The following is a 69,416-nucleotide window of genomic DNA, read 5'->3' on the forward strand; positions in this document are numbered from 1 at the left end:
AGTGGAGTATCTTAGATGGCTGCTCACAGGCTTTTAAGACACCAGATGCTACTCACCAAGGTAGAATGTAGAACATTGTCTTTATAAACTGTGTTATGCCAGTTGAGCTAGATGTTCCCTGAGACCATGGTTCTCACGGCCCTCCACCCAGAAATTCAGTCGCTCAGGGAGTTTGGATGTTTCTATGGAGCTTCCATGACCTTTCCTTGTACAAGTTGTGCTGGCTTCCCCAGTATTGTGTACTGTCTTACTCTTCACCAAAGTTACCACTTATCTATTATCTGTTTAATAGCAAAATCAAACTTTTGAAGGACTAATAATAGCTAACATATGTTGAGTGCTTACTATGTGCCAGGCACTGTTCCAAACACTTTTACATGTATTAAGCTACTTATAACAATCCTTTGAGATAGGTACTATTATTATCCCCATTTTAAAGATAAGGGAAATGAAGTACAGAGAATTTAAATAATGTGCTCAAAGTCACAGAGCTAGGAAGTAAATGATGGATACAAATCCAGGTAGCATGATTCCACAGCCCTTACTCTTAACCACTATGATATACTGCCTCGATGATAGATGTACAGGACAATTTAACTTATATCCCTCAACATCTCTGCTAGGCATTAAGATCAATTTCCTATTTCAAGAAAAGGAGTCGAAATAATAGAAAAACACAATAAAACTGAAGATTTGTAATGCACCATCTGCATGCAGATAGATTTTGACATGTAACTATACCAGCACAAATTTACTGTTCTAGGCACAATTCAAAAGTTTTTAGTGGATCATTTAATAATAGTACTAAAAAAATGTTTCCTGCGAGTTAATTTTATAAAAGAATGTTTAAAAAAAAAATCAGTGGAAGGCTAGAAAAGTTTGCTACTGTATTTATGCCTAAATCACTAACAACAGGTCTGATTCTACAGTCTTATTCAGACAATTCATTAAAGTCTAACACCTCCAAGATTTTTAGAGATCTTTAATTTCTACTCCAAACATAACCGTACAGATTTTTTTTTCTTTTTCTTTTTGTAGAGATTTACAACACTGATATCTGTATGGTAGAATTATAGGTAGTTGTGATTTTCTTATTTATGTTTTTAATGTATTGTTTCCTAAAATTTCCACAATAGACATATATAGTATTCCTGTTATACTCAGAAAACAATTATTTTATTTTGTATGAACTTTCAGAAAAACCAATGAACCAACCCATTAGAGTTCTCAAGTATTGAAATAAAGCAGAAGGTACAGGCATGCCTGAGGCAAAACTGAAATGAGTAAAGTTTGTTGGAGGATCGACCCCAACAAACATCCTTTTCAGTTCACTGAATAAAATATACAGCCTAGAAAACACATGGAGACCTGGTGGCGCAGTAGTTAAGAGGTCAGGCTGCTAACCAAAATGTGGGCAATTCAAATCCACCAGTTGCTCGTTGTAAACCCTAAGGGGGAGCTCTACTCTGTCCTATAGGGTCACTATGAGTTGGACTCAATGGCAGTGGGTTTGGGCTTTTTTGTTTAGACAACATACATGAAACAGATAAAAAGGTAGTGTGAAACAGTAGGTTCCCAAATAATAATGTACAGTCTATATGATACTGACATATACTTTCTCTAGAGATAGGGCTCAAGAGTCTGCATTTTTAACCAACTTCCCCAAGTGATTCTTAAACACACTAAAACTTGAGAACCACTGTAGTAGGTGCTCAATAAATGCTTGTTAGATTAAATATGAACATTTAGGAAAACAGAGTGAATGCTTGAGTTTACTGCTGCCCCAGATCTATGAGTCAGCAAAGTACATGTATCTGAAGGAGTTTACAAGGATTTTCAAAGAAGAATAAGAGACAATGAAATGACCCAGGGAAGGTCGGGAGATGTGACACTTTAAAATTCTTGATGTCTTAAATAAAACATAAAAGTAAAATACCTCTTTCTGATTATCTTCTTCCTCAGAATATGGAATCTGAAAATACAGAAATTGAAAATATGGAAACTGAAAATGTGGAATCTGAAAATATGGAAATCGATACTGTTTCTTCAGTTTCTGCTCTACAAGCCCTCTCTAAGCTACTTTATCCTGAAGAAGAGGCTGATTTTGAATTTGAACAGGTGGTCATATACTTAAAGATAAATTAGTTCTGTTCACATTAAGTTATGAGACTATATTTGAACAACTTGTTCCAACCTTGCAGTGAGAGCAGGGCTATGTCATTTGATATATACACAGGAGATTGCAAGGCTGATTATGCATGAGCGTATAACCTCTAGTACATTTCTAACTAACATAATTATATTTTTTCTAAACCACCTGAACGCAGAATAGGAAAATAGTTCTGTAACTATGGTAGCAATAGCCACATTTCAAAATGTTTGTCATTTATATTTATGACCAAAGATTTCTTGACAACCACAGCAAGAATAGTAGCTAGCACTATTTAAGCCTAGACAGTATTTCTATAAAACAAATATTTTCAATTTTATAATATTAATTGGACCCCAAGTATCAGTCCCCTTAATTTTTTTTTTTTTGGCTACCCATGAAAGCAAAAGAGAAAATACTTTGAGGCAAATAATGGGACAAACTAGCTTCAGCCCACTAAAATTGGCTTCTGCATACATACTCAGTTACAGCTGTGGAGTCTAATTAGTTAAATAGCATTTGGGATCAGAACAGTAACCCCAGGGGGACTTGAAGCAGCAAGATGGGCTTCATTTTTGCTAGGAGAGTTCCCTGAACTGGTTTTTGGGCACTCCAAGGTCACTGCCAGTATTCCCAGAATGACAAACACTTTCATGTAACGCCTGCTCTCCACTCCTTAAATATCAGTGAACTTTGGCTATCAGATTGCCTATGTGAAGGCAAACAAAATTTGAGGCAGAAATTTCATTATTATACTACAATAAATCCATTTGCATAGTATAATTTTAATGACGTTTTTCATTGTTATGAGCAGTTTACCATGAATAAACCATCTTCATGAATATACGTATCAATTTACTCCTCTCCCCAATTTTTTTTGCCGTAATGTGGAAAAACAGGTATAATCTGAATATGTAGCAAGTTCAGTGGCTCAGATGGACACTGGATTGGGCTTCCTCCTTCCAGAAAGAGCTTTGGTGGAAACAGCAGAGTCAAATAAGACATGAAATGGAAATAAAATTTGTAAAAAAGGGGAAATGAGCTTGGAACTAGGATCAGGAACCAAGAAATTTTAGTCAGGAAAAAGTCTTATTAGAAGCTGAGCAAATAAAGAAAAATCAGGTGGTTAATAACAGTATGTACAACGAATAGTACACAAGAGAAAAAATTAGAAGCAATGTATCAACAAAGTTAGGAACACAAGCTCATTTTTTGCTACCTTAGCTGAAATAACAAAACAATCATTTCTGGAGGCCACATCCCGGGAAAGATAGAGCTATGCGATATAGAAAAAGTAATTAAATTAAATATTTGAGAAGCAGTGATCTTGAAGAAAAGAAAGTGGCAACTTGTAACTGGAACAGATTCAGAGATAGGATTTACCGTATTGCAAAGCCTGTTCCCTTTGGCATTTGTGTATGGAGAGGTTTATTTGCATCTAGCAGTGTTTCTAGGGGAAAGATGAGTGCTTATGAGAACAGAAAGACTAGGATCATTTTAGTGAGTTGTACAATTTATAAAGGAAAATTACTATAATAATGTATGATTCTGTATATCTGGGTGATAAGCAATTTTGAGATAATTGGTCATTCAGATACCACAGTACAGATATCATTAGAGGGTCTAGAATTAGAGTATCAGAACAGTGGGAGAGTAATTAATGTTTCTAATGAACTATTAAAATTTCCAGGAGAGAAACTGGTTTTCATTTTTCAATATGTATTCATCTCGGGAGCTGTGGAATGATTACAAGAGTGATGTGTTTTTGAGAATACAGTCTCTGAAAACAGCAAGAGAACTGTTGCATACATATCAGTTCATTTACACTAGCCCCACCATGAATTGGGAAGAGAGCATGCCTGTTGTTTTTTAAACTCATGAGAGAATCTTAAGGCCTATGGGAAATAAGGTTCACCACCCTTCACAGACATTGTAACAAGGATGTTCTAACTCTCTTCCATATTGTAAAGTGGCATGAACTGCAATAATAAATTGCTCAGATAATTGGATATGGATTCATGGTAAAGGCTCAAATGATATTCCTACAGAAAATAATTGCCAGATGGTTTTTAATGTTTCTATTATCCTGTTCCATCTTTTCACTTGAAATTTTCATTTTTAATCATTTATTTTTGTTAAGTTAATAAATTGAAATTCCCCTCTGTTCTGATGTACAGATCCAATCATCATTGTTCATGGAGAACATATCAATTTTTTTCAGGAATGTTCACGGTCTTATTTCTACTGATTTTAATTTTCTGTGGAATGAGGCACTCAACAAAATAAGAGGTCCTCGTGTTCCAAGAAAATGCTTTACCCTAATTGACTATTAGTATTCTGGTGATTAATAATTTAAGAAAAGTGCTACAAGTTTATATGACTTTAGTGATTTAAAAAAAAAAAAAATGTCCAGAATACTGTCTTGGGATTTTCCCATAAAAATGCCTTAACCGCAGATATAGCACTTTTGAAGCACCTTTTTGGAAAAGAATAGTTACTGTCTCAGACATTGTTGAGATATTATAGATTAATTTCTGATTTATAGCTGTTGGAATAGCTCAGCATAATAAAGACCCAGGTAAGCTTTTCCACCAGCTTTCAAGGACAGACACTATTCCCTTTGTCTAAATAGGGCATTATAACTTTTATACATTTGAAGCCTTGTGACATGAGGGCAGGGGCCTGAGAAAGGGAGAGGTAGAGGTGCTAGTTTGCCAAGATCCAAGGAGAAAATAACTTTTCGACTGCCAGCAGTGGAGTGAATTGGAGCTGCAGAGTCTGACATCAGCAAGAAAAACTAGTAAGAAATTAGAATTCTCTAGAAACATCAAATGAGGTGGCTTCTGCTATTTTGATGGTATAATATGTGTTATACTTAGTTGAAAAAATGAAGACTGTTCTTACACTGTGAGTCAGAGGCAGTCATGTGAAGTGTTCATGCTTGTGCAGAAGATGGCAAAATAAATTTGGACTGTGTGAAGACTGAAGTGGTTCAGCATATATATGCCACTATTAAGTTGGGGTTGCTGTTTAAATCCACTAATTCAGTGTCAAGAGATGGTGGGATGGGGAACTATTTCATACCCACAGTGGACAGAAGTAAAAGCAGTTATCAGGGCATTTGAATGGGTCATTTGGAGTCTAATTACTTAGACTCTATTTAGTGGTTAAATTTTATTTCTATAAAACTTTCCCATATATCTAGCCTCCATCTAACTATGAATAGACACTACTAATACCCCATAGATATCAATGACCTTATGCTAACAGTTCTAACCTTCATAGAGATGAATGTGGCTCATATTCTTATCTCTGTCCCTCGTTACCCCATTGCCATCGAGTCAATTCCGACTCATAGAGACCCTATAGGACAGAGTAGAACTGCCCCACAGGGTTTCTAAGTCTGTAATCTTTATGGAAAAAGATTGCCGCATCTTTCTCCCATGGAGCAGCTGGTAGGTTTGAACTGCCAACCTTTCAGTTAGCAGCCGAGCACTTAACCACTACACCACCTGGCCTCTGACTCTTGGCCCCAAGGATATATAATTTACTGAGGTGGAACTGGTGGATCTGGCCTAATGGAAGATCAAGTCTGCCCTAGGGTCTATTAAACAGAATACTTTTTGAAAGGGCAAGGAAAACATATTCAAAATAATAAGTGGCATCTGTCTCTCTGTTGTATAGCAATGATGAGTAATTGAACTGGTAAACTCTATATGAATTATTTTCGATTGAAAGCTTATTAAATTTAAATTATTTTAAAAATGCAAATTATTACTGGTCATTTATGTTATACAAGCAGTAATTACAGAATGTTGGACTTTTTTTTCTTCTATTCCAGTCAAATTGTTCATCTACTACTGGAGCCATGGGTCCTGGGAATATTGGACCACCAAAAACAGAAGAAGTCAAAAGTAAGTTATTTAATAAAGTAGTATATATTAATATAATCTTCTTCTTGGTAGAAAAATTATAGGGAGAGTAATATTAACCAATGGTAAAAAGAAAAGTTGCTGTCAGGTTGACTAACTTATGGCAACTCATGACAACCCATGTGTGTTAGAGTATAACTGTGCTCCATAGGGTTTTCGGTGGCTGATTTTTTCAGAAGTAGATCACCAGGCCTTTCTTCCAAGGCAACTCAGGGTGGACTCGAACCTCCAACCTTTAGGTTAGCAGCCAAGCACATTAACCTTTGCACCACCCAGAGACTCCAATACACACTAGCACTTATTAAAGATCATCTAAAATAATTAACAGCCATTTACATATAAAGATGCTGTTGTTACCCTACTGTTGCAGGTAAGTTGTTTTTCTAGTAATGGAAATTAATTTAGTTTGAATCATAGATATTCTTCGACATGTATTCTTGAGGTAGAAAATCAAGAAAGTAGCATGTGGTTAGACAACTTTTTATTATTTAGGGTCTAGTTACCAAAATCCTTAAATTATTCACCTTCTACCCTCCTAGATTCTGGCAACTTCACAGAATTCATTCATTCAACAAATATTTGTTGAGCACTTATTATATACCAGGCAGTATGATTATCTCTGAGACTACAGTGAAGTTCAGATTAGAAAGGGTTTCTGCCCTCATGGAACTAATAGTGTTTTGAAAAGGACAATAAAATAAATAGCCACAATTTTATCTTACATTGAAATGCTTATGAATTAATGGACATGGGGTTACATATAAAATCACAGGTCCAATAAACTAGAATAAATAATTTGAATGTTTTTCTAACATTTTGGTCTATACTTTTTCACAGAGTTGAACATTTCACACATCTTTAAAAAAAACAGAAGGCTCTAGTTCTACTGGTTATTATCACAGTTACAGGAGGATCAGAAGAGGGAGGAAGTGAAATTAATTAATCTAGCTAATTGTAAAAGATTTTATCTGGAAAAAAATGTTTAATATAATCCAGTTGCTAAAATGAGGTCTGGGGATGGTTTTAAATTTCCTGTTGCTATTGCTGTATATAATCAAGAGTCTGTTTGCCTTATCTGAGAGATATTCACTCCATGGAGAACTAGTTCAAATTTGGATTATTTCTGTGCTGCCTGTATTCCTGATAATGTGAGTCTAATAATCTCTGAATTTGGAGGGCAATGAGTCATATGCAAGAAGTTATATATAAACATATAGTTAGACTTTACAAAGCCCATGCTAGGTAGAAGCAGACAATTTTAAAAAAATGGGCAGAATTGAAAAACTGACAATCATGCATTTCTGGGGATGCTTAGAAGGACCTAAAGTAATATTCTGCACCTGATATGGGTCTCAATTTACTGCCCCAATAGTTGGAACAGACATAAACTGGTCCTTTATATGACTACTAGAGCCTATCTACTTTTAAACATTTAAAGATGACATGTAGAAACCCAGGCACATGCTCAGTTCTGCATAAAGGACAAATAATAGAGATTTTCTTTAAAACTCATGTCTACATGAGGAAAACACTGGGTTAAAAAATGATGATTGTATCCACTGTTTTCAGTTTCTTTAGTAGATATTATATTTTTAAGAATTGTGTCATGTTTTCATGGAGAAGTTCTGTAAGGGTTTTTATGTAGTAAAACACAATGCAATACTGCTAAGTGAAAGAAGCCAGTCCGGAAAAGCTACATACTGTATGATTACAACAATATGACTTTCTGGAAAAGGCAAAATTATACAGACAGTACAAATATCAGTGGTTTCCAGGGTTTAGGAAGAGGGGAGAAGAATGAATAGGTGGAGCACAGGGCATTGTTAGGGCAGTGAAGCTATTCTGTATGACACCGTAATGGTGGACACATGACATTAAGCATTTGTCAAAATTCATAGGCTGTACACACAAAGAGTAAATCCTAATGTGAACTATGGACTTTAGTTAATATGTGTCAATATTGGTTGATAAATTATACCAAATATACTACAGGAATGCAAGATGTTAATAGGAAAAACAATGTGCGAGGGGAGGGAATAAATAGGAACTTTGTACTTTCTGCACAGTTTTTTTGGTAAACTTAAGACTGTTCTAAAAGAGAAAGTCTATTTTAAAAAAAAACCACACACAATCTAAAATAAGACATTTCTACCCAAATCAAATTATTGTATGTTTGATTTGTTCTTTTATGTAAATGGGAATATTTCTGTCTTAGTCTGGGTTCTCTGGAGGAGCAAAACCAGTGCAGCATATATAAATATATATATATAGAGAGAAATTTACTTCAAGGAAGTGGCTCACACGATTGTGAGGAAATGGCTCATGCAATTGTGCGAGCTGGCAAGTCCCAAATCCGTGCGTCAGGCGACAGGCTGAAGACCTTTGCTGGTTCACGTGGTTGCAGGGGCTAACGAACTAAAAAATATGCGGGTCAGGCAGCAGGCCAGAAGCCTCTGCTGGTTTGCGGGGTTGCTGGGGGTTGGCAAATCCAAAATTTGCAGATCAGGCGACAGGCTGTAGACTTCTGCAGGCTAACGTTCCAAGAACCAGAGGTCAGGTGACAAGAAGAGTGCAAGATACAGAAAGAGAGAGCTTTGCCAAAACATCCATTTATATACTGGAGGCAGGCCATACCCCAAAGGACACTCCCCTTTCAACTGATTGGCAGCTCACATCAGATCACAAAATGGAAAGTGATTACATAGTGTCTACCAAATCAATGAGAATCATAGTCTAGTCAAGTTGACACATAGCATTAACCATCACAATTTCTTTGCTTACATATGTATAGGGTAAAAGACTAGAAAGGTATATGCCAGAATGCTAACATTGATTATCTCTGGGCAGTTGGATTGTAGATTTTAAAATTTTGTTCTTTTTGCTTGTATGTCTTTTCTAAATATTCTACAATTAACATGTATTAGTTTTGTATTGACAAAAAAATTAAAGTCAGTTGTTACTAATTTAGCTTGTGTTCAGAAAAAAACAAGCTAGTGATTACAAATAGAAAATGTTTTATTTGAATTGTCCCAAACTGAGTATGAAGAAGAACAGGAGCAATTTAGAGGGGAGAAATGAGCAACAGTTTCAGTTTTATCTTCCATTTCTTTACAGTCATCCCTCAAACCAGTGTTGAAATTAGCGAGGACATTTGGAATGCAGAAGAGGTTCCAGAAGGAGCAGAGCATGATGACATGTGGGATGTTAGGGAAATACCTGAGTAAGTCAAATGAAGCCTGGAATGTGTTTAAGGGTTCAAGTTAGATATGTCCTCTGATACCATTTCTATTTTTTGACAAGATTCATAAAGTAACTTACACCACAGAAAAGATAAAACTATAGTGACACACAGAAGACATGGGTAATTGATGATTTTTTTCCTGTAGAGAGAAACAAATAATAAAACATAAAACCTTCCTTTCAGTTACTATCTAACAAAAGAATGAAAAATACAGTCTTTCCATTATAAATTTATATTTAATGTCAATTGTGTAATGTGGAACTAACAGTGGGAGAAACCCAGCCCCTTAAATTACAAGCATTCATACAAACTAAATTACAAACCATGTTTATGAATCAAAGACCTGCTTTTAATTACTCAATGTTCCACAATTTCTATAAAAGGCTGTGCTCTCCCTCTAATTATCAGTTATTACCTGGACTTATTTATTAGATATTTTTAGAAGTATAGTTAGTATTTAGTATATTTTGCCAGAGGGATTGTAGCCTTGCTTTGTAGCCCTTTCAATATTATCAAATTATAAACATGGAATTTAGAATAATGATCATAAAAAATTTTTACTCTGATTAAAAAAAGGAAGACTCATACTTTTGAGGAACTTAAAGTGTGTTTACATACATAGTGGAAATTAATGCTTAAAGAGACTAAGCTTTAAATACATATTTAAATAAAACCTTGATTGAATATTTAGAATAACTTGTAAACAAAGGTAATATTTACTAAATTATAATGTACTTTATAAATTCTTAAAGATTTCTATGACAAGTGACCTGAAAAGTTTTCTAATTCTGACTACAAAACTGTGCCCAATGCTTTAAGAAAACACCTGTGTTTCTATCTTCTGTATCAGTTCTGAAAACAGAAGCAGGGGGAGACTGCAGATAATTAACTAGAAAAAAATCCAGCTTTAGAATAAATAATGTCAAAAAACATAAACCTCATTTTAAAAAAGGAGATTTTTTAAAACAACATTTCTGTCTGCATCCTAAGAATGCAGAGAGTAAATCTCAGGTTATATTTATATAACACCCACACATCCATATGAAAGGTAAGAATTAAGTCACTCATTTGTCATATTGTCTAACGAATGTCAAACATCTATATGCGGCAAGCTCCAAATTTGAGTAAATTTTCACTTTTCAACCTGATGTTTGATGTTCTATAGATAGAACATCCGTGTGTTAAGTGAATAATAACGCCAGTCAAGATATGAAGAAAGTTGCTGTATAAGATTTTTTCATCTTTATTTTCTACCTCATGAAAATACATTTCAAAATATCCCAAAAGCCTGATAGGAAAACGGGTGAAGGACATGAACAGGAAGTTCACAAAAGAAGAATCACAAGTGGCCAAATGAAAAATAAGGATCTTTAAGTCACTGGCCTTAGAGGAAAGTATGAGGGTCTTTATTCGGGAGATTTTTTTTTTTTTTAATTTGAGAGATTTTTGAAGGAAGATTTGGTATTTGAGTAGATGTAATGGATGAGAGGAGAGCATCAAAGATAATGTTACAGTTACTTGTTGGGGTGATTGGATGAATATCAATGGCATTAACTGTGATAGGGAGTAAGTGGAGGAGAAGCAGTGAGTTTGGTTTTGGATATGTGAATCTGAGATGCCTTTGTGGCATTCAGGCAAACCACTATAGAAGGCACTTGGAAAATAGAGTCTGGAGCTCAGGATAAGAGCGGGATCCATTTGGGAGCCACAGGCATACGGATCAATACCTTTCTGTTCTGTTTTAACCTGGTTTCACCTTTGTAAATATTTGGTAGCCTCTTAAGAGAAAAGTGCTCCATTTCAAATAGCTCCTTTTGGTAGTCCTGTTCAAACTCAGAGAAATCCCTTTTATTGTTCTTGGGCATTCCTATTTGCCAATGGTCAGAAGTTCAATCTATTCTTTTAGTCTTCCTGTCCAGAGACTTACCATTTGTTCATTAGGGTACAATCAGTGGGAAAAAAACAGTTTGTCAATTTTTGCTTATTTCATTCCATGTGAAGAGATAAGGGTAAGTTATGGCTGGGTGCTTCTAAAAACTATTCTATCCCTAGGGACTCAAATTTGGGAGGAAGAAAAGATTTGTGAATTGACATGTATGTGCTAAAATATCAGAAAATTTTTTCATTGAACTAAGAATTCTGTAGGACTAGATTCTAAACTCTGTAATGTAGCTGTGTTGGCTGCATTACCTGTCTTTCTATTGTAGAATTTAAGAGGTGGAAAAGATCACAGAGATCATTTAGTTCAAACACCTCTTCCCCCATAAATTGTATAAATATGATGAAAGCTGAGACCCTATGAGTTTGTGATTTGTCCAAGGTCACACAGTTAGTGACAGAAACACTACTAAAACTCAATTTCCTGACTCTGGTCTGTGGCTTAAATGTAGCAGAGGAGGGTTTCTATCTATCCATCAAACTCTGGGCTATGGATCCAGTATTTTTCTGAGCCATTGTTTTCCAGGAAAAGACTTTCCTTTTTACTTCTATTTTTAATCTTTACTAGAATATTAGAAGTTCCCTCAATCCAGTTTATTTGTATAGTTCTAAAACAGCTAAGCTTTATTTTAGAAATCTAGTATATATGAAATAAACAAAACCCTACTTTTTAAGTGTTTGGCATTTTTGACTAAATTTCTAGACTTCTTTTATGTTTTGCTACGTACCTGAATACTGCAAACACTTTATGTAGTGCTTTTGTTTTTTGTAATAGCATGTCCTCATAAGGTTCTAGTCTTCTCCTCTGTGACAGAAAATTACTCTTCCATTTCAATCTCTATTATTATTGACTTTTCTTCAGGTATGAGATTGTATTCAAACAGCAGGTGGGAACTGAGGATATTTTCCTAGGATTGACCAGAAAGGACGCTTCTACAGCATGTTGTGAGGATCTTGTGGTAAGCCTGTCTGCCCCCCCCGCCACCCATTTTCTGTATGACCATTATAGCTAAATTGAATGAATGTTGTATACATAATACTGTAGGCAAGATTGTAGACTCTTTAAAAATAGTGACTGCTATATTTCAGGTACTAGGGGAGTAATGAGCTAGACAGTTTAAAATTGGTAAACGTCTACAGACATGTAATAAACTAAGTTTACACATGAGGATAAGATTTACAAATAAATACAATAGAATTGTATGACATAATACAGGACTTCTAGTCCCATTAAAACTGCCCCATCTGTTTGTACTGAATTTTTTTTCACCCTAGTCCCATACATGTGATATGATTGGTTATCAACTTCTAATGAGTTGACAGGCAATCGGAATGAAATATTTTCTTTCCTGAATCTGTGTTATCTCTTATTTCTGTATTTCTTTTAATGACTCAGCTTGCATTAGGGGATTTAAAAAGGGATTTTCTTCTTAATTTTTAGCCCTAAATTTCTGATTTAAAATACTAAGAAGACATCTAAAAAGTTACTTGACTCCCTTATCTGAATGACACTACAGCATGTTGGACAGTATCCTTGCCAAGTCAGTGTTTCTATATGATAACCATAGCAATACCTATAATATCAATTATACTACCTTACTTTTGCTCATTTGATCCTCACAGTGATCTTGTGGGAAAGTCTGGGCCTACCTAGCCTAGAGAGTGGAATGAGACTCGTTTTGGCAGCATACACAAGTACTTCTGGTGTTGAAAATTCCTTTTTTGAAATCGGGCTTTGCATCCACCATTTTTCCTCCTCTCTTACAATACTCTGCATTATAGAGTAGTAAGGTGTTCATAAAACCACCAGTTGCCATCAGTTCCTACTCATGGCAACCTCATGTGTGTCAGAGTAGAAGTGTGCTCTATGGGGTTTTCAGTGGCTGATTTTTTGGAAGTAGATTGTCAGGTCTTTCTTCTAAGGCACCTCTGGGTGAACTGGAACCTCCAGCCTTTAGGTTAGCAGCCGAGCACGTTAACCATTAGCACCTCCCAAGGACTCTCCAAGGTGTTCATAGGAGATATTTAATATACTTTCCTTAAGCAAATAGTAATGGAATCTTTCTTTTGCATAACTTCAGGTTTTCTCTTATTAGCAAAATCTAAGATATTCAATTGAATCAAGTAACATAATGGGAATAGTGACTTTAAGTACCTCAGGAGATTTTTCTATCTCTAATGAGTTAAGGTTTCAAGTGGTCTTGAAGTAATTAGCTCCCAGGGTTTTATCAGTAATATCAAATTTATCAAATTCCTCTCTCTTAAACTAGTTCAAAATTATGTTTCTGATATTTATTGTTGAGGGTTGCTCTAAACTCCAGAGAAATTCTAGACCCTAAATAAATAAAACTGTTGTGAGCCTTTCTATTTCTCTCCTGCAAATTGCTACTAATTTTAATAATAAAGGTATCCTGAACGAAGAATCTTGGAAACTAAGTCACACCTCAGGATAAGAATATACAATTTATCTAAAACTCAACAAGTATATGCAGCAGAAGAGTTAATCCCTCCCTCTGATAAATTTATAATCGATTGGGGAGACAAAGCTAACATAAATGAACTCATTTTATTTTTAACAATTCTAAGTATACTAGGAGTTCAGAGGGTTTGGATGAGTGCCAGATGAAGGCACCGCTGAATAAAATGAAATAAAATTAAGCATTTGCTGGTCCTATGGCACTTTACCACACAATTAATGTGTACATTTAATGTGATAGTGTGCCTATTTTTTTTTTTTGTATACTTTTCTTTTTCTCTTTCTTTCCTTTTCCTCATTTGTTCATTCATTAAATACTTGGTGACTACTACTATATACCAGGTATTGCCCTAACTGCTAGGGATACAAAGATAAATAGTTAATTGCCTTCAAGGAATTTAAGAAGATGGACACCTAACAAATCATTGCAGCTTGGTATGGTAAGCATATATTTAGAGGCATATACCAGGTACATGGTGACCTAAAGCAGAAAGGGATCAACTCTGATTGGGTGGATAGGATTTCTACAGTGGGCAATAAGGGCAGGGAAGGCATTCCACGCAGAAGCAAGAGCATGTGGAAACATATCCAGGCATGAAATTGCATGGCATATTGAGTAAGGGGTGAGTATAACAAGAATAAAGAATAAGTGTGGACAGTGGTGTACTATTAAACTGGCTCTGAAAAAATTAAAAAAAGAAAGCCCTGATTTGTAGCTTGAGTTTTATCCTGAAGGCATGTTAATGTTGACATCCGCTGCCATTGCTTAACCCCACTGGTAAGACTCAGACTAAAGAGGTTGTTGACCCCATGTCAAGTATTTCTTGCTCAAATTTATAAGCTTATTATTCCTGTTTATAATGTGGCATTTCCTTAAATCTAAGACACCATCAAACTGTAAATGTGTCATTTATTTAATAACAACTTCTCGGGGAAAATGAAGCACATTACCACATTAAATGTACACATTGATTGTGTGGAGCATCCCAATATCAGAAACATTAAAATGTGGGGAAAATTAAACCTTAGAATTGGCAAAATATGATATTTAGGTCTTGGACCTGGTCCATATCTAACAATCCAATCCAGAGACTTCAAGAAAATCTCTACTTAAGCTATGGAAGGTAATGGGAGTAGAGAGCCCAATTTGTTTAAGTGCAAGGAGTGATTTGGGGTTTAAATATGCACAGGGGATAAACTTTCACTGAAAACACAATAAAATAGTATTTAAACACAAAATGCACAAGGGATCATCCTTTCCTCTACCCTTCTCAGACTCTAGATAAGAAAGCAAGATTTGTGAGTCCTAAATCAAAGTGAAGGAGCCCTGATGGCACAACAGTTAAGCGCTTGGCTGCTAACTGAAAGGTTGGCAGTTCGAACTCACCCAGTGGCTCCTCAGGAGAAAGATCTGGTGATCTGCTCCTGTAAAAATTACAGCCAAGAAAACCCTATGGGGCAGCTCTACTCTGTCATATAGGGTCTCTACGAGTCAAAATAGACTCAACGGCACCCAACAACAACAAATCAAAGTGATGTTCCTAAACAAAATTCTGAGTTAGGAACATGTATGAGCAAACCTTCCATTCTTTCCTTCTAACGTCAAACAAAAAACCCCATTACCCAAATTCTTCCTGCCTTATTATTATCCTTTGCTCCTCTATCTCCAAGTTTGTAGCTGCCAAGCTTGTTGTTGTTGAGTACCGTCGAGTTGATTCCGACTCATAGGGACTCCATGTGACAGAGTAGAACTACCCCATAGGCTTTTCTTGACTGTAATCTTTTATGGAAACAGATCACCAGGTTTTTCTCTTCCAGAGCTGCCAAGCTACCCTTGCCTTAATCTCGCTATTAGAGATACAGCCAGGCCAGTGGTTTACAGTTTGTTTTTGAGTTGCAAAACCTTTTTTTAAAAAACAATTCTACGAGAAAGCCCAATATATAAAACCTATAAAAGTACCACTGTCTTCACTGAAAGGGTACTGCCACCCATGAGGCAGCTCCTAAGACAATGACTTGGGCTGTTTGGACCACAGTTTGCTAGATGCTGATTTAGCATCTCCTCCTTAATTACAGTTGAGAAACTAAGGTCAAGCTTACAAGGTTTCAAATACTCATATAAATTAATAGAAGAATAATAAGAGAGCCAGAGGACTTCTTTGTAAGTCACACACACACACACACACATACACACGCGCGCGCGCGCGCGCGCGCATATTATTTTTTTAACCGCATGGGTAGAAGACCCCTGTCTTGTTTTTTTCATTTTATTTTTCCTTTCTTTCTCTCTATACTCTCTATTCCTCCCCACAAGGCTCCCACTGTAATGAGTTTGATATAGATTCTTGAATACATATGTATTGATGTTTGCTACAATTTTTAAAAATTCAACAAGTATTTTTTGAACACTTAACTATGTGCCAGATACTAGATCTATAGTGTTGAACAAAATAGACAAGGTTCTTCTTCTCTCAAGTAGCTTACTGTCAAGAAATCAAGGAGTCTCTAAGCAAGCAGTACAGTGTCAGCTGTTAGGTGGGCTTACCATACTTTCATAAATTTATCCAATAAGGAAACAATGAGCCCAAATGGATATAGTTTATTACTTACACAGACAGCATAAGCAAGATCAGCATGGTGTCAGCTCCCTGTGTCCCTTTGCCCACAGGACGAACTAAAAAAACCCATTACATTGAACCAAGGGGCTAGATGACAGGCAATGTGCATGGTAGGCAACTTGGTTGAAGAACCAACTCTAAGGCTGCACCTGCATCTGGACCCAAGGGGAGCAAAGTGGAAAGTCCTGTGCCTTACTGGAACCAGGGAGTTGGATGAGGAACTGCCTTGTGGAAGCCTCCCACTAGATAGGGAGTCTTCCACAAGGTAGGGTGGCAGATAAGAAACGTCCTTGAGGCAGCTCCTCACAAGACTGCCTATCTTCCCATGTTCCAGGAGGATCACAGGACCTTCTGTTGAAACCTAGGTCAGACTGCAGTTGAGCCTTGCCTGCATGGATACGTGCAAGGTCACCAGAATGCCATGGTGGAGCAAGTTCCCTACACTTAAACTCTATAAATAAAAGTTTTTATCCTATTTGTTTTTACTTACCATCATATTATCATCATCATCATAACAAACATGTACATAGTGCTTACTGTGTGTGAAGCATTTCTCTAAGAACTTTACACGTAGTAACTCATTAATCCCCACACCAACCCTATGAAGCAGATGCTATTGTTATTCTTATTTTACGAATGAGATTGCTGAAGCACAGAGCAATCACACACCACTTAAGATTACAAAGTTAGAATGCGGCAGATCTGCAATCTGAACCCAGGCAATTTGAATTTGATAGAAGTATGTGCAATGTGATTTGAGCTCAAAGAAGAGAAAGTCCAAGCAGACTTCACAACAGAGATGGCATTTGACCTGGATATTTGAAGGACACATAATGCTTTGCCCGGCAGAAAAGAGCAAAAAAGCTGTCCGAGCAGAGTGAATAGCATAAGCAAAGGCATAGTGCTGTGAAATCGTATGGTGTGTTTTGAGAACTATTTGTGATGTTCTTGGAGCCCCAGAATGCAGTAGAGTGAAGTAATAGAAGATAAAACAGAATAGGTGGCTTAGAGCTAGTTGTGAAAGCCCTTGAATGTCATACCATGAAATATGAACTTTATTTTGTAGGAATTAGAGTTGCTAAAAGTTTTAAAAGCAGGTGAGTTAAATGATTAGATGTATATGTCAGAACAGCAACTCTAGTGGCAGTGTGAAGGTTGAATTTGATTGTAGTTATGGTGAGTGATATGTATGAGTTTTGGAGACTGATGGTAGGAGAACCAGTTGACAGACAGTTGCACTAGTCCTGGCGAGAGAAGTAAGAACCTGGACTGTGGCAGTGGGGATAGAGAGAAGAAAATGACTTTAATAGTCATTTTGGAGGTAGCATTGATAGGACTTAGAAACTGGTAAAATGAATGGGTGACTAGATGAATGGTGATGACATTAATCAAGATATGGGAGTATAAAGTGGTTTATCTCTGGATGGCAGCAGACTTAGTGATGGTTTTTATTTTTGCTCATCTGAATTTTCCATATTTTTTACAATTACCATTTTTGGAATGAGAGTAAACAACCAAATGGTGGTTTTGTTTGTGTGTTTGGCGGGGTGGGGGTTGGGGGTGGAGTGCAAAAAGAAGACAAAGTTCTGGGAGAAATATGTTAAGTTTTGGTTTTTTGAATGTGAAGTGCCTGTAGGAAATCTTGTTGGAAGTATCCAGTATGCTGTTAGAAATACAAATCTCTGTGTAACTCAAGAGGAAGAACAAGAGATTATTTTCAGAGTTGATGGTGTTTGCTCTCTGCAGGAGTTAGAATATACCACCACAGAGTGCTGACTTTGCATTAGACTTGAAATGAAATGGAACTGATTTTCAGTGGTATGGCAGGGTAGGGGTTGAGAGGGATGTTAGGAAACTTTCAGGAATGGTACTAACTTGGGACAGAGTAGGTAGCCCTTGGGATGGAGCCAATAATCAGAGACAGAGTTCAAACAGAAGCATTATAAATTCCCAATCTAGTTCCAGGCTAGGTACTAAAAACCAAAAGGAGGTAGATTAGCGAAATGAGACTGGGATTGTGGCATGGCTTTAGAGATACAGATAAAGATGATGGGGAAGTCAAAAATCTGTCATAGAAATAGGGTAGAGAAACGGGGACCAGCCTGCCCCTAAAAAACAGGACTGATTGAGGTACCAGACCTCTTGGGTGCCAATTAGAAAAGGTGAAAAAGGAACTTAAGATATCAAAGGTATGTAGGAAGACAGCCTGGATTCCCCATAGGACTATTTGTGGTAGGAAGTGGGATGGGTGCAGTGGGAAAGCAGGTCAGATTCCTATTTTCACCCATGGGTGTTGAACAGCAAGCCATCTCTAAAATCTAAAAATGAATGGACTGTTGATATATTGCCAAATGGCCCATCGTTTGTTCTAGGAGAGGGGGAAAAGCAGCCTGCAGATAGCTTGATAGGCCTTTTGAGCTAGAATGGATACATAATATTTTGATGCTCCTACTTTGATGGAGCTATGTTGATAAGGGAACATTCTGATGTGACCTAAAAAAACAAGCCATTAAACCTGGTTTTTTAAATCATCACCTCTTCCCTGAGCCTCACTCATTATTTTTTCCCTTGTGTACTTTATGTACTTTTCTTAAATTTGTGGTAAATATATAGATAACAAAACATTTGGCATTTCAACAATATTCACATGTACAGTTCAGCAACATTAATTACATTCATCGTGTTGTTCAACCATCACCCTTAACCATTCCTGAATTTTTCTATTGCCCTTAACCAGAAGCTCAGTGTTGCCTAAGCATTGTGTCTTTCTTCCCCCTCCCTCTCATCCATCCTTGGTAACCATTAATAAACATTGATCTCTATATACTTGCCTATTCTAGATATTGCATATTAGTGGGATCATACAATATTTGTCCTTTGGTGACTGACTTATTTCACTCAGCATAATGTTTTCAAGGTTCATCCATGTTATAACATGTATCAGAAATTCATTTCTCTTTATGGCTCCTCACCGCATTCTTAAATTTCACTGAGAATGTGGTGAGAGTCAAGGATGGGATAGGGTCAGTCACCATCTAACAGACACAACCAGGAGTCACATGTTTATCACAGGTATGCATCTCTACTTGTTTGGTTTTTTTTTATGTACATCTCAGAAACGGCTATCAGTCATTCTGAGTAAAGTGTCTGCTCATCCTCTGGGAGTTCACTTGTTTCTTGAATGGTCTGCTTCTCAAATCCTGATTTCTCCCTTAGGTTACAGTAGTCATATTTATTTACTTTTAAAGAATAAATAGATTTGACTATGTAATAATAGAATGGATTCTCTGTTCCATTTAAAATTCTAGAGGATGAACACCTAGTTTTTTTGGTAGTATTTCCGATTAAGCTAACAGTATTTGATTGGTTATATATCAGACTGTGTGGCAGGGAGAGGGATATTTGAGCTATAATATGATTCCTTATTATCAGCTCCAGGCAGCACAGTAAACCTTCAATTAAATGTCTAATAGTTGTCTCAGTAATATGCGTAAATTTATAGTGAATATCATAACACTTTCATAATGATGGTGGTGGTAGGGAACGAATACCCCCTTAAGAGCTAATCTAATTGTGTAGACTTAATGTATTTCTGACTAAAAGTAAAAAAATATATGTTTAAGATTTTAAATAATACCAAAATTAATAGAGTTGAAAATAAAAGCTCCTCATAATATAAAAGAGAGAGTTAGTTTGAAATAGGCTAAGGGTCAGAGATGGAATAAGGATGGATGATGTCCCTTATATATATAACTTGTCAATAAAAATCAGTAATTTTGTATTTTGATGGTATCATTTTGAGAAGGTTTCATCAAAATATCTGAATCACAAGATCTGGGGTACTTAAGGGAGCTGGCAGTAACTTCTGAATCCATGTAAGCAGATTCACAGACTGACCCTGGTAAACACCAATATTTGAGGGATCTCCAAAGGAAGAGGAACTTGAGTAGGATATTCAGAGATGGGGGGAAACCATAATAGTATCTACTGCTATAAAGAATTAAAGCAGGATTAGGATGCCAAAGGAACTGATAGATTTGTCAGTTATGAAGTCTTTGGTGACATTTGGAAGAGAGCAGCTTCACTGGTGTGGTGGAATTCAATGCCGGATTGAAGAAAACTAAGAAGTGAATAGAAAGTGAGGAGGAGAAGGCAAAAAATATAGATTATTCTTTGAGGAAGTTTGACAGTGAAGGAGAGGAGAGAGAGGAGATGGTTGTTAGGAGGAGGCAGGGCTTAGGGGAAGTTTTTTGTTTGTTTGTTTGTTTTAGGATTAGAGATTTAACTATGCTTTCAGCTGATGACAAAGACCTATTCAGCTGAAAACAAAGACCTATTCATTTATTCATGTAATATTTATTGAGTGCTTACTTGGTGTCACTAGTGCTGATGAACAAACAATAAAAAAGCAGTCATAATATGGGCCTGTAAGGGACTTTTAGAAATGGGTGGAGGTATTTTTCATTGTCGCTATGATTGCAGTATGTTATTGGCATTTTGTACTCTTAATACACAGGAACTAGGGATGCTCTAAATCCTGCAATAAAAGGATCAGTCCTGAACAATGAAGAATTCTCTTGCACAAAATGCCAGAAGTGCTCCCCTCTAGTTTGGAAACACTGATTAGTGTGTGTGACCACTTAGCAGCATTCCATCCATTTTGACTATTCCTTCTCGAAACTCTTCTTTTTTATCTTAATGACCCCACTCTGTACTGGTTTTCTTCCAAAATCACTGGCCACTCCTCATCTCCTTTGCTCCAAAATTACTGGCTCTTCCTCCTCTGCCTTGAATTCCCTAGGAATTACCTGTGTCTTTTTTTTTCTTTATCTATTTTCTTTCTATCTAGTCCCATGGCTTTAAATACCATTTGTCTCTCTAGTCCTGTCCTCTCCCATGAGTTTCAGATTCGTAACTGCTTATTTGGCATCTCCCACTTGTTTAATAGACAATTCAAACCTAACATGTCTGAAACAGAACTCTTAGTTCTCTTTTCCAAACCTTTTTCTCCTTCATCTTCCTCATTTCAGTAAATGGCAACAGCATTGCCATTTGCTCAAGCTAAAAACCTAAATCATCCCTCATTCCTCTTTCCATTTTACCTCACATTCAATCCATCAGCAAGTCTTATTGGTGCTACCTTCAAAATATATTCTAAATCCATCTGATTTTCATTGACATCATAACTACTATCCTGGCCAATCACCATCATCTCTCACCTGGACCATTATGATTCCCTCCTGATGCATCTCTCTGCTTTCAATCTTGCTTCCCTATAGCCTTTTCCATACAGTGGCCAGAGAGATCCTTATTAAAAGTAAATCAAAATCATGTCACTTCTTTGTTCAGAACACTTAACTGGCTTCCTATTGCATTAGAACAAAATCCAAACTCCTTAGCGTGACCTACGAGGACCTATATGATCTGGACTCTACCTACTCTTTCACTTTCATCTGATGCCACATTTTCTTCCTTGTTCATTGTTCTAACCTCCCTAGCCTTCCTTCTGATCCTTCGGTATACTAAGTTATTTCCTGACTCCTTTCTGTTCATTCCACCTGGAATATTCTTCCCTCAGATAATGGTAATTTTACCTCTTCCTTTCCAATAATTTTACCTTTTTTTTAACTGTGCTTTAAGTGAAAGTTTACAATTCACGTTAGTATCTCATACAAAAATTTATACATACATTGTTATGTGACCCTAGTTGCTCTCCCTATACTGTGACAGCACACTCCTTTCCACCCCGGATTTCCCGTGTCCATTCAACTAGCTCCTGACCCCCTCTGCCTTCTCATCTCACCTCTGGACAGGAGCTGCCCATTTAGTCTCATGTATCTACTTGAGCTAAGAAGCACACTCTTCACGAGAATCACTTTATGTCCTACAGTCCAGTCCAATCCCTGTCTGAAGAGTTGGCCTAGGAAATTATTTTAGTTCTGGGCTGATAGAGAGTCCAGGGGCCATGCTTTCTGGGGTTCCTCCAGTCTCAGTCAGACCATTAAGTCTGGTCTTCTTACTAGAACTTGAGTTCTGCACCCCACCTTTCTCCTGCTCCATCAGGGACTCTCTGTTGTGTTCCCTGTCAGGGCAGTCATTGGTGGTAGCTGGGCACCATCTAGTTCTTCTGGTCTCAGGCTAATGGAGTCTCTGGTTTATGTGGCTCTTTCTGTCTCATGGGCTAATACTTCCCTTGTGTCTTTGGTGTTCTTCATTCTTCTTTGCTCCAGGTAGGTTGGGACCAATAGATGCATCTTAGGTGGCCGTTCACTCTCTTTTAAGACCCCAGATGCCACTCACCAAAGTGGGATACAGAACATTTGCCTAATAAACTCTGTTATGCCAATTGACCTAGATGTCCCCTGAAACCATGGTCCCCAGATGCCCACCCCTGCTACTCTGTCCCTCGAAATGTTTGGGTGTATTCAGAAAACTTCTTAGCTTTGGTTTAGTCCAGTTGTGCTGACTTCCCCTGTAGTGTGTACTGTCCTTCCCTTCACCTAATTCTTGTCTACTATCTAGTTAGTGAATACCCCTGTCCCTCCCTCCCCACCCTCATAACCATCAAAGAATGTTTTCTTCTGTTTAAACCTTTTCTTGAGTTCTGATAATAGTGGTCTTATGCAATATTGGTCCTTTTGCAACTGACTAAATTCACTTAGCGTAATGCCTTCCAGATTCCTCCATGTTATGTTTCATGGATTCATCGTTGTTCTTTATTGTTGCTTAGTATTCCATTGTGTGAATATACCATAATTTGTTTATCCATTCGTCCGTTGATGAGCACCTAGGTTATTTTCATCTTTTTGCTATCGTAAACAGTGCTGCAATGAGCATGGGTGTGCATATATCTATTCGTGTGATGACTCTTATTTTTTAGGATATCTTCCAAGGAGTGGGATTGCTGGATCATATGGTCCTTCTAGTTCTAGCTTTTTAAGGAAGTGCCAAATCGACTACCTCTTATTACTTTCTTGTCTGATTGCATTGGTTAGTACCTCCAGAACCATGTTACATAATAGTGGCGAATACTGGGCATTATTTATTATTTATCACCTTAATTAGAATGCTCGAGTGTTTTCTCATTAAGCCTGATATTGGCTTTTGGGTTGTGTGTTAAGGAAGTATTCATCTATTCTAATTTTATTGAGAACTGTAAGTAAGAATGGATGATGAATTTGATCAAATGCCTATTTAACATTTGTGGAGATCATATGATTTTTTACTTTTGATATATTAACTTGGTAAATTATATTAACAGATTTCTTAATATTGAACCATCTTTACACTCATTCATTCATTCAATCAATATTTATTGAGTACTATGATGTGCTGTGCACTGCTCTAAGCACTGAGGATACTGTAATAAACAAAACAGACAAAAATGACTGCCATCACCGAGCATACATTCTAGTGCAAGAGACAGACAATAAATAAAATAAATACATAAATTTTATTGTATATTAAAAATCAAAACCAAACCGGTTGCCATCAAGTCAATTCTGACTCGGTGACCTTATAGGACAGAGTAGAACTGCCCCATAGGATTTCCAAGGAGTGGCTGGTGGATTTGAACTGCTGACCTTTTGGTTAGCAGCCAAGTTCTTAACCACTGCGCCACTAGGGCTTCTATTGTATATTAGAAAGTGATAAATTCTATGAAGGAAAAAAGAGCAAGGGAAGATGATAGGAAGTACTAGGGTTGGTGGCAACTGCAGTTTTTAAATGGTGTGGTCAGGGAAGGCCTCGCTGAGAATCAATATTTGATCAAAGACTAGAAGGAGAGGAGGAAGTAAGGCCAAGATGTTGAAAAGATTATCTAAGTATATATTTAAATCACCAAGATTTAAGATAAGAATTAATGTTAGAAAGATCAATAGTGAATGAGGAACTAGTCTTAGAGAAATTGGAGGGAGTGATCCAGGAATTGGTCGATGATTGCAACGAGGAGGGTGATGGGTGGCATAGTATGAGGACATGAGATTTAAAAAAAAAAAGTTGGAGTGAAGGGGCAGGCCCAATAGTATGAGGGTGATAAGAGAAAAAAAAGACACAAATGTGAGAAGTCTGTAGGGGAAGCAGTGTCATCAGGCGAGATCCAGATTTCAGTTAGACTAAGAAGTTGAGAATATTCAAAGAAGAGCCTTAGGATATAAGGAATGATATCTGATGAGTTCCAGAGGGCCTAATAGAATGGTTGCATTTCAGGAATTGGTGAGGGATGGAAAATTGGCACATAACAGGAGATATGAAGATCCATGTGGGAATTAGTGGGTGATATGGAATGATTTTGAGTTTGAGTCTTCTTGTGGTTATTGACTAAAATAATAATGAATATTGATAAAAGAATAATGAATTTAGTTCTAGTGGCCTCAAGACAGATAGTGATCATGAGGCTGTGAGTTTTTTGGAGTGGAGTGGTTACCAATGGAGGTATGAAGGCCTGTGGATGAATACTCTTACTCTAGGGTGAGCTGAGCTTACTCTTGACTTTTGTGAGGGAAGAGAGTCATATTTGTTTGATCCTGTAAGATAGGCATAGTAATATTGTAATGGAATATTTCAAAATGATAGCATTATAGAAAATTCATCCATTAATTTTAAAAAGATTATCTCTTGAATTTGTGCCCAAGTTTTGGAGAATACCTACCTCTACATTTTTATTCTTCAGAGGTAAATATTTATATAGTTTCAAAGTAGGGTTCAATCACCTTTAATTTTTTTTTAGTTTCCTACAGATTATCATTGCTCATAAGAGTTTCTATAAAATACCTTAGTATGGCTGCAATTGAAAAAATATCTCACATTGTTACATAATAAGAAATCAAATAATTGAAGCAATTCAGAATGAAACTTACCTACACTTTCTCTGTTAATCAAAATTTCCCAATGTTGTTAAGTTTTAAATGGAAATTCAAATAGTCTCAACTTCTTTCCTAAGAATCAGATGTATTGGAGGTGGTTGCTATATTCCTGTCAAATACATTTTTTACAATATTTAGAACTTATGAATTAAACAAGAATATCTTCCAAAGTGTCAGCCCAAACCCTTCTGTATGTCTTAAGCTTCACTGCAATTTCAGTAAATAGTGAAGACTGGCCAAGTTACATATAAGATCTGTTTCACTTATGCTCCTGTTCTGGTAGTCATGAAGTGCCAATTCAAGAGGAAACCTAGAATGGATAACCTACGTGGAACACTGCTATTTGGACTTCTCATGTCAATTTTTAAACATCTTGTAATATGATCATGGACACTGAGGAGCTGGGGAGCCTGTATTAATAATCACTTATAGATTATAGGAATGTGATCTCTTCAGGAACCATCTTGTCAGATAAATCTGTCAGAAGAACACGAAAGGAAAGAGAAGATTTAAAATTCAAAATGAGAATCCCACAATAATGATCCCCCTCATAGGCTTTGGTATATTAAGCCAACTCTGTTACAACACACAATGGAGAATAAACAAAAGACCATGGAAAAAATTTGGAAGCAATTTACCCTACCTTTATCCCTCTCCAGGAAAACCCCAGAGTGAATTCCTAGAGAGAGACTAACCAAGTAGTTTTAGCTACTTACCTGAAGACAAGCTGAAAGCAGAAAGAAGAGATCTCATTTTTCCTGTTACCTTTTATTTACAAGGCCAAAAGGCAGAGGTTTAAACTAAAGTTAGTAATGGGTACTGTGGTGGCCAGCCTCCAAGATGGCCCCCAATGATCCTCACCTCCTGATATCCTCCCCTTTGTGTAGTCCCCTCCCACCCCGAATAGCAATGACCTGTGTAACCAATAGGATACTATAGAAATGAAAGACTGTAATTTCTCAAGCTAGGTTAAAAAAAAAGACATTGTTGTTTCTGCCTTTCTCTTCTGGATCATTCATTCTGGGAAGAAGACAACAGTTGTGTCATGAGAATACTCAAGCAATCCTATGGAAAAGTTCATGTGGTAAAGGACTGAGGCCTCTTGCCTATAGCCATGCTAGTAAGCCATCTTGGATGCAGATCCTCTAGCCCTAGTCAAGCCTTCAGATGTCTGTAGCCCCAGTCAGTATCTTGACTAAAATGATAGATCCTAAGCCAGAACCTTCTAGCTAAGCTGCTCCCAAATTTCTGACCCATGGAAACTGTGTGGTATAAATGTTTGTTGTTGTTTTAAGCCATAAATTTAGGGGGTAATTCGTTATGTAGCAATAGATAAATAACAAGCAAAAGATAACTAACATGTGTCACAACCAGAATTCAAACCCAGGTTTGATTCCAAAGGTTGAGCTCCCAAAGAGTTGAGAGTTTCCCATGAAAAATTTAGCAGTTTTTCTTAGTTTACCTATTAAAAGAATTCATTCTTTGAAATGAACTTAATTTGCATCCCATATAAAGAGAGGGATATCAGTTCCTTTAATTGTTTGGTCAGTGACATCCTGTCTTTACTACTGCTGGATAAGTTAGGTCTTTGGTACAATCAGAAGTCATTTAATAGCCATGTCTGTTTTCCAGGTATTATTTGAAAGTATTTCTGAAGAAGCCTGATTCATGTTTTAGGAGGTGTTTTTCTATTAAGATTCCTCATTGAATCTTTTATCTTGTGAGATATTAATGTGTACCATTCCAGTTAATTTGTCTCTTATCCTGTCCTTCCTCTGAAACCATTTTAGTATATAATTTTAATTTCTTTAAGGGGAAAAATTAGCACGTTATTTCTGAATTACCCTTCACTAGAATTGCAAATGATTTTAATAACCACTTTGAAGTTCTACCCAAAAGTTGTACCTAAATCTCACGTAAGTCATAGTTCTTTTTTCCTTCCTCGAATGTCATTTCAATCCTGGGGAAATAATCCTTTTTATTTTAGTTTCAAGACTGAAGAAACAAATATTTGTATCCCTTGATCTAGGTGACATGAGTCATCCTGAGAGTAAAGAACATCTCAACTCAGCTATCAGGCCTGACTGTTATTACAGTAAAAATGGGACTTTCTTTGTCCAATTAAAAAAAAAAAAAAACCCAAACTCGCTGCCATCAAGTCGATTCCAACTCACGGTGACCCTATAGGACAGAGTAGAACTGCCCTATAGGATTTCCAAGGAGCACCTGGTAGATCTGAACTGCTGACCTTTTGGTTAGCAGCTGAATGCTTAACCACTGTGCCACCAGGGCCCCTTAGAATGCTTATTTACTTTGAGATAGAGCACCTATACTTCTTTGAGAAATGTTCTAATTTGTCTCACTTAAAGCATCTTCCATTACAAAGATCTGAATTTTCAAAACATAAATTAGGAGGTAATTCTCTGTTTAATGAAATATTTGCCACAGGGTTTATTTCAACAGTAGCACCTCTGGAGCTTTATTTACAAATATTTGTTTATATATATACAATTTAATAAAGGAAAATGTAACTCATAGGCATGTATTGGTGCACATACTTAATCTTGCAAAAATACTATTGCCTATTTTAATATTCTTACAAGGAATTCCAATTTCTTCCATTACTTATTTGATATGTATTTCCCAAATAACCTATTGTTTCATTATGGCCATTCCAGCTATGAAATCACCAGACACCTAATATGTCAACACTTCTAGCTCCTTATAGAGAAGGCTTGGTAATTTACCTTAACCTGAAGTTGTTTTTGGAAAGTATACATCAATGCCATCTCATATATATTTTATTTTTGGAAAGTGTATACTTTTGGAAAGTGCACACCTATGCCATCTCATATATATTTTATCAACTGCCATCAAAAAGAGAATGAATTAAATTAGAGCAGAGATCTTTTTTTTTAAATTGAAGTAAAATACACATAACATGCAGTTTACCATTAGTGGCATTTATTATGTTCACAGTGTTGTGCAACTATCACCACTGTCTAGTTCCAGAACATTTTTATCACCCCAAAAGGAACCCCCCCCAAAAAAAACCATTGCCGCTGAGTCGATTCTGACCCATAGCGACCCTAGAGGACAGAGTATAACTGCCCCATAGGGTTTCCAAGGGGCAGCTGGTGGATTTGAACTGCTGACCTTTTGGTTAGCAGCCATATCACTTAACCACTGCACCACCAGGGCTCCAAAATGAAACCCTGTACCCATTAAATAATCATTCCCTGTTTCCCCTTTCCCCCAGCCCCTGGCAATAACTAATCTGCTTTCTGTCTCTATGGATTTGCCTATTCTGGATATTTCATATAAATGGAATCCTACAGTATGTAGCCTTTTTGTGTCTGGTCTATTAGCATAATGTTTTCAAGGTTCATCCAGGTTGTAGTGTGTATCGGTGCCTCATTTCTTTTTATGGCTGATATTCCATTGTATGGTATATGACAGTGTGTTTATCTATTCATCTGTTGATGGACATTGGGGTCATTTCCCCCTTTTGGATACTGTAAATAGTGCTGCTATGAACAAAAACATTATGTACAAGTTTTTGTTTGAACACCTGTTTTCAATTATTTTGCATATATACTCAGGAGTGGAATTTCTGGGTCATATGGAAGGGAGATGAGACATTTTTAAATGAAATCTTACTGATCCAATAAATAGTCCTTCTGGAGAGGTTCGTATAGTTATTTCTCTTTTGTTATGTTAACAACCTTGCTGGATTCCTATACCACCCTATGAAATGTGGTGTGGAACAAAAGGACAAATATTGTATAAGATCACTATTATACAAACTCATGAAAAGGTTTACACACAAAAAGTAACAATCTGTGATGGTTACTAGGGAGGGGAGGGATGAGGAGGGAAAAACACTAAATAGACAATAGATAAGTGGTAACTTTGGTGAAGGGTAAGACAGTACCCAGTACTGGGGAAGCCAGCACAACTTGACCAAGGCAAGGTCATGGAAGCTCTTAACTCCCTGAGGGACCGAATTACTGGGCTGAGGGCTGGAGACCATGGTCTCGGGGAACATCTAGCTCAATTGGCATAACATAGTTTATAAAGAAAATATTCTACATCCTACTTTGGTAAGTAGTGTCTGGGATCTTAAAAGCTTGTGAGCGGCCATCTAAGATACTCCATTGGTCTCACCCCATCTGGATCAAGGGAGAATGAAGAAAACCAAAGACACAAGGGAAAGATTAGTCCGAAGGACTAATGGACCACAACTACCACAGCCTCCACCAGACTGAGTCCAGCACAACTAGATAGTGCCTGGCTACCACCACCGACTGCTCTGACAGGGATTACAATAGAGGGTCTCAAACAGAGCTGGAGAAAAATGTAGAACAAAATTCTAACTCACAAAAAAAGACCAGACTTACTGACCTGACAGAGACTGGAGAAACCCCAAGAGTATGGCCCCTGGATACCCTTTTAACTCAGTACTGAAGTCACTCCTAAGGTTCACCCCTCAGCCAAAGATTAGACAGGCCCATAAAACAAAATGAGACTAAATGGGTACACCAGACCAGGAGCAAGCATGAGAAGGCAGGAGGGGACAGGAAAGCTGGTAATGGGGAACCCAAGGTTGAGAAGAGGAGAGTGTTGACATGTAGTTGGATTGGTAACCAATGTCACAAAACCATACGTGTATTAACTGCTTAATGAGAAACTAATTTGCTCTGTAAACCTTCATCTAAAGCACAATAAAAAAAATTTTTAAAAGTAGATTAGTGGTTGTCTAATTTACTGGAGCCCTGGTGGCACTAAGTTAAGCACTCAGAAAAAAAAATGTGGTGTGGGAGTTTATACCAGGAGACTACAAGATGGCATCACCTACCCAAACCCAACATGAAAATTAACCATTTTTTATACAATTGCCCACTGATATAAACATGGTTGAAGGTACCCAACTCTAGCAGGTGCACTGGCATGCACCTTCAGAGAATAAAGATTACAAGCAAGTAACCAAAGTGTTTCTATACAGCTTTGGAGTCAGACCAAAGTTAAATCACAGATAGTTGTCCCGGAGCCACTTACTAAACTTCTCTGTACCTCAGTTTCTCCATATGTAAAAATGGGCTAACAATACCTACGTCTCAGGATTGTTAAGAGAAAAAGGCATAGCCTGGCACATAGTTGATGCTTAAGAAATATTAGTTCTCCTTTCCTCATATGTTCTTAGTCTTCAAATTAACTCTGTTCTCCAAGACATTATTTTTCTTCTCATTTTCTCTTTCAGGTTAAAATTAAACTACCAAATACAAACCCTTCTGACATTAAAATGGATATTCAGGAAATGATTCTTGACCTCCGTACTCCTAATAAGTGAGTAGCACTTAGGATTGGAATCGTGTATTATAATATTGAGTCTTTAGTCAATATTCCTTTAAAAATATATACATAGTTATTTTGCATTACTCCCTAATGTCTGCCTGTTTATGTTGCAAAACAGAAGAAAAGTGAAAAAGCCTGTTAACCATTCAGATGTCTAATCTACCTAATATAAACATCAATATATTTTCAAATGCCTAGATTATTCTTGTACTTTGCAACCAGATGTTTGGAGTGGGTCTAGCCCATCAAAACACAATCCCTGACATTCATATGCAGTTTGTTTATCTGTCAGGAATAATGGCTGGAAGTGAAAATCAGTATTACATGTAGTTTTTTATACAGTGATGTTGTAAGAGAAGCAATATCTTTAGATTTTATGAATACTTGAAGCAGTATGTTTAAATTTGTTGCATATTGTGGGGCTCTAAGGTTAAATTTGATTATGTTCATCTCAAAGATCAACAAAAGGTCCTGTTTCAATTGCTTAAAATGAAAATTCTAACAGCTAATTTATCACTAGACCCTCAGGTTGTGAAATAATACAGATGATCGTGGAGTAATTCAGTTAAATATTTTGATATTTACAAATATAGTTTTGTTATTACACAGGTTCAAATTATATTCCTTAAGCATTTTATATATATATATATATATATATATATATATATATAGTAAAATTCTGATAAAAATTGTTTATCCTGAAACATGGGTAAATCAGTCCTGTCTTTCAAAACTAACGGTATAAAGAGGGAATTGATGGAACATGGTGTGTGTTAGATAAAATATGTAAATATCTGATTGCTTTGTTCACTTTTCATTTGGATGTATAGCAGTAAGCACACATTGGTTAACTGCAGTGGACCTTTCTCTGTAACTCATGAACATTTCATACTGGGTAGAGGAGCAGGCAGCTGCCAGCACATTCTCTTCCTTCCATTGTCAGTAACTATAATTTTCCTTTGTTGATCTTAGGGCTTCAAGAAAATAAAAAGTAAATCTCTCCTACAAAAGATCCCTATGTGCAATGTACATAGCTTAATCTTGAATTCTACAGTAGATGCATTTAACCCAAAATGATCTACAGATGAATATTTGTATATCAAATATTTTCTCACTACTTCCATAATTTCAAAAATGTATTATCACAAAAAATTGTTATAAAAATTACATTCACTATTCCTACCATTCACTTGAAGGAATATTTTACCTTTTTAATTGCATATTATATACACATTTAATTCTTCCACAGAGCCTTTGCAAGGAAAGTTAGTTAAATGAACAGTCAATCTTTTATGATATTTGCACACTTGTTAAAAGCATACACATATCTACACACCATGGAGTTAATTTCCGTTTCCCTAGCAGTTCTCCCTGTCTCCATCAATCTTCAGGCAGCTGCTCTGGCTGTGCTGTCATTCCAGATATCTATCAGAGCCCACTAAATGAAAGACTCACAGAGAGATACTTTTCCACATAGGACGCTGGCTGTACTAAGACATTTCGTTCATACTCTACTTGTGTATTAAATACTCAGTGCAGACAGATATTGTCTCTTAAGAAAATTTCATTAATTAAGATAGAAGACAGAAAATAGAAGATAGAATTAAGGTTTTTATCACTTTTCTTAAATACTTGAGCATCTTTCGGAGCCATGCTATTACCTGAAAGTGTATTATCAGAAATGTCTTTTTTTCATTAGTTTATTGATATGCATACCTACTTTCTTTAGTTTCAGAGGAGCCCTGATGGCACAGTGGTTAAGTGCTCGGCTGCTAAACAAAAAGTTGACAGTTCAAACCCACCAGCTGCTCTTCTTGCTTGGTGGTAATGAGTTCCCTATATCTCTCTGCTCACTCCTCTCTTTTATATCTCAAAAGAGATTGACTCAAGATACAACCTACTCTTGTAGACTGAGTCCTGCCTCATTAACAAAACTGCCTCTAATCTTGCCTCATTAACATCATAGAGGCAAATCACATCAGATGACAAAATGGTGGACAATCACACAATACTGGGAATCATGGCATAGCCAAATTGATACACATTTTGTGGGGACACAATTCAATCCATAACATTCCACCTGTTGGCCCTCCCAAATTCATGTCCTTGCCACATGTAAAACATATTTACCCCATCATATTATAGCAAAAGTCTTAATTCAACTCCAAGTCCAAAATCCAAAAATTCCTCTTTATCTGTGAAATCTAGAATACAGGTTATCTGCTTTCAAAGTACAATGGTGGAACAGCCACAAGCTAGACATTTCCATTACAAAGGGGAGAGACTGGAGGGAAAGAAGGGATAATAGGCACCAAGCGATTCAGCAGAACACATTACATTGGCTCTCAAGGCTTGAGAATAATCTTCTGTTCTCTGAGACCATTTAGGCAATGGCCTTGCCCTCCAGACTCTGGGTGTTGGCCATGCTCTCTGATTCTGGGTGGAGGTTTCTCAGCCCTGGGCTTCAGCTCCGCCCTCCAGGCTCACTGGAACGGTTACTCTTCTCCCTTGCATTTGGGTGGCCCCATTCTGCTAGTCCATCTGAGTGATGACCCTACCCCGTTGGGCAGGCCCCGTTCTTCTGCACCTTGGGCATGGTAGCCCCACCCCCTCAGCTTTGGGCAGTGGATCTGGGCCCTATCCCACTGACACTCATGAACGACAGCCCCATACTCCAGAACCGACTTGGTGAAGATCTGACTCTTTGAAACCTAGGAGGCTGTGGCCCCACTCTTTGAAACCCCAGAGGCCACGGCTCCACCCTTTGAGACCCCAGGTTGTGGCCCTACCCTTTGAGACTGAGGCAGCTCTGCTTCTTGTGTTCCTTGTCTCTTCAGCTTCTGCTTCCTGGTTCTTTGACCTCTCCAGCCCTCGGGCCTCTCTGCCCACATCTGCCCTGCTGGGGCAAATGTTCCAAAGCACTTTAGCCCCACTGATAAGTGCCTGGAGGTACCCCACTCCACCAGTAAACTTTGCCTGGAAGGCACTCAGCTGTCTTACTCCATGGGTCGGCAAGCCTAGCTCCACCAATAAGTTCTCAGAGACACCCCACTCCACCAGGAAGCCTCCTGCCAAAGAACTCAGCAGTGGATTGGCCCCAGCACTGTCTCGCACTGGTTTCCTGGTTCTGCTGCCACCATTTTTCTGCTGATGCTTCTCGCCATCTGTGCCGTCTCCAGCGTAACAGCTCTCCCCACTTCCTTCTGGATCCTCACTAGAATTGTCTTTGATGTCCATAATTCCACCAACAGTCTCTTCAAGGTGATCTAGGCTTTTACTATCAGGCACTTTAAAACTCTTCCAGCTTCTATCCATTCACAGTTTCAAAACCACTTCCACATTTTAGGTATCTGTTAGAGCAGCACCCTACTCCTGGTACCAAATTCTGTCTTAGTCATCTAATGCTGCTATAACAGAAATGCCACAAGTGGATGGCTTTAACAAAGAGAAATTTATTCTTTCACAGTATAGGAGGCTAGAAGTCTGAATTCAGGGTGCCAGCTCCAGAGGAAGGCTTTCTTTCTCTGTTGGCTCTAGGGGAAGGTCCTTGTCATCAATCTTCCCCTGGTCTAGAAGTTTTTCTAACCAAAAGATTGGCAGTTTGAACCCACCAGCCGCTCCACGGGAGAAAAGAGCTGGCGATCTGCTTCCATAAAGATTACAGCCGGAACCCTATGGGACAGCTCTACTCTGTCATATAAGGTTGTTGTGAGTCAGAATTGACTTGACGGCACACAACAACAGCAACATATCTCACAGTACTAGTCTATAGTAATTATTCAAATGTCATTTTGTATGACTTGAATATTTACTTTCCATTTATTTATTCACTCAACAAAGTCTTCTGCTAGACACTGGGGGAACACCAAGATAAGATACAACGCTATCCTTCTATGAATTGGGTCGCTATGAGTCGGAATCGACTCAACAGCAACAGGTTTGGTTTGGTTTTTTGGTTAAGTATTTGTAGAATTTTATTTTGTTTAAATACAAATCTCAGTTCAGAAATCAAACAGTAAAACAAACTAGACAAAAATACTTCCCGTCTCCTAAGAGCCTAATAGGTTACACTGTTTCTATTGTTCAAAATTTTAGTATGTGAAGCCATACTACTGAGGACTAGACAGAAATGCAGGGATAGATGGATAATTCCAATGGCCACTGTCTCTTGTGAATGTATTTCTCTCTGGACAGAAAAGTGCACATTACCATTGGAACTCCTTCTTCAGTTGATTTATAGTTGTCTTTTAGTGCAATAAAGCTACCACCACTAAACTTTGCTTTCTTCTTAAAGTGAATATATTATCATTTATAGAGTAAGGAATAAAACATATCTAACTCCTAGCACAAACCTATACTGTAAGCAGCTTATAAAAAGACAGACTCTGAACATTTTTTGTGCCCATTTCTTTTTGAGACACCAAATGTCATAGGCTACATTAAGGATACTTGCTATTTCATTACTTTAGGTGAAGGGAGCCGTTTCTCCTACCCCAAATATCTGGAATGGAACAAGGGTCACAGCTAAATTCTCCTTTAGGTTCTAGAGATTTGTAATAAATACTTTTAATGAGCCCAGTCTCTTGGATTTAGGTCTTTGAAAATGAATAAAGAAGGAATTGATTTTTAAGGATTTTGTTCTCAAATACGAGTTCTCTGTTCATGTACTCAATAAGTACTCCTTAAAAACACTGTATTCCTGTAATAATTTGGATCTCATACCTTCTAAAAGAGCTTTTGAATCCACTTTTTATAGAGATCTTCGGGCCTTCTCTACCAAGAATGTGAGGGTAACAAATGTTCCATCCATTTAATTTTCTTCAGATACCAGCATGTATGGACCCCATGCATAATTCAGATTCATGCCACTATGTCAGAATTATGGACATCTCAACCCCCGCAGTGCATCTAAAGCATACAAATATCCAGCAACTGAGTCATAAACCACAAAATAAACCCAGAAATCTACCATAGAGAATTTTTGTCAATGTATAGTAGAAAGAACAAGAAGCAAGCAGAGAGGAGCACTTTCATTGATTTGCTATTGAAATCATTCCAGGCCTGAGTTTCAATAACTACACGGGTGGTAGAGGCTCAGCTTAAAGTTGTGTTAGCAGAAGTATTATAGAACCATTCCAGTTTTCGGGTATCAGTCAGCCATATTCCACCGACATATAAGTATGACTGGCAAAAGACCTGTCCAACCAACTTATGGTTGTAATGGTTCTATTTGTATACCTGTAAACATAGCTTAAGACTATGTTTACACAATACAAAATGAGGTCAATTTAGAGAAAAAGGAGCGGGGAGTCAATTCAAATGCTTGCATTTTGAAGGCCAAGAAGCTAGTATACTATTTGTGTTATTTAGGCATATTTTTGATACTGTGCTTATATTCTAAATACTGTTTTGTTTGTTTCTAGCATTATTCTGATGGTATGTGTTGCTTTCTATTGTCTTATCAAAAGTAATATCTTCTTGTTTTGACTTTAGGAAGCTGATTCTAGGTTCTTGTTTTGTTTTTTTTTTTTAGAAAGCTGTTGCTAGCCCTTCCCCATCCTGTTGAACGCAACAGTGCCAAAGCTGTCTATATCCTAGAGTCTGAGACTCTCGAAGTTACCATGCGTATGAAAAGAGAGTTGGATTTCGTTAATTTCTTCTGAAACTACATGAATAAAGAGGAAAAATGATCAAATGGCACTGGTAAAAATTTAAAAAATAAAAACACTGGTTAATGTTTTCTGTATTCTCTTTATTATTCTGACATATTTTAGACAGGGCCTAAATTAAATTCTAGTGATATTCTGATCATTTATATGGTCCTTTCTTTTATTCTGTTAATAAATATTGTTTCCGCATACTAATGAGCTGTTACATTTTATAGTGATAACTGGATAGAATATTTACAGGTTAACCGATTATTACATGGTCAATTAAATAACTGAAATATGACCATGAAATGGTTGGTCCACTAATTTCACTAGCCTGAAGAACTGAAGCCAATCAATTACACTATGATGCAATCAGTTGCATAGCAATTGGACATTATTATCATCAGAAAAGTTAATTTGATTGTCTTTTCACTGATTTGATCAAATGATATAGTGTTCTCTGTTTGGGCTCTTACTATTGTTCTGGAATATGCAGGTAACAAAGGATTATAAATAGTTTGATGCATCATCCTAACCACTTGAATACAAAATACTCTTGAACACACAGTATTATTTGGCTTCCTCAGTTCTGCTTTCAATGCTTGGATCTAGTTAGGTTAAAAATAATTTTCCTTATGTGCGCTAATAATTAACAATGCCTTTTGGGGGTACTGTGTTTATACTTCATCAATTGCAATCCTTGACATTTAAAAGGAATATAAAGAAAAGTGTGGCACATTTACAGATCCTGTTTTCTGTCATTCCTATCTTCTTCTTAATTAGACATACCTATTTTTGTGAATTGTGCCAATGCCCCCTGCCTCTTTTGTACTGTATTGCGTAAGTTTTATTTCATAATTATTTATGAATAAACTGTATTATAAAGCTTGTGGACTTGGTCTCACACATCATTGCAGAACTGTGGAGTTTTCTCGGTGTAAATTTTGAAAAGAGAAAAACAACTAAAAGATGTTCATCACTTCTATGTAAAATATTAAGGGAATACTCAAATATTTTGTAGAGTTAATTATGTAGATAACTACTGGGCATCTAGTTTGTGACTAGATCAAATAGAAGGAAACAACTGAGATTTTGGGGAAAAAAATACCTATGTTAAAACACTAAGCTATTATAGAGAATTTAAAATGTGAATTATCACCATGAGTTTCTTTAGTGGGGGGAAATGTTGAGGATGGGATTAACTGAAAGGAAGCTAATGAATTTAAGTCCATGATGTGATAGGATCAAAAGAGAGCCCTACTTTGCTTTCTTTATGGCCTTAGCATCTTTTTTTTAAGGCTATATTTTAAGAATTTAAGATTACACCCAAGAGTATAAACTCTGGGGCAAGCCTAAGCAGCAACCAATATTTTTCTTCTCTAGAGAGTAGCAGTGAGTCAGTGGAAAATGTATCTCTTTTTCCTATGTACTGGCCCCAATTACAAACACCATTATTACTCAAGCTGACTGAATGTGTACAAGTTGTCCCTGGAAAAGAAGATAGAGCATATCCAGGCCAACTTGAATTGGGCTTTTGGTTATGTGATGCTGTATCAATTATATAATGAAACAGAACTTCAAGAACAATGAAATGTGATACAGTAATTTATACCCATCTAAAAATCATCCTGCTTCACTGTCCTTGGCCTCAGAAGTAGCAACTATAGTGGTTTTATTGTTTTGTTTTTAAGCTAATTCACAGGATTTTCTTTCTTTAAAGAGAATAGTCCACTAACATGAATACAGAAATGAGAATCCAAAGGGAAATTTATCTTATCGGCATTTTCCAGTGAATCTTAGCCATTGTAAGGGGGACTGGAAGTTAAAACCATAACTGGTATATCATTAACCTACATTTGCTTCTCCCTCATAAGCTTCTTTATCTCATTCTTTTGCTCCATTATCTCCAGTAGCTTTTGGGGAGATTAAATAATTCATTCATTTATTCACTCACTCATTTATACATTCTTTCAACAAATATCCACAGGCCTGGCACTGTTTTAGGTGCTGGGAATATAGCAATGAGCAAAGCACATAGGTTCCTGCCCTCATGGAGCAGACAGTTTAGCAAGTGAGACAAACAATAACTAAGTAAAAACATAAATATATATTTTCAAGTTATTGTTAGTGCTATAAAGTAAAAGAATGGTTGCTTTGAGACTATCGGAGAAACCAAGCCTAGTCTGGGGGGCAGAAAAGGCTTCCCTAAGTTGTTAACATTTCACCTGAAACATGATGGATGCCCAAGACTTAACCAGGCAAAGAGGGTATTGGTGGAGAAGAGAACAGTAAGACTTCCAGGTGCAAGGAGGCAGCAAAGGTGAAGACTCAGGATGGGAAGAGCTTGGAGAGGTCAAGGAAAATGAAAGCCAGTGTGGCTGGAGTAGAATGACCCTGGGGTAATGTACCTGAAGGTAGGCTGGAAATGTAGGTTAGGGCAATGTCATAATAGATCCTTGGAAGCTAAGGTAAGGAATTTGGATTTTATTCTAAGTGCTTTGTAGAAGAGAATGTATTGGGAGGCAACAATGGAAGTGGGAAGACCAATTAGGAGGCTACTGCCATAGCCCAGTCAAGTTATTATTCTACCAGAAAAACCAAACCTCTTGCTGTCTAGTCAATTCTGACTCATGGTGACCCCATGTGATAGAGAGTAAACTGCACTCCATAGGGTTTTCATGGCTTTGACCTTTTGGAAGCAGATCACCAGTCCTTTCTTTTGAGGTACATCTGGGTGGTTTTGAACTGCCAACCTTTCAATTAGTAGCCAAGGAATTGTTTGTGCCACCCAGGGACCTTTATTATTCTACATGTCATCCTAAATAAAATTAATTTTTGGTTTTTTCTAATTAGAAAAAAAAATACATTCTTTAAGCAGGAAACTTTCAACAATTTAGAAAAGCTCTTCTAAAATAAAGCAAAACTAAAAATCACCTATATGCCAACTAACCATAAATAACCACCCTTATCATTTTAGTGCCTCCCTCCAGCCTTTTTTTCCCCAAAGTGTAACATAGATACTATTCTTTTTCCTAAATGGGATGATATTGCACAAACTAGTTTTATAACCTATCGTCTTTTAATTCCAAAATGTATTATTTTTATATATATCATATTGTTTCTGAATTCTAATTTTATTGCATTGTGGTAGGAGAGTGTGACAAATGACCCATATGTATTTGAAAAGAATGAGTATTCCATAATTGTTGGGTACAGAATTCTATATATATCAATTAATTCAAGATTTTTAAACATGTTGTTCAAACTTTCTCCATCCTTAATTTCTGGTCTGCTTTATCTATCAACACTAAGAGAGATGTATTAATATTTACCACTGATTATAGATTTGTCAGTGTCTCCTTGTAATCCTGTCAATTTTTGCTCTATATACTTTGAGGCTAAATTTTTAGGTGCACACAGATTTAGAATGTTATAGCTTTCCTTTTATCAGTATGTTGTGATTCTCTTTATCTCTAATAATATTTTTTGCTTTAAAGTATGTTTCGCTTAACACCCTAGCTACATCAGCTTTGGTTAGTATTGGCCTGGCATATCTTTTTCCATCACTTTCCATAACCTCGTATTACGGGTATGACTTTTATAAACAGTATGTAGTTAAATTTTGGATTTTTAATTCCAATCAAGATTCTGTCTTTAAATTCATAAGTTTTAGTCCAGTTACATTTATTGTGATTGATGATAGATTCAGATTTATTTATATAATTTATTATGAGATGTGTCTTTTATTCTTCTTTTCTATACTTTTTTTTCTCCTTTCTTTCCCCATTGATGTTTTCATTTTTTTAATTCTTCCCCTGCCCCCCACTGGTTTGGGAGTTAGACATTCTGTTTCTTTTCTTTTTTTTTAACTTAAAATGTGTTAAGGTACTCTATAGTTCTACCCTTCCTTAAAACAATTAAGGACTTAGAAAGTTTTAACCCAACAATGCCCCTCCCACTTTGTTTTTATATGCCCAAATTAGTCATCATCATTATTATTGTTTTATACAGTCAATGCTTGCTTAGGTTTACCCACATTTTAACCAATATCTTTGCCGACCATTCCTTTTTTCACATCAGTACTTCCTTTCTGAAGTAAATAGTAGTTCTTTCAGCAACAGTTTGTGAGTTCTTGATTCTCCCAGTTCATTTCTAGAAATATTTTTATTGCACTGACTCTTAAATAATAATTTAGCTGGGTTTCAAAATCTGGGCTACCAGTTATTTTCCCTCAGAACTTTGAATATATTATTTCTCTGTGTTCTGGCCTGTATTGTTGTAATTTGAAAGTCTATTGTCTATCTCGTTGTTCCTTTGTAGATAATCTGTCTTTTCTTTCCAGTAGTTTTTAAGATTTTTCTCTTTGTCTTTGGAGTTGTACAGTTTGACTATATGTCTGGATATAGATTTATTTGTATTTATAAAATAAATATTTGTGCTTCTTAAGTCTTTCAGCAACCCCAGAAAATTCTCAGCCATTATTTCCCTGAATATTACCTTTCCCCCGTTTTCTCTATTTTTCCTTATGGAACTCCTCTTAGATATAGGTTGGACCTTTCATTCTATCCTCTATGACTTTTAGCCTCTCTGTCATATTTTCCATCTCACTCTGTTCTTTATACTGGGTAATTTTCTCAAATCTATCCCCTAGTTCAATAGTTCTTAGGATTCTAATCTTGCTGGTGACTGTATCCACTGACTCTCATGGTAGATAATTTATTCTTAGTTTATTTATTGTGCAAGCTACTTTAATGAGGCTTTTTAAAGGTTATGTGAAAATCCCTTGTGGTCTGCGTTGTGGGAGTATCCCTTCAAAGCAGTTTTAGCTTTGCTTGTGTCAGGAGCATCAGGGTGAAGGCTCCCAGGTAATGCAGTTTGTATAAATTAAAACCTAAAATCCACATGAGTTCCAAGCCTATGCTTTAATCTGCAAAGGAATGTTTTTCTTCCATCTAGGGCTTAAAGACAGACAAAGACACCTAGGCCAAAGGTGCGGATTTTTTTTTTTTTCATTTACTGAAGGCAAAACTCTTCCAGGGGCCCAGCTCTTTAATGAGACCCTTGGTCCCAGGACTTCATCTCCTATCCCTGTGGGTGTTAAAAATTTAAACTTCCTTCCCAGGGCAACCACAACTTCCATTCATAAGACTATCGCTCTGATTTTCAGTTTCCTTTTCATTTCTGGCATCTGGGAGTTTCCCTTTATTTTCTGTGAGCTCACCTGAGCAATTAAATGAATGTTTATATATTTTACCTTGCACTTATAGAACTTTGTATTAGAAGGGTTTTCAGTTAATTTAGTTGGCCAAATTGCTGGAAATGGCTGGTCTGCTTTCTTTACTTAGCTATATATGATGAATACCTTCCCATGAATAATTATCCTTCAACATGATTGTTACAGATTAAATTCCCAAGAAAGTAGAATGGAAATCAGGCAAAAAGTTTATTGGGGAGTGCCCTTGGGATGAACACCTTGGGAGGAAGTAAAGGAAGCAAGATTGGACAAAGGGAGAGGTTGTACTACAATGCAGTCACAACAAGATCTTAGCCGACTTCACAGAAAGCTCTGAATCTGGAATGAGCTTCAAGAGTTCTCCCCAGTTGGGGCAAGAGGCAAAGCCTTTATACCTCGCATTGACTGCTCAATGGATGGAAGCTACACCTGGGAAGGGCACATAACCTTGGACTAGGTCACTTTCTTCAGCTAAGAATATTTCCCAGAGAAGGCTGACAACTGAAAGTTATCTGCCAACAGCTCTCCCAGTAGCTGGGGGAAAGTATCCTCTGTCTTGGAGCAGGATCTGGATGGCACAGCGTAGTGTCCACAATGATTTTGAATGGCTTCATAGTGTCCCATCATATGTATATAGCATAGTTTACTTAATTTAAATGTTCAATTGTAATGGATTGGCGATTTCTAAATATTTTCTATATGAATAACATTGACATGAGCATTATTGCATGTTCTGTTTGTCCATATCTCTTATATTTTTTTCCCTTAGGTTAAATTCCTAGAAGTGAAATTGCTAGATATGCACTTTTTAAAATATTTTGATACATTTGGTCAAATTGCCTGTCAAGAGGCTTGTACTAGTTTATACTTCCCCAACAGTATATCAGTGCCCATTTCTTTACAACCTAAGAAACCCTGAAGATCATCATCCCTTTTCATCAATTCCAATTTAATAAGAAAAAATAGTGTCACATAATTTTTATAAATTCTATTACTTGACTTATTGTTGTTAGGTGCCATCAGGTTGGTTCCAACTCATGGCAACCCTATGTACAACAGAACAAAACACTGCCCGGGGTCCTGCACCATCCTCACAATCTCACAATCTTTATGCTTGAGCCCATTGTTGCAGCCACTGTGTCAGTCCATCTCGTTGACAGTCTTCTTCTTTTTCACTGACCCTCTACTTTACCAAGCATGATGTTCTTCTCCTGCTACTAGTCCCTCCTGATAACATGTCCAAAGTACATGAGACAAAATCTTGCCATCTTCCCTTCTAAGGAGCATTCTGGCTGAACTTCTTCAAAGACAGATTTGTTCGTTCTTCGGGCAGTCCATGGTGTATTCAGTATTCTTCGCCAACACCAGAATTCAAAGGCATCAATTCTTCTTCAGTCTTGCTTATTCATTGTCCAGCTTTCGCATGCATATGCGGCAACTGAAAACACCATGGCTTGGGTCAGGCAGACTTTAGTCCTCAAAGTGACATCTTTGCTTTTTAACACTTTAAGGAGGTCTTTTGCAGCAGACTTGCCCAATGCGATATGTCATTGATTTCTTGACTGCTACTTCCAAGGGTGTTGATTGTGGATCCAAGTAAAATGAAATCCTTGACAATTTCAATATTTTCTCTGTTTATCATGATGCCGTTCATTGATCCAGTTGTGAGGATTTTTGTTTTATGTTGAAGGGCAATCCATACTGAAGGCTGTAGTCTTTGATCTTCATCAGTAAGTGCTTCAAGTACTTTTCGCTTTCAGCAGACAAGGTTCTGTCATCTGTATATCACAGGTTGTTAATGATTCTTCCTCCAATTATGATTCTGCATCCTTTTTCATATAGTCCAGCTTCTCGGGTTTTTTGCTCAGCATACAAATTGAATAAATATGCTGGAACGATACAACCTTGATGTACACTTTTCCTGACTTTAAACCACGCAGTATCCTCTTGTTCTGCTCAAGTGACTCCTCTTGGTCTATGTACAGGTTCTTCATGAGCACAATTAAGCCTTCAGGAATTCCCATCCTTTGCAGTGTTATTCATGATTTGTTATGATCCACACAGTCGAATGCCTTTGCATAGTCAATAAAACACAAGTAAGCATCTTTCTGGTATTCTCTGCTTTCAGCCAAGATCCATCTGACATCAGCAATGATATCCCTCATTCACATTCTCTTCTGAATCCGGCTTGAAATTCTGGCAGTTCCTTGTTGATGTACTGCTGCAACCACTTTGAATGATCTTCAGCAAAATTTTACTTGCATGTGATATTAATAATATTGTTCGATAATTTCCATATTCTAGTGGATCATATTTCTTTGGAATGGGCACAAATATGTATCTCTTCCAGTCAGTTGGCCAGGTAGCTGTCTTCCAAATTTCTTGGCATACACGAGTGAGTACCTCCAGTGCTACATCCATTTGTTGAAACATCTCCATTGGTATTCTGTCAATTCCTGGAGACTTGTTTTTAGCCAATGCCTTCAATGCAGCTTGGATTTCTTCCTTAAGTACCATTGGTACCATTGGTTCTTGATTATATGCCACCTCCTGAAATGGATGAACTTCAACCGATTCCTTTTGGTTCAGTGACTCTGTGTATTTCTTCCGTCTTATTTTGATGCTTTTTGTGTTGTTCAATATTTTCCCCGTAGAAGCCTTCAATATTGCAACTCAAGGCTTGAATTTTTTCTTCAGTTCTTTCAGTTTGAGAAATGCTGAGCATGTTCTTCCCTTTTGGTTTTCTAACTCCGGGTCTTTGCACATTTCATTATAATACTTTACTTTGTCTTCTTGATCTGCTCTTTGAAATCTCCTGTTCAACTCTTTTACTTCAATATTATCAGTCAGAACAAGGCCAGGGGCCAACGTTGGAACAGACCATCAATTGCTCATATGTAAGTTGAAGTTGAAGCTGAGGAAAATTAGAACAAGTCCGCAAGAGCTAATATACAACCTTGAGTATATTCCACTTGAATTTAGAGACCATCTCAAGAATAGATTTGATGCATTGAACACTAATGACCAAAGACCAGGTGAGTTGTGGGATGATCTCAAGGACGTCATACATGAAGAAAGCAAAAGGTCACTAAAGACAGGAAAGAAAGAAAAGACAAAATGGATGTCAGAAGAGACTCTGAAACTTGCTGTTGAATGTAGAGTAGCTGAAGTGAACAGAAGAAACGATGAAGTAAAAGAGCTGAACAGAAGATTTCAAAGGGCAGCTCGAGAAAACAAAGTAAAGTATTCTAATGAAATGTGCAAAGGTCTGGAGTTATAATACCAGACAGGAAGAACTTGACATATTAGTGAAGTTAAAATATTTCCATACATTTATTGGCCATTTGTTTCTTGTTTTGAGAATTATTCTTGTTTTTTACTCATTTTTCTATTAGAGTTTTTAAAAATTGTGCTTTAGATGAAGGTTTACAGAGCAAATTAGTTTATCATTAAACTATTAGTACATGTATTGTTTCATGACATTGGTTGCCAACCCCATGACATGTCAACACTCTCCCCTTCTCAAACTTGGATTCCCCATTATCAGCTTTCCTGTCCCCTCCTGCCTTCTCGTCCTTACCCCTAGCTTGGTGTGCCCATTTAGTCTGGTTTTGTTTTATGGGCCTGTCTAATCTTTGGCTGAAGGGTGAGCCTCAGGAGTGACTTCAGTACTGAGTTAAAAGGGTGTCCGGGGGCCGTACTTTCAGGGTTTCTCCAGTCTCTGTCAGACCAGTAAGTCTGATCTTTTTTTGTGAATTACAATTTTTTTCTACATTTTTCTCCAGCTCTGTCTGGGACCCTCTATTATGATCTCTGTCAGAGCAGTCGGTGGTGGTAGCCAGGCACCATCTAGTTGTACTGGACTCAGTCTGGTGAAGGCTGTGGTAGTTGTGGTCCATTAGTCCTTTGGACTAATCTTTCCCTTCTGTCTTTGATTTTCTTCATTTTCCTTTGCTCCAGACAGGGTGGGACCAGTGGAGTATCTTAGATGGCGACTCACAAGCTTTTAAGACCCCAGGCACTACTCATCAAAGTAGGATGTAGAATATTTTCTTTAGAAACGAAGTTATGCCAATTGAGCTAGATGTTCCCCCGAGACCATGGTCTCCAGCCCTCAGCCTAGTAATTCAGTTCCTCAGGGAGTTTGTGTCTATGAAGCTTCCATGACCCTGCCTTGGTCAAGTTGTGCTGGCTTCCCCAGTATTGTGTACTGTTTTACCCTTCACCAAAGTTATCACTTATCTATTGTTTATTCAGTGTTTTTCCTTCTCCACCCCTCCATCATAACCATCAAAGGTTGTTTCTGTGCGTAAACTTTTTCATGAGCTTTTATAATAGTGGTTTCAAACAGTATTTGTCCTTTTGTGATTGACTTATTTCACTCAGCATAATGCCCTCCAGATTTAGGCATGTTGTGAGATGTTTTGCAGATTCATCATCGTTCTTTATCATTGCTTAGTATTCCATTGTGTGTAGGTATCATTGTTTGTCCATTCATCTGTCGATGGGCACTAAGATTGTTTCCATCTTTTTGCTATTGTGAATAATGCTGCAATGAACATGAGTGTGATGGCTCTTATTTCTCTAGAATATATTACTAGGAGTGGGGTTGCTGGATAATATGCTGTTTCTATTTCTAGCTTTTTAAGGAAGCACCATATCATTTTCCAAAATAGTTGTACCATTTTGCATTCCCACTAGCAGTGCATAAGAGTTCCAATCTCCCTACTGCCTCTCCAACATTTGTTATTTTCTGCTTTTTGATTTGTGCCAGTAATGTTGGGGTAAGATGGTTTCTCGTTGTAGTTTTGATTTGCATTTCTCTAATGGCTAGTGATCACGAGCATTTCCTCATGTGTCTGTTAGCTGCCTGAATGTCTTCTTCAGTGAAGTGTCTGATCATATCCATTGCCCATTTTTTAACTGGATTATTTGTCTTTTTGTTGTAGAGGTGTTGGGTTTTCCTATAGATCTTAGAGATTATACCTTTGTCGGATTTGTCACAGCCAAAAATTTTTCCTAGTGTGTAGGCTCTCTTTGCTCTTTTGGCGAACTATTTTGATAAGCATAAATGTTTAATTTTTAGAAGACCTCAGTTATCTAGCTTATCTTCTGGTGTTTGTGTATTGTTAGTTATGGTTTGTATCCTGTTTATGCCATGTATTAGGGCCTCTAGCATTGACCCTAGTTTTTCTTCTATGATCTTTATACTTTTTGGTTTTATATTTAGGCCTTTGATCCATTTTGAATTAGTTTTTGTGTATGGTGTGAGGTATGGGTGCTGTTTCATTTTTTTACAGATGGGCATTCAGTTTTACCAGTACCATTTGTTAAAAAGACTGTCTTTTCCCCATTTAATGGACTTTGGGCCCTTGTCGAAGATCAGGTGACCGAAGGTGAATGGATTTACATCTGGGTTCTCAATTCTGTTCCACTGATCAATGTGTCTGTCATTGTACCAACCAGGCTGTTTTGACTACCATAGATGTATAGTAGGGTCTGAGGTCAGGTAGTGCAAGCCCTCCTACTTTATTCTTCTTCTTCAGTAGTGCTTTACTTATCCGGGGCCTCTTCCCTTTCTATATAAAGTTAATAATTAGTTTTTCCATCTCATTAAAAAATACTATTGGGTCTGGGATCTTAAAAGCCTGTGAACGGCGATCTAAGGTACTCCACTGGTCTCACCCCTTCAGGAACAAGGGAGAAGGAAGAAAACTAAAGACACAAGGGAAAGATTAGTCCAAAGGGCTAATGAACCACAACTACCATGGTCTCCACCAGATTGAGTCCAGTACAACTAAATGGTGCCTGGCTACCACCACTGACTGCTCTGACAGGGATCACAGTAGAGCGTCCCAGACAGAGCTGGAGAAAAATGTAGAACAAAATTCTAACTCACAAAAAAAGACCAGACTTACTGCTCTGAAAGAGACTGGATAAATCCTGAGAGTATGGCCCCTGGATACCCTTCTAGCTCAGTAATGAAGTAACTCCCGAGGTTCACCCTTCAGCCAAAGATTAGACAGGCCCATAAAACAAAATGAGACTAAATGGGTACACCAGCCCAGGGGCAAGGACGAGAAGGCAGGAGGGGACAGGAAAGCTGGCAGTAGGGAACCCAAGGTCAAGAAGGGAGAGTGCTGACATGTCATGGGGTTGTTACCTAATGTCATACAACAATATGTGTACTAACTGTTTAATGAGAAGCTAGTTTGTTCTATAAACCTTCATCTAAAGTGCAATAAAGAAAAAATAGAAAAAAAATTCCTTAAAAAACTGTTAGAGATTATCAAGGCCAGTGAAGAGTTGGAGTGGGGAGGGAGGGTAAGGTGACACCTGTCTGAAAATATTTTCAATGCAGATGAAACAGTTCCATTTTAGAAAAAGATGCCACTCAGGGGTGCAGTGCTTGGTGCACGGTGCAGATAGGCAGAAGGGAAGGGAGAGGATGTGATGTGTGGAGCTAAGTGGGTGAGAGGAAGAATGGAAACAAAAGCAAAAAAAAAGGAAATAAAATGGCAGTGTAGTAATTTGGTGGGTAGGGGCAGGGCAGACACAGCAAGATTCTGTGCCTGTTGAGAAGGGGCATGGGTGGCCCATGGGGCTATACGGGTGGGAGAAAGTAAAGAGAGATAAGAATCCATAAATAAGTAAATAAATTAAATAAATAAAAACAAAAAAATACGTGATTGTGGGGGATCCAGCCACTGGGGGCAGGGCAGAATCGGTGTGGCAGCGAGCTGATGTCTTTCTCACCAGGTGGCATGGCATGGCCCGTCATGAAGGAGTGGAGGCAGCCCAGGGCCTAAGTGGGAGGGAAAAGGAAAAGGGAGAAGGGGAAAGATAAAGAAAAATAAAAAAATATGGCACTGAGGGAGCTGGCCTGTGGGGGTGGCTCAGACCCAGGGAGGCTGTGTGCCAGAGGCTCTCCAGCTGAGTGGTACAGCACAACCCACCAAAAAAGGGGGGTGATGCACGGGGCTAGGTGGGTGGGTTAAAGGAAAGGAAAGAAGTGAGAAGAAGAGAAGAAATAACAACAACAACAAAAAGAAAAACAAACAAAAATAAATAAAATGGAACTGAGGGAGCTGGTTGGTGACAGTGGTGCAGACCCGGGGAGGCTGCATGCAGTGACTCTCCAGCCAACTGGTGTAGCATGGCCCCTTGAGAAGGGGCAGAGGCAGTGCACAGTGCTGGGTGGGAGGGAGGAAAGGAAGAAAAGGAAAGAGAGAGAAGAAACAGCAGAAAAAAAAAGAACAAAGCAAATAAACCAAGAAATCACAGCCCATCGAGAAGGGGAGGGGACAGCACATGGGGCTAACCAGACGGGAGAAAGGAAAGGAAAGAAGGGAGAGTGAGAGAAGCAACAAAAAAACAAAGAAAAAAAAAACTATAACAAAAAAAATGGCACTGAAGGGGCCAGCCGGTAGAGGTGGGGCAGACCCGGGCTGCAGTGAGTTGGTGTTCTCTCTGGCCAAGCCACTGTGGCCCGTTGGAAAGCAGCAGAGGCCATGTAGAGGGAAGAAGGGTGAGGGGAGGGAAAGCGTGTATCCCTGGTTACCTGGTGCTTTTTCTCCTGTTGTGAGTTCCTTGAAGGTGCCTTCCCATATTCCTTATCTGCAGTCCTTGGTGGATGAGGTCCGAGATGGCAAATCCGGCTGGCAGTGAGCTAGTGTCTCTCCGGCCAAGTGACTGTGGCCCGTGGGAAAGCAGCAGAGGCCTTGTACAGGGAAGAAGGGTGGGGGGTTGGAAAGCGTGTATCCCTGGTTACCAGGTGCTCTGTCTCCTGTTGGGAGCTCCGTGGAAGTTGCCTTCCCATACTCCCTATCTGCATTCCTTGGTGGCTGTAGTCAAATATGGTGAATCTGTGCTGCATTAGCTGGTAGGGGACCTTCACTCCGTAGCTCTCCTTGTTCTCTGTTCTCTGTCAGTTTCTTATTCCGTTCGGTGCTTGATCTTTATTCTTTCATTTGAGGCTTAGGGTTCCAGGATTGATGTTTGTATATGTTTTACTTAGTTTTTCAGGTCTTTGCTGCAGAGAGACAGCATGGTGCTTCTGTACCATGTTGGCTCTGCCTGTGTCTATATTGTTTTTAATAAGAAGTTGTTATTTTTATGTAGTGTATTCTTAGAAAGGTTATTCACTTATTTATTTATTTTTATTCTGGTGGTGTTTCAGTTATCTAGTGCTGCTATAACATAAATACCATAAATGGGTGGCTTTAACAAACAGAAATTTATTTTCTCAACGTTTAGGAGGCTAGAAGTCTGAATTCAGGGTGCTTGTTCTAGGGGAAGTCATTCTCTCTTTGTTGGCTCTGAAAGAAGGTACTTGTCTCTTTAAGCTTTTACTGCTGGGTGATCTTCATGTGGCTTGGCATCTCTCTTCCCCCATCTCTGCTTCTCACTTGCTGGTTTAATCTCTTTTATAACTTGAAAGAGATTGACTCAAGATACACCCTACACTAATCCTGTCTCATTAACATAACAAAGACTGTTTATTCTCAAATGGGATTATAACCACAGTCATAGGGGTTAGGATTTACAATACATAATTTTGGGGGACGTAATTTAATCCATAACATTCCACCCTTTTGTCCCCCAAAATTCATGCTTTTGCCACATGCAAAACATATTCACCCTATTACATCATCCCAAATGTCTCAAATCAACTCCAAGTCCAAAATCTCATCTTCTGAATCATGCTTAATGATTAATGATTAATTATTTCATCCTGGGGCAAAATTCCTCTTCATCTGTGAATCTGTGAAATCAAGACTACAAGTTATTTGTTTCCAAACTACAATGGTGGAACAGATACGAGGTAGACATTTCCATTACAAATGGGAGAAATTGGAGGAAAAGAAGGGATAACAAGCATCTAGTAAGTCCAAAACCTAGCAGAACAAATTACATTAGCTCTTGAGGCTTGAAAATATCCTCTCTTCTCTGAGACCATTTGGCCAATAGTTCCGCCTTCCAGACCCTGGCTGTTGGCCTCTGGATTCTGGGTGAAAGCCCCTTGGTCCTGGGCTTCACTCTACCTTCCGGGCCCTCTGGGATGACAACCCTGCTTCCTCAACTTTAGGCGGCCCCGTTTTCCTAGTCCATCTGAGTGATGACTCCACCCCCTTGACCCCCTTGACCCCATTCTTCTGCCCCTTGGGCATGGCAGCCCTGCCCCCTCAGCTTTGGCTGTGAACCCCATCACCCTGGCACACTTTAAGGGCAGCCCCACACTCTGGAGCCAAGTTAGTGAAGATCCGACTCTTTGAAACTTAGGAGGCTGTGGCCCCACTCTTTGAGATCCAGGACACCATGGCCCCACCCTTTAAAAATGAGAAAGCCCTGCTTCTGTGCTCCTTCCAACAGTTCTGTTGATCTCTGAGCTGCTCCAGGGATGTTCCTGTTCTTTTCTTGGAGGACAACAGATTTAACTCCTTTGGCCTGGTTCCTGCCTGTAGAATTCTAAGAGGCAGACAGTGTTCTTTCCTCTCGCTCTTTTTCTGTCCCCTTCAGTCTAAGCTGATGAGTTTCCTGCTGTGGTAGTTGGTTAGATCCATCAGTCACAGGCTTAATCTCTTTTAACAAAAGATTGTGTAGCCACATTTTTGGTGAACATTCTAGGACATCTGCCCTTAGTTTTTACAGCAGTATTTCCCAAATATTTAAGTTTCTGTTTTCATTTTGCACTGTTCATTTTTAAGTCCATCTCTTTCCTCTCACATTTTACTATAAGCAGCAAGAAGAAACCATGTGCAGAGGTGTAACTAAGGTATGGCAGATAGGGCACGTGCCCTGGGCGCTGCTTCAGGAGGAGCACTAATGAGCAGTTTCTATTGGCCATCATAGTTTCCATCACCAGCTGTGAGATATCATTTAGCAATTTAAAACTAATGGCCATAGGCGCTGTTTTCCATAGATAGGCTTCTGACCACATGGCCTTTTTAAGATCCTGTTTAGAAACCTCATTAGCCAGATATTTAAGTTCATCACTTACAAGTTCTACCCACCACCAAACATTTGAATATAATTCAGACAAGTTCTTTGCCACTGCATGAAAAGCATCATCCTTCCTCCATTGTTGCATCACTTGTTCATCATTTTCTTTTACAGTCTCACCAAAAGCACATCTAACTTCCACATTTCTAGCAACACTGTTGCTGGCATCATGTGTATTCTCTAAGACATTAAAGACTTTCTCTATTGCTCTTCTCGCTTCCTTCTGAGCCCTCACCAGAATTGCCTTTGACGTACATAATTCCACCAACAATCTCTTCAAGGCAATCTAGGATTTTACTATGAGGCACCTTAAAACTCTTCAGCCTCTACCCGTTACCTAATTCCAAAATCGCTTCCACATTTTAGGCATTTGTTAGAGCAGCACCCCACTCTTTCAGTACCAAATTCTGTCTTAGTTATCTAGTGTTGCTATAACAGAAATACCAAAAATGGGTTGCTTTGACAAACATAAATTTATTTTCTCACAGTTTAGGAAGCGAGACATCCAAGTTCAGGGTGAGGGCTCTATGGGAAGGCTTTCCTTCTCTGTCGGCTCTGGAGGAAGGTCTTTGTCTCTTCTGAGCTTTTACTCCTGGACAATCTTCATGTGGCTTGGCATCTCTCTTCCCCCATCTCTGCCTGTCTCACTTGCTTGTTTAATATCTTTTATATCTCAAAAGAGAATGACTCAAGACACACTCTACACTAATACTGTTTCATTAATGTAACAAAGACAACTCATTCCCAAATGAGATTGTAAACACAGGCATAGAGGTTAGGATTTAAAACACATATTTTTGGGGGTCATAATTCGATCCATAACTATATATATAGATAGTTGCTGTTGTTGTCATTAAGTGCTGTCGAGTCAGTTCCGACTCATACCGACCCTATGTACAACAGAACGAAACACTGCCCAGTCCTGCAGCATCCTCACAATAAATGCTATGTTTGAGCCTATTGTTGTAGCCACTGTGTCAATCCATCTTGTCGAGGTTGTCCTCTTTTTGCTGACCCTCTGCTTTACGAAGCATGATGTCTTTGTCCAGCGAATGGTCCCTCCTAATAACGTGTCCAAAGTACGTTAGATGAAGTCTCGCCATCCTCACTACCAAAGAACATTCTGGCTATACTTGTTCCAAGACAGATTTGTTCATAGTTCTAGAAGTCCATGGTATATTCAATATTCTTCACCAACACCATAATTCAAAGGCATCAGTTCTTCTTCAGACTTCCTTATTCATTGTCCAGATTTCACATGCATGTGAGGCACTTGAAAATACTGTGACTTGGGTCAGGCGCACTGTAGTCCTCAAAGTGACGTCTTTGCTTTTTAACACCTTAAAGAGGTCTTTTGCAGCAGATTCACCCAATGCACTACATCATTTGATTTCTTGACTGCTGCTTCCATGGGTGTTGATTGTGGATCCACGTAAAATGAAATCCTTGACAACTTCATTTTTTTCCCTTTATCATGATGTTGCTTATTGGTCCATTTGTGAGAATTTTTGTTTCTTTATGTTGAGGTGTAATCCATATTAAAGGCTGTAGTCTTTGTTCTTCATCAGTAAGTGCTTCAAGTCCTCTTCGCTTTCAGCAAGGTTGTGCCATCTGCATATTGCAGGTTGTCAGTGAGTTTTCCACCAATCCTGATGCTGTGTTCTTCTTCATATAGTCCAGCTTCTTGGATTATTTGCTCAGCATACAGATTGAAAAGTATGGTAAAAGGATATAACCCCGATGCACACCTTTTCTGATTTTAAACCACGCAGTATCCCCTTGTTCTGTTTGAAAAAGACTGCCTCTTAGTCTATGTACAGGTTCCCCATGAGCACAATTAAGTGTTCTGGAATTTCCATTCTTCACAATGTTATTTCTAATTTGTTATGATCCACACACTTGAATGCATTTGCATAGTCAATAAAACACAAGTAAACTTTTTTCTGGTATTCTCTGCTTTCAGCCAGGATCCATCTGACATAAGCAATGATATCCCTCGTTCCACATCCTCTTCTGCATCCAGCTTGAAATTCTTGAAATTCTGGTAGTTCCCTGCAACCACTTTTGAATTATCTTCAGCAAAATTTTACTTGCATGTAATATTAATGATATAGTTTGATAATTTCTACATTCTCTTGGATCACAAAAAGGCAAACCATCCAATTAAAAAAATGGGCAAAGGACATGAACAGATTCTTCACTAGAGAGAACACTCAAGCAACGAACAAACGTATGAAAACATGCTCACAATCATTAGCCATTAAAGAGATGCAAATCAAAACTACAATGAGATACCATCTCACCTCTGCAAAAATGGCACTGATTTAAAAAAACTCAGAAAACAACAAATGCTGGTGAGGTTGTGGGGACGATTGGAAGCCTCATCCACTGCTGATGGGATTGTAAAATGGTATAACCACTTTGGAAAAAAGAGTAACTTTACAGTGAAGAAACTTGGCAAACAGTATCTCAGCTGGTGATTAAAGTCAACATCAAAATTGATTACTTATGTTGATAGTAGGTACCTGTTATGGATTGAATTGTGTCCCCCAAAAAAGATCTGTTGAAATTCTAACCCCTGTACCTGTATATATGACCCTATTTGGAAATAAGGGGTTTCTTTTGTTATGTTAATGAGGTCATACCAGTGTAGGGTAGGTCCTAAACGTAATCTCTTCTGAATTATAAAAGGACCAGAACAGACACACACAGGGGGAAGATGGATGACATGTGAGGGCCTGTCTACAAACAAACAAACTCCAAGAATCACCAGCAGATACCAGAAGCAAGGAGAGAGCTCACAGAAGGAACTGAAATGGCCAAAACCCTGATTTGGACTTTCAGCTTCCAGAACTGTGAGAAAATAAATTTCTGTTCTTTAAAGCCACTCATTTGTGATATTTGTGTTAAAGCAGCACTAGATAACTAAGATAGTACCTTTACCCCAGTCTAATCATGAGAAATCAGACAAATTCCAATAGGGGGACATTCTACAAAATACCTGGACAACCAAAAAAAAAACCAAATCCGTTGCTGTCAAGTCGATTCCAACTCATAGCGACCCTACAGGACAGAGTAGAACTGTCCCATAGGGTTTTCAAGTAGCGGCTGGTGGATTCGAACTGCCAACCTTTTGGTTAGCAGCCAAGCTCTTAACCACTGCACCACCAGGGCTCCAAATATCTGGCTAGTACTCCTCAAAACTGTCAAAGTCATCAAAAACAAGGAAAATATGAGAAACTGTCGTAGCCAAGAGGAGCCTAAAGAGACATGACAATTAAATTAATGTGCTATCCTGAATGGGATCCTGAAACAGCAAAAGGATGCTGGGTAAAAACTAAGGAAATCTCAAAAAAAAATTTTTTTTAATTAATAAAGTAACTTTAGTAACTTAATTAATAAAGTCACTTTAGTTAATAATAAAGTATCAATATCGGTTCATTAATTATAAAAAAATCTATTATATTAATGTAAGATGTTAATAATAGTTAGGTTTGGAGTATATGGAAACTCTCTACACTGTCTTCACAAATTTTCTGTAAATCTAAAACTGTTCTAAAAATAAAGTTTATTTTTTACAAGTGGACAAAGTATTTGAATAGATATTTCTTCAAAGAAAATATACAAATGACCAATAAGTATATGAAAAGATGCTCAACATCAACAATCATCAGGGAAATGCAAATTAAAACCATAATGAGGTACCCCTTCACGCCCAGGAGAGTGACTGCAATCAAAAAGACAGAAAATAAGAGTTGGCAAGGATTCAAAGAACTTGGAATCCTCATCCTTTCTTGGTGGGAATATAAGATGGTGCAGATGCTTTAGAAAACAGCCTGGCAGTTCCTCAAACGGTTAAACTTAGAGTTACCATATGATCCAGCAATTCCATGCTTAGGTATATACTCAAGAGAAATGAAAACATATGTCCACAGAAAAATCAAAACACTAATATTCATTGCAGTATTATTCATAATAGCCAGAAAAGTGGGATGAATAAACAAAATGTGGTATATCCATTCAATTGAATATTATTCAGCCATAAAAGGAATGAAGTACTGAGATAGGCTGTGACATGGATTTAGCTTGAAAACATTAAGGTAGATGAAAGAAGCCAGACATAAAGGCCATATATTGTATGACCCCATTTATATGAAGTGTCCAGAATAGGCAAATCTGGAAAGCAGATTAGTTGTTGCCTAGATCTGGAGAGAGCAGGGAATGTTTCTTTTGGGGGGTGATGAAAATGTTCTGGAATTAGATAGTGGTGATGGTTGTATAAATTTGTGAATATTCTAAAAACCACTGAATTGTACACTTCAGAAGGGTGAATTTTGTGGTATGTGAATTATGTCTCAATTTAGAAATAATTAAAAAAAATAAACCAGACAGTAAAAAAAAGAATTGTGTACTACAGATGATAGATTCTGCGGGTGTTTAGAGGAATGGGAGATCAGGGAAAGCTTTATACAGGAGATGGATCTTGATCTGGCTTTTGAGGGGTAGCTTTTGAAGGATGGTTAAGATCTGGGCGCTCCTTGTACATAGGATCGCTATGAGTCGGAACCAACTTGATGGCACCTAACAACAACAACGACAGGCAAGTGAAGGCCCAGAATTTAGTAATGAACATGGCAGATTTGAGCACAGTATGAAAACTGATCTGACTAAATTGTATAATTACATCAGGGTTTAGCAGAGAGTGAGATTGATTAGGTAGGTGGAGGAAAATTAGGCAGGACATTGAAAGTTAGCAAAGGAGTTTAGTCTTGATTCAGTAAATGGAGATTTTTATCAGAGAATTGACATGACACAGTGACAGGAGAGGCAGGATATAGCCTATTAATTAAAGGAATATAGGCTCTAGAGTCAGACAGACCTAGTACTGAATCATGGCTCAGACTATTTCTATCATGACTATTGTATCTTTACTATTTCACAGTTTCGAAGTTAGTATGTTTGAATCTTGATATGGTGAGGCACCATTGTCACTTTCTCTCATTAACTGTGCTAGCATTCTCCCACTTATTGCTTGTTCTAAATTTTTTTTTTAAGCCTAGAATGATTGAGCAACAAAGCTCCAGATCCCCAGTTATGTTGTGTCTGATCCTCAGTTACATTTTAGGTACTTGAAAACTGTATTTATTTGAAATAGTTACTCTTAAACTGAACTAAAATTTATCTTTCATTGGTTTGCTAATAAATACTGTAAACAAAATGATACATTGCCTCAATGTTGAGAAATTAACTGTGCGAAGACCTCAGCATTTATTTTTTTAATGTAAAAAGTAGAGCTAAATACAAACAGTTCTTCATTAAAGGAGGCCTAACAACACCCTTTTTAAGAAAGACTGTGTTAAAATATAAAATATTGATGTCTATATTATTATAACTGCTTGAAATTATAAAAGTGCATTTTAATTACTTAAGTACTTTAATCAGTTCAGCATATTTTATATAATTCTGATGTATAGGCATTTTTTCTTTTCTTCTTTCTCTTCCTCTTCCCCTCCATCTTCCCTTCCCCTTCCTGTTCTTCTTTCCTTCTCCCTTCTTATCTTCCTCCCCCTCTTCCTTTCCTTCCCCTTCCTAACTATGACCTTGGTAACTATTTTTATGTTTCAGGAAAATTTGACAATAGTCTGCAGAATGTATGGAAGGAGGAGATACTGAGGTCAGTGATTGTTATAAGAATCCAAGTGTAACGTTTAAAAATGCTATGGATTCTATATATTCTAGCACATACAAGATGGCTCACTTGGCATAGCTTTTACAGGCTTTACTTAGAACCGAGGAACTAAATTTGCCTCCCACTAACAGGGCTGGAGCATAGGTGTAACTGAACTAGTGAGAGCTTCTAGGGACAGGAAAGTGTTCCTGCTCCTTAGAATGCAGAGAACAGTTGAAGACCAACCTCTATGCCAATAAAGGAGCTAGAATGAGTACATAGGAAGGAGTGTGGCTGAAGATTCAGAAAAGGATAGTGTTAGGGGAAACCAGATAAAGAGCATCAGATGTTTTAGAGAGATCAGGAGAATGAGGAATTAGAAGGTCATTTGTACTAAGGGATTAGGCCTTTGGTTTGAAAGAATGGTGGAGAAAGAAACTAGATTGCAAGCAGTCAAAGAGTAACAAAACAAGGGCTTCGAAAATATTTGGCTAGGGAAGCAAAGATGAATAAGCAGTTTGTAGGAGTGAGTGGGGTTAGGTTTTTTTTGTTTTTATTTTTATTTTTGATTTTTTAAATATCTGCATACCTGAATATGATGTAGGCCAAGGGAAAGGAGCCAGTAACTAAAGACTCAAACTAGGAAATAATTTCTGCAGTAATGTACTAGAAGAGATAGGGTTAAAAGAACACAGGTTATGGGTTAGCCTTGGTGTGGAGGAGAGACGCTTATCTCTAAGAGATGGGAGAGATAGAAATGATGATGGTGATAGCTAACATTTACTGAAGTCACTGTTCTAAGAGTTGTACGTGGTTTTTTTTTTTAATTCCTACACCTGTCTTGTGAGAATGAGAAAACTGAGACAAAGAGAGAATAAATAACTTGCTCGATGTCACATAGCTAGTAAGCACCAACACAGAAATTGAACAGAGGCAGTTTCACCTCAGAGCCTCTACCACTGAGAGATACAAATAAGATGCAAATAGATTTTGAACTGTGAATTTATGAGGACAAAATGAGATAGGCAGGAATGGTATTGAAGTCTTGAGGAGAATGGAGGGGATTTAGAACAGCTACTTGTAGTCAATAGGAGAGGAATAGAAAAACTATAGGGCAATATGGAGGGCCTAACTGAGGCAGAGAGCAAAAAATTCATAGTGGACCCCAACCTACACATCTTTGCAATTTTCTCTAGCAGTGTCCCAGGAGCAAAAGTAGAATGTGATGATGGGGTTAGGGAAGTCAAGGAGCAAGGGATTCTATACTGTTACCAAGTGTATTATTAAAATCAATTGCCAGAGTGACAGTAGCAAAAATGGCAGAGTAAAGAATTCCTAAATTCCGGCCGTCCATAAAAACAATGGAAAACTGTCAAAAACTGCCATAACCAACTTTTTCAGAGCTCGGAAAATTAACTAAAGACTTGTAGCAATGAGGGCAGTGCTTAGTCAAGAAAAATGGCTGAATCTTGGTAAGAACAGCAAACTTAATGGTATTTTAGCTTATCCTATTCACATCCCCCCAGCCCAGGTCAAAGATAGCCTCAAAAATAACAGCCTCATTCCCAGTACCAAAGGGACCAGAACAGAAACTTTTCATTCCCAAAGTACTATCATTATTTGGCCTGTCTGGAGACTTCTTGGAAAACTGGTTCAAAAGGCTTGTCTTTATTAATCACACAGTGCTAAAAGCTACCCCACTCCCGGGGGAGGTGGGGGTGGGGGACATTTCTTGAAAATATTTAAGGGCAAGTGTTTTAGTATCATGGCTGTCTCAGGCAACAGATAATAGTTGGGGCAAACAATAGGCTAATGAAAAAGCCAAAAAGAAAAGCTGAGGAATAAGAGGTTCATAGGGGTTTTGAAAAGCTTTGACAACTTCCTGGGACTAAAAAAAGATCATGCACATGCCTAGGGTTATGCACATGCTCAGGAAAGACCTGAAAAGGCCCTAAGCTCTCACCTCTGTCTGACCAAAGACTCTGTCAAAGCAGGAAGAACAGGTTAAGGCAGAGTATTAAACTTTCTGACTCAGAGTTGAAGGCATGCCCAACATGAACACAGAGACTCTCAGAAGAGACTGGGAGATTTTTGGTTCTAGGCATTTAAGTAAATCTTTGTATGATATTAGCTGAACACTAAGCAAACTTACCACCACCTGTCTGTCAGTTTGTTGTAGTGTGGTGGCTTGTGTGTTGCTGTGATGCTGGAAGCTATACCACTAGTATTTCAAATACCAGCAAGGTCACCCATGATAGACAGATTCCAGCAGTTTCCAGACTAAGACAGACTAGGATTCTATGGACAAAAAATTGAATGATGCAGAAAGCATCAAAATAAGATGCAGAGTCACTGTAGCAAAAGAATTGGTCAGTGTTCAACCATTTCAGGAGGTAGCATATGATCTAGAACCACTGGCGCTGAAGGAAGAAGTTCAAGTTGCACTGAACGCATCGGCAAAAAAAAAAAAAAGGCTCCAGGAATTGATGGAATACCAATTGAGATGTTTCAATCAACAGGTGCAATGCTGGAAGCATTAACTCATCTACGTCAAGAAATTTGGAAGACTGCTACTTGGCTAACCAACTGAAAGAGATCCATATTAGTGCCCATTCCAAAGAAAGGTGATCAAATGGAATGCAGAAATTATTGAACAGTATCATTAATATCATATGCTAGTCAAATTTTGCTGAAGATAATTAAAAAATGGCTGTAGCCATATATCAACTGGGAACTGCCAGAGCTCAAGCTAGATTCAGAAGATGTAGAACAAGGGTTATCTTTGCTAATGTCAGATGGATTTTGGCTGAAAGCGGAGAATACCAAAAAGATGTTTACCTGTGTTTTATTGAACTATGAGAAGGCATTCAACTGTGTGGATCATAACAAATTGTGGATAACATGAAGAATGGGAATTACAGAACACTTAATTGTACTCATGCAGAACATGTACATGGATTAAGAGGGATCAAAAGGCAGTCATTTGAACAGAATGAGGGGATACCGCATGGTTTAAAATCAGGAAACGTGCAGAAGGGTTGTACCCTTTCCCCTTACTTATTCAATCTGTATTTTGAACAAATATTCTGAGAGGCCAAGCTATAGGAAGAAGAATGTGGCATCAGGATTGAAGGAAGACTCATTAACAGTCTGTGATATGCAGATGACACAATCTTGCTTATGGAAAGTGAAGCTGACTTGAAGCACTTACTGATGAAGGTTAAAGACTACAGCCTTCAATATGGATTACACCTGAACATGAAGAAAATAAAAATCCTCACAACTGATCCAATAAAAAAATTATGATAAATGGCAAAGAAATTAAAGTTGTCAGGGATTTTATTCTACTTGGATCCACAATCAATGCCTGTGGAAGCAGCAGCCGAGAAATCAAACTTGACACATTGCATTGGGCAAATCTGCTGCAAAAGACCTCTTTAAAGTGTTAAAAAGCAAAAATGTCATTTTAAGGACTAAGGTGCACCTGACCCAAGCCATGGTGTTTTCAATTACTTCATATGCATGTGAAGCTGGACAATGAACAAGGAAGACTGAAGAAGAACGGATGCCTTTGAATCATGGTATTGGTGAAGAATATTGACTATACCATGGACTGCCAGAAGAATGAACAAGTCAGTCTTGGAGGAAGTGCAGTCAGAACGCTCCTTCATCTTACTCTTGACACATCATCAGTAAAGACCAATTAGTAGAAAAGAACATCATGTTTGGTAAATTAGAGGGTCAGTGAAAACAAGGGAAACCCTCAGTGAGATGGATTGCCATGGTGACTACAGCATTGAGTTCAAACATACCAACCACTGTGAGGATGGCGCAGGACCAGGCAATGTTTTTTCCTATTATACGTAAGCTAACCATGGTAAATTTTATGGTATGTGAATTATATCTCAACAGAAAAAAATTTAATTGTCAACCATGGGGTCTAAATGATTGCATGCTTACAAGAGGCACAGAGAGCCAGAATGAGAAAAATTTGAGGACTTCATGTCATGATGATGATGAGGATGAAAAAGTTTCTCTGAAATAGTAAGTGGTAAAAATGGAAGGATTGTGATTGGAAAGGGGAATTTTGGAGTTCAAGTTACTAAATTTCTAAAATGAGCAGTATAGATTACACCTGAATGTAAAGAAACAGAAAATCCTCACAGCTGGACCAATAAACAGCATCATGATAAAGGAAAAAAAACTGAAGTTGTCAATGATTTTATCCTTCTTGGACCACTGGGTTCAGAATCTGTTAACCTCTATATCAGTTGTTCTTTTCTTAGGTGTTACTGCCAACTTCCTGCTCTCACCCCTCTTATCTTGCCTCACTGGCTTATCTCTTACTCCTTACCACCAGAGGCCTGGGTTGGTTACTTTGTTATTTATAGCAACCTCAATGCAAGTGAACAAATTCAGATGCAAAACCTTAATACAAAACTTAAATCCTTCCTTCCAGCACTGTCACATCTATCTCATGCCAACACCCCCAACGACGCTCTGCACTCCAAATTTGATGCTCCCATATCCCATTTTTATTGCGATAGAGGGAGGGCCCATCTTCCTGTTGGGAATGGAATACATGAAATCAGAGAAGACTTCATAGAAGAGGCTTCAATATGAACTGGCCCTTGAAGAATGGGGCAAGATTTCCACAGGCAGAGATGGGAAAGAAACAATATTCTTGAAAGAGGCGAAGATATTAACAAAAGGTAAAGAGGGAGGTTGATACATGGTTTGAATTTGCCACAGGCACCAATCAGCGGGCTAGGCCTAGGTTTCTTTGTCATTGGTTTACTGGTTTCCCCCTAACTTGTAGTTTGCATCTATTTTTTCTGACCAGTCAGGGGAGCTTGGCCTTAACTTACTTTGTTGTTGGTTGACTCCCAGCTTTCTGCCCTTGTAGCAATTCTAACTTCAGTGCACAAACTCAAAGTGTAAATCTTTGATCCGTCCTGACATTTTCAGCCCAGCTGTCCCTTCCCAGTGCCCCCAACACTCCCTTGAACCCTAACACTGATGCCTCTCCAGAACCCACCATAGTCACAGGAGAAGCCTCATGTATTTGGGGTAGGGAACGTGAAATTAGGGAAGGCTTCACAGAGACAGCTGTATTTGTGCCAGACCTTGAGAAATGGGGCAGGATTTCCCTGGAGATGGAGGGAAAAGGCATTTCAGAAAGAGACAACAGTATGAATTTATGTATTCCAAAATATTTATTGAGCGCTCCATCTCGCATCAATCAATAATGCAACACAGCTTTTTTGGTGCACCTGCTAGGTGCTGTGATAGGCTCTGAGATACTTGTTTACTCACTCAAATTCCTACTTGCAAAGATTTGTGTCAATCTCTTACCCAACCACCTACTCTGTAGCTTATGGAAATGTGGTCCAAAGACCACCTGCATGATTCACCTGAGGGGCTTGTTAAACATGCAGATGGAGATGTGCCACCTTCTGTATCTTTGTTGCATACAGTGCTCCAGGTACTAGGTAATCTTTATCATCAAAACTGCCAGGCTTGCCAGACCACTACCTTCAGGGCACCAGGCTCCTCATTCTCTCCCCCTACCTACTGCCACCCCTAATTTTCTAGCTCCTACTTACCATCTTTTAAAAAAAATCTTCCCGTAAATCACCAAGCCCTCACAAATGTAGATGCTCTGGTGATTTAAAAGCTGTGAGTGTATGAGGATTGATAGTCCTGTTCTTGTTGTCATTGTTGTTAACCCGATTAAAACCATAAATAGCATCTACATCGAAAATATACTTTTAGTCAGTGGGCCCTCATCACCCTGGCTTATTTGAAACTAAAGGTTACATCCTTAATTGTACACACTTCAGCTATGAAATCTAAGGTGAAGAAACTGGAATGGATTTCAAGCTACAGTGACAACTGTGCAGAAAATCTTTGAAATAATTGGAGATTATTGAGAAAAGAGAGATGGGTGTCTTTTGACACCCTTTCATCGACTGAATTCAAATTTATTCCAGTGACAGAATCTACAGCCTTGATAGAAAGGTTAACATTTCATAGATCACTTAACAACTCTGCCCATAGCCATTGAAATGAAGAGGTCAGCAGACTGGGAAGAAATGACACTATGCCACTCACATTCTAAGTGGTTCCTTTTAGTTGATTATTTTAGAACTTTTTGGGTGATACAATTTGGCCATTTCCCCCTATTTTTAAAGTACTCAGGCAATTTAGGCATTTAAATATTCTTCCATCTGTAAGAGGTTTAATCACTTAGCCCTGCATTTTCAATCTTCTTGAATCAATTGAAATCTTACAAAGTGTTCCTTTTAGCTAAGGTTGGAAAGAGAATAGCAGCAGCTGAGCCAACCCTGTTATTTGGGATCAGAGTGGGGATCAGAGTTAGTGAGGTAAGTTGGGCTGCCAATAAGACTTCTACCCATGTTGCAATATGTCTGAAACAGTGGCCTGGGACCACCTGCATCACAATCACCTGGGGTTGTTGTTTTAAAATAACTCATCCTAGAACTAGGGTGACCAATCATCTGTGCTTGCCCAGGACTGAGGGGTTTTCCAGGAAGTGGAACTTTCAGTCCTAAAACCAGGGAAGTCCAGGAGAAACACGAATGTTTGGTCACCCTACCCTAGACCTACTGAATCAGAATCTCTGCTTTCTTATAAATACTGAAGTTTGAGAACCAATGCAATGGCCCAAGCACTCCATCTCCTCCACTCCCCACTGACCCCTTCCACCTCCAGCCAGCAGCAGGCTCACTCTGGCAGTGCCTTTTCTAACCATTACTTTCTTCCATTATTACATGCAGGCAGTCCTCATCCTTCATTTGAAGGGTAGTGCTTTCATGTCACTATAATGGCTAAGCAAATAACAGAATCATCACTGTTGTTTGCATCTATATGCTAGGAGTGACAGAAAGGAGGTATATAGAAGTTCATTCCTTCATTTATACATTCCATGAACATTTATTTAAGCATCTTTCTATATGCCACGAGTTGCTCAGAGCAAAAAGAGCCTAAGGTTAGGTATGAATATAGGCATACAAGTAGGAACATACATCTGTATATTTCAGCTTGTAGATGGAGAAGCACCCATTTTGTTGTTGTGGCTTTGTGCCATCGAGTTGATTCCAACTCATAGTGACCCTATAGGACAGAGTAGAACTGCCCCATAGGGTTTCCAAGGAGCAGCTGGTGGATTTGAACTGCTGGCCTTTTGTTAGCAGCCGAGCTCTTAACCACCATGCCACCAGGGTTCCACCCATTTTGTAGGAGATATAACTATTTGAAGGGGGACATTGATGGTTCAGCTGTAGAATTCTCACCATCCATGGGAGACCTGGGTTCAATTCCCAGTCAATGCACTTCATGTACAGCCACCACACATCTGTTGGTGGAGGCTTGCATGCTGCTATGATGCTGACCAGGTTTCAGTGGAACTTACAGACTAAGATGGACTACGAAGAAAGGCCTGGCAATCTACTTTTCAAAATTAGCAATGAAACCCTGTAGATCACAACAGTTCGATCTGTAACTGATCATGGGATGGTGCAGGACTGGGCAGCATTGGCATTTAGTTCCATTGTGCGTGGGGTCACTATGAGTTGGGGGCCAACTCGACAGCACCTAACAACAACATCACTATTTGAGAATATTCATTAATTCAGTAAATATTGAGGGCTCATTATGTGCCTGCACAGTGCTAGGCGCTGGGATACAACCGTGAGCAAGACAAACAAGGTTCCTGCTTCTAATAGAGCTTATGTTTTAGTGCAGAAAGGCAGATAATAAACATACAAACAAATATATAATGACAGGCACTTTGATACCCATTACCCACAAGTCAATTCTGACTCGTAGTGACCCTATAGGACAGAGGAGAACTGCCCCATAGGGTTTCCAAAGCTGAAGTCTTTAAGGAAGCAGACTGCTACATCTTTCTACCACAGAGCAGTTGGTGGGTTCAAACCACTGGACCTTTCAGTTAGTGGCTGAGTGCTTTAACCACTGTACCACCAGGGCTCTTGGGGCTTTGATAAGTGCTATGAAAAAAATAGTAGTAGTATGATGACGTGGTAAGTCACACAGGATGATGTGATTGAAATTAATGCTCTACTTTTGAGTGGTAAAGGAATGGCTCTCTGAGGAGGTACCATTTGATCCAAGATGTGAATGATCAAAAGCAAGGCATATACAGACCTGGGGGAAGAAATGTTCTAGGGGAAGGAGATAGCTAGTGTATGAGACCTAAGGCAGGAGGGAGCTTGGCATGTTGCAGACATACAGATAAGGTTGTTTTGGCAGGAGTGTCATGAACAATGGGGAGTGGTATGAGAGGAGGTTGGAGAGGCAGACAGAGTTTAGATCATGGAGGCCTTGCAGGCCTCAGTCAGGGACTTGGATTTTATTCTGAATGTTCAGAGAAGCTATTGGAAGGTTTTAAACAGAGGAGTGATATGATCAGATTTACATTTTTAAATATCTCCCTGATACTTTTGGAGAATAGATCATAACAGAGTGAGAGTGGAAGCAGAGGAACCAGTTAGGAGACTATTGCAAGTAGATAATGTGAGAGATGGTGGTGGCTTGAAGTAAGGTGGTGGGGAGTGGAGGAGAGACAAGGAAAATTCTGTATATATTTTTAGTTAGGGCCAACAGGTGATGGGATGGATGTAGGGTGAAAAAAGAAAGAGAAGACCCAAGGCTATGCCGAGGTTTCTTGGCTTGGGTGAATGGTGGGATCATTTACTAAAACAGGAAAGACTTATGGGCTGATGGGAGGTGGTCAGGGGCCAAGAGTTCTGTTTTAGACATACTGAGTTTGAGATGCCTAATAAACATCCATATTGAGGTGTGAAATAGTTAGATATACTTGTCTCAAGTACTGGGGTGATGTCAGAGTTAGAGATATTAAGTTTGGAGTCAACAGCACATAGATGATATTTAAAGCCTTGGAACTGGGTGGCATTATCTAGAGAGAGAATAGAACAGAAAAGAAGGGGTGCATTGACTGAGCTCTGGAGCCCTCCAACATTTAGGGGTCAAGCAGAGGACAGGCAACCAGCAAAAGAGGCTGAGGGGCCAGTGAGGTATAAGGTAAACCAGAAAAGTGTATTGTCATTGATGCCAAGGGGAAAAAAAAGTGCGAGTTTCAGGGAAAGAGTACTATTATTCCCATTTACAGATAAGAAAACTGCAGCACAGGAATGTTAGTAGTTTGCTCAAGGTCACATAGCTTGTAAGTAGAAGAGCAAGGAGTTAAACTCTAGCAACCTGGCTCCAGAATCTGTGCTTCTAATCACTACACCCCCCCCCCAAACCCACTGTCATCGAGTTGATTCCAACCCATAGTGACCCCATAGGGTTTCTGAGGCTGTAAATCTCTATGGAAGCAGACTGCCACATCTTTCTCCTGCAGAGCTGCTAGTGGTTTCCAACCACTGACCTTTTGGTTAGCAGTTGATCGTTTTAACCACCGCACCACTGGGGCTCCTTAACCACTACACCAGTGGCTCTCTAACTTTAGCGTTCATCAGCATCAAATGGAAGGCTTGGTAACACACAACTTGCTAGACCCCACCTCCAGAGTTTCTGATTCAGGTCTGGGTTGGGGCCCAAGATTTTGCATGTCTAACAAATTCCCAGGTGATGCTGATGCTGCTGGTCTAGAGACCACACTTTGAGAACTACTGTCCTACCCTATGTTACCTCTCATGTGGAAAGAATGTCATTCTGATAGTTGTGCAATGATATTAACCTTTTATTTTTAAAAGAGGCAAACTAGAGAGGAGAAACTATTTTGACACTCCTTGGAGATAAGATCTCCTATTGTTTCAGTTTAGGCATCCGTCTCCTGACTGGTTTTGCCTGAAAGCTATTTTCAACTTTTGCAATAAAAAATAGTCTCCAGTCATCTGGGAGCCAGTTACCGAAAACCAGGAAGTGATTGCTTACCTTCTCCTAGGTCCAGACAAAAGCTGAGATAGCTACAGATTCATCTGAGGTAATCAGAAGAGCCAGGCAAAGAAGGAGTGTAGGAAGAGAATCTTCGGAGCAATATGTGCAAATAATAACTTTTTCATTTTGTTCTATATTCCCCTTGGAAGGGGGCAGCAGTCTGGTTCAAATGTCTGAGTAGAGAACTGAGTAGTAAAGGTGGTATGATGAGAGCCGATTCTCCACATCTATTCCCAACTCTGTGTTCAGAGACTTCACATTAGTAGCCTGAAATCTGCCATGGTGGGAGTATTTACACCACAGAAATTGGCAAATGATATAAATCAGGGCACATTTTATCCAGAGAATTGGTTGGTAAACATTTACCAGCACATTGCTGTGCATTATTTCCAAAGTGTGCTTTCTACCATTAAGAGGATCATTAGAGAATACTATGAAAAATTGTATGTCAATAAATTTGATAGCTTAGATGAAATGGACAAGTTTCTAGAAATACACAAACTTCCTACACTAACTCAAGAAGAAATAGAAGACCTCAACAGACCCCTAACAAGTGAAAAGATTAAAGAAGTAATTAAAAAAAAAACTCTCAACAAAGAAAAATCCAGGACCTAATGGCTTCACCAGGGAATTCTACTAAACATTTACAAAGAAGTGATGCCAATCCTTCTTAAACTTTTCCAAAAAATAGAAGAGGAAGAAATTCTCCCTAACTCATTCTATGAGGCTAGCATTACCCTGATACCAAAAACAGACACCACAGATTCAAAAAATTGAAGACCAATATACCTGATGAATATAGATGCAAAAATCCTCAACAAAATATTAGTAAACCTAACACAGAAGCATATTAAAAAGTATTATACACCATGGTCAAGTGGGATTTGTCCCAAGAATGCAAGGGTGGTTCAACATTAGAAAATCAATCAATTTAATACACCACATTAATAGAAGAAATGAAAAGGACCACATGATCATCTCAATCAGTGCAGAGAAGGTTTTTGACAAAATCCAACAACTTTCATAATAAAAGCACTCAACAAGATAGGAGTAGAAAGGAAATTCCTCAATATGATAAAGGGCATTTACGAAAACCCTACAACTAACATCATACTCAATGGAGAAAGACTAAAGCATTCCCCTTGAGTTCAGGAATAAGACAAGGGTGCCTGCTCTCACCACTGCGATTCAATATTACACTGGAAATTCTAGCCAGATCAATTAGGCAATAAAAAGAAATAAAATGCATCCAAATTAGGAAGGAAAAAGTAAAACTATCCCTCTTTGCAGATGACATATCCTGTATATAGAAGACCCCAAAGAATCCACAAGAAAGCTACTAGAGTTAATAAATGAATTCAGCAAATTGATAGGATATAAGTTCAACACACAAAAATCACTTGAGTTTTTATACATCAGCAATGAATCAGAAGACTCAATATTGTCAAGATGTCAATATTACCTAAAGCAATCTATAAACTCAATGCAACCCCCCTCAAAATTCCAACAGCCTTCTTTGTAGAAATAGAAAAGCCAATTTTCACATTTATATGAAAATGCAAAGGGTCCCAAATAGCCAAAGCAATCTTGAAAAAGAAGAACAGAGTAGGAGGACTCTCAACTTCCCAATCTCAAAACACAATAAAGCTATAGAAATCAAAACAGTCTGGTACTGCTATAGTGATAGACATAGACCAATGGAATAGAATCAAGAGCCCAGAATTAAGCGTACACATCTATGGCCAATTAATCTTCAGCAAGGGTACTAAATCCATCAAATGGGGAGAAAACATTTCTTTAATAAATGGTGTTGGGACAACTGGATTTCCACATGCAAAAGAATGAAGACAGACTCATATCTGACACCACATACAAAAACTAACTAAAAATGAATCAAAGACCTAAATTTTAGAAGGAAATGTAGGGGTACTTCTCCAGGACCTAGTCCTCAACAACGGATTCTTAGACGTGACACCAAAGGCACAGACGACAAAAGACAAAATAGATAAGTGTGATCTCATCAAAATTAAAGGCCTCTGTACATCAAAAGACTGTCAACAAAGTGAAGAGACAACCTACAGAATGGGAGAAAATTTTGGGGAACTATATATTGGACAAGGGTTTAATATCCAGAATATACAAAGCACTCTTACAATGTAACAAGAAAAAGACAAACAACTCAGTTGAAAAATGGGCAAAGGACCTGAATAGACATTTCACCTAAGACGATATACAAATGGCCGACAAGCACATGAAAAGATGCTCAACATCATTAACCATTCCAAAAAAAAACCAAACCCATTGCCATCGAGTCGATTCTGACTCATAGCGACACTATAGG

At 38.2% G+C, this 69,416-nt stretch overlaps 1 protein-coding gene across 1 annotated transcript; it reads left to right on the forward strand.

Moving 5' to 3' along the window:
• Positions 1-1,965: 1,965 nt before the first annotated feature.
• DNAAF6 (dynein axonemal assembly factor 6) lies at positions 1,966-36,236 on the forward strand. The gene is made up of 6 exons (XM_004379746.1): positions 1,966-2,118; positions 5,991-6,063; positions 9,196-9,301; positions 12,123-12,219; positions 30,479-30,564; positions 36,107-36,236. The coding sequence occupies exons 1-6, from the start codon at positions 1,966-1,968 to the stop codon at positions 36,234-36,236; spliced, it is 645 nt and encodes a 214-aa protein (XP_004379803.1).
• Positions 36,237-69,416: the final 33,180 nt, after the last annotated feature.

This window comes from Trichechus manatus, unplaced genomic scaffold (genome assembly GCF_000243295.1).
Source record: "Trichechus manatus latirostris isolate Lorelei unplaced genomic scaffold, TriManLat1.0 scaffold00068, whole genome shotgun sequence".
Taxonomy (NCBI): Eukaryota; Metazoa; Chordata; class Mammalia; order Sirenia; family Trichechidae; genus Trichechus; species Trichechus manatus.

Bases quoted from the DNA above. Each gene is read 5' to 3' on its own strand.
- DNAAF6 (XM_004379746.1), top strand. From the start codon at position 1,966: ATGGAATCTGAAAATACAGAAATTGAAAATATGGAAACTGAAAATGTG. The intron at 9,302-12,122 runs GTAAGTCAAATG...ACTTTTCTTCAG, and splicing joins GATGTTAGGGAAATACCTGA to GTATGAGATTGTATTCAAAC. The intron at 30,565-36,106 runs GTGAGTAGCACT...TTTTTTTTTTAG, and splicing joins GACCTCCGTACTCCTAATAA to AAAGCTGTTGCTAGCCCTTC.